Raw genomic sequence first — 60,948 nt, 5'->3', positions numbered from 1 at the left:
GATATAGTTTTGATGTGTTCAACCGAGTTAAGTTAGGTTCTACTGTGTTTGATCCTTGTATCTAAATGTGCAGGAACTTAGGAACATAAGAAGTCAAGTGGAAGACACAGTTAACGAGAAGGATGACATAGAAAGTGAGTCGACGGGGTCGATGCATCCAAGATACGAGGGGCTATAGAAGAGTACACTTGCAAATGAGAAGGACGCGCATGGTGCTTCCGAGGGACGAGAAGCCGGAGCAAAAGACTACTCGAGGAGAAGTCCAGAATTGGGTTCGAGTGAGCTCAACTCTGGATGACAGAAGAATCACCCAAGTGACCGTAGCATCAGCAGAATAAATCAACATGAAGTTGACTTGTCCAGGCCCCTTAACCAAGTCTAGGAGCCTAGACTCGAGGTGCTTGAACTGGTCCGGGTGCCCAGACCACCTTGGGCTAGCACAGGCGCCCTTTCGGAGACATTGTAGCAGGGATAGAGTTTGGGTCCACGTCAGTAACACTCCATGAGCCCAGACTGATCCAAGCGCCCAGGCGAGGATCGAGTATGATCAGTAAGCCATTGAAGAGTCATTATAAAGCAGATAAAGTGCACCGCTGGGGATGCTCGGACCTGCTCCAGGCGTCTGAAGCTACGACGGCAGGTAATAGACAAATTCAACCAGTAAGCTATAAATAGAGTCCTGGTCTTAAGAGTTTAACACAACTCTTAATGATGAACACTATACTTTCATTTCTATTCTTAAACGTTGTAAGAACCTACTCCACCTTCAACGAAGGAGCTTGATAGTGTGTGTTCATCTGTCTTGGATTAACATCTTCCCCGGTTGTAACCAAGTAAAATTCGTTGCCTCTTATTATTTCAGTTTATGTTTTTATTATTCAACTAACTCGGGTTCATCTTTTCTAAGAACAATAGAAAAATAAATTTGTTTAAATTTTAATTTACAGGCAATTCACCTCCTCTTGCCGACCCTCATCGGGACCTACAATTAGTATCAGAGGTCAACTGTCTCAGAATGACTAATCGCCAACTGAATCAATAAAGAAATAGTCAGAGCGAGCATTCATCTACTAAAGTTTGAGGAGGACTTCGCCATCTAAAAGAAGAAAATAGAGGTATTCTTCAAAATTGATTTTAATATATTACTAATTATAAAATTTAGTTTTGTAGCACTCATAGATCAGCATGGAGCTAAAAATGAAGAACAACACTGGACCAAGAAGGAGCAAGCAGACTTTGTGGCCAATGGAAAAGTAGAGTTTTATCTGTTGAATGTACTACTACCACAAGAAGTTAATTGGGTCGACACTAATGAATTAGCTAACGAACTATAGGAGAAGTTCTTGGAGTTACACGAAGGAACCTCAGAAGGCAAACTCGTAAAAAGAGATCTCCTTCAGAACCAACTCAGCAACCTCTAACTTGAAGAAGGGGAAACGGTTGCTCAACTACACTCTAGACTCAAAGAATTGATCACCGGAATCACCAACCTCAGAGAGACGGTATCAAATCGGGATTCTCCCTGATACGCTCTCAATGTCTTTCCAAGAACCCCAGACTGGGCATCCATAGTAGATTTTTTCTACATCTCTGAGGATCTTGAGGTAAGTACCTTAGAAAGTTTGTTTTCAATTTTAGAATTCCATGAAACTCGATATACAGGTCTAAGAAATAAAAAGTAGCCAACTCATAACCTAGCTTTTAAAGCTAAAAGGAACGAGCAAGAATCAGACTCTTTACTCGACTCAGATCAAGAAGTGTATATGGTAAGGAAGTTTCAAAAAAAGTTTTAGATCTAACAAGTTTAATAAGTTGCAGACTAAGAAAAATCCAAGGGGTAAAAGAAAGATCAGATGCTACAATTGTGATGAAGAAGAGCACATCAAAAATGACATTGTCCGAAGCTAAAAAGGAAGGAGAAAAGCAAAGGGACAATCAAATCAAAGCACAAGAATATGAAGGCAACATGAGACGAGTCATCATCAGAGTCCAAACTGGAGGAATATGCTGGACTAGTACTAATGACGAGTCACCAAGAGGAGAGCATCAATGAAAGAGGAACTACATCTAAAGAAAACAACAATGAAGGGGAAGAGTCAAATTTCGACATTAACATGATAAGTGATGTATGTCTTCTTCCTCCTAACAAACTTTACGAAGATATAAAATTAATGTTTAGATCCATGTGTAAACTCAAATATAAGAATAATAAATTGAAAAAGGAAAATGTAAATTTGAAAATCATCTTAGCCAAAGCATATCCACTAGAAGAATTTGATAAAGTTAAAAAAAATATAAAATTAAAAGAATAAATAAAATATCTTAAAAATTTTGTATGTTCAAATTTTTTTATAAATTCAAATTCTAGAAATTATGGTCGGCTTAACTGTATTTACGAAACTATAGGGGCCAAATTATAAAAGTTAATATAAATTTTATTCCAATAAAGTATTTGATAAATCTATTAAAAAGAAACTTATTTTGAGTTTTTAAATCATACTTAGTTAAATTAAATTAATTTTTATGTATGTTCCAAATATAAATTTAGCATAATTTTAATATTCCTTGCAAAATTTAATTGTTTCATACACTTACTGTTTATAATTTGGGGTTAAAATTTATTTTTTGTGCAACATAAAAATATTATATACTTACAAAAATATTTTCAGAATTTCTTGTTTGTTATATCTATTTTTAAAATTATTCTTTCAAAAAATGAGTTTTGAAGATTAAAAATGTTTAAAAAATTATTTTTTCAAAAATATTTTTTTTATTATGAATTATGTTTTATGTTAAAGTAAACATTTTCAGAATTTTTTATCAAAATATATTACTTAAAATTTAAAATTATTTTGGAGATTAATTTTAAAAAATATGATTTTTTGGGAGTTTATCATTGAATTTTGAATGTTGAGAAAAATTATTCAAATTTTTAGAACTCAAATACTATTTTTAAATATTTATTTAAAAATAACTTTACTTATTTAAAATATTTATTACAGTTAAAATAAAAATGTTCTATACATTAAATTTTTATCATGCCTTTAAACACGTATGATTGTAATTGAAAAAAAAATCAGCATTTTTTTGACACTTTAAAATAATTTTTCAATTATTTTTCTAAAATTTTTAAACTAATTAAGTAAAAACTATCTCTTGAAAAAATGAATTTCGAATAGATATATGACTAAAAATTCTGTTTTGTACTTCTAGAAAAATTTCTAATTTTTAAAAACTATTGTGTGTATTTTCCCTCGCAAGCTTTTTTTTTTTTTTTTTTTTTTTTTTTTGATGGGATCAAAAGAGGAGTAATATGGGGAATAAATTTAGGGGAAGTTGTTTCTATAAATTTTTTTATTATTACATAATTCATACTTTAATTGTTATTTTATTTCATAAAATAGAATATCATGTCTTTGTTTATCCTAATTTTGACTTGAGTTGATGCACATAAAAAAAAATGAAATATTGTAAAAAACTCGGGATAGTTTTGATGTGGTAAACCTAGTCACGTTAGTTCCTGTTGTGTCTGATCCTTGTATCTAAGTGTGCAAGAACTTAAGAATATAAGAAATAGAGAGGAAGATGCAACTAGCAAGAAAAATGGCACGGGAAGCGAGTCGACAAGATCGGTGCATCCGAGGGACGAGCTATTGTGGAAGAGTACACCGACGGATGAGAAGGATGTGCACAACGCTTCCGAGGGATGAGAAGCCCAAGTGGAAGATTGCTCGAGGAGAAGGTCGAAATTAGGTTTAGGTGAGCTCAACTCTAGATGGCCAAAGAATCACCCAAGCAACCGCAGCAGCAGTTAGACAAGCTAGTCAACACGAAGTTGACTTGTCCAAGCGCTTGGACTTGGTCCAGGCGTCTAGACCACCTTGGGCCAGCATAAGCTCCCTTTTGGAGACGTTGCAGCGGGGATGGAGTTTGGGTCCACACCAGCAACACTCTAGGCATCCAGACCGGTCTAGACCCCCGGGTGAGGATAAAGTATGATCATCAAGCCATTGCGAAGCAGATAAATTGCACCACTAGGGGCGCCTGAACTTGTTCCAAGCGCTCGGAGTTGCCATGTCAGCCAACAAACAAATTCGACCAATAGGTTATAAATAGAGTCCTGGTCCTAGGAGTTTAACACAACGAACATTCTACTTTCTTTTCAAGATTTTGTAGTTTCATTTCTGTTCTTAAACGCTGTAAGAGGTTATTCTGCCTCCAACGAAGGAATTTGATAATGCATGCTCATCTGTCTTGGATTAACAACCTTCCAATTATAACTAAGTAAAATTCGTTACCGCTTATTATTCATGTTTTATTATTCAACTAACTTGGGTTCGTCTTTGCTAAGAATGATAGCAAAAGAATTTGGTTTTAATTCTAATTTACAAGCAATTCACCTCCCCCCCTCTTGCTGGCCTTCATCGAGACCTATAATATGAACATGCAGAGTCTAAGATCCATGCATTTACCAGCTGCTCCAAACTCGACATAACTATAGCATCTTCATCATCACTCTATAAATATTTTTCTTCAACTATGATTGTAGACTTTGTCGAACTATCTTTGTTCTCTGCAACATATTTTTTTTTATCTTTGAACAATCTCTCTTCATATGACCTTTGCCTCCACACTTGTAGCACGTGATTACCTTCTTTCTTCTCGACTTATAATAGGCATTGTTGTCACTGCCCGATCCATACCAAGTTTTGCTCCTACCGCGCTCTTGGTTGCTATTTACCACAAGTCCTCATTGAGAAATTTCATCACTTGTTTTCTTTTTTTGGTGAAAATCTAGCAATCCACCTATGATCTCCTCTAATTTAAGAGTTTCCTTACCCCACATTAAAGTAGTAACCAAATTCTCATACAAAGGAGATGAAGGTAGAGAATTCAGCAACATCAACGCCTTGTCTTCATCCTCGATCTTCACACCAACCCACTTCAAATCACTCACAATATAGTTGAATACGTTGATGTGATGGCTCATATCAGTTCCCTCTGTCATCTTCAGCTCAAATAATTTCTACTTAAGATACAGCTTGTTTGTCAATAACTTTGACATATACCAGCTTTCTAGCTTTTGCCAAACTGTCATCGGTAACTCCTCGTCCATGACATGATATATCACATTATCCGTAAGACAAAACCTAATCGTTGCCACTGCTTTCGCCTGAAGTTTTTCCCAATCTGATCTCTCCATGCTTTCTGGTTTCCTTTCTTCTAGCGCCTTCACCATGCCTTGTTGCACAAACAAGTCCTTGACCCTTCTTTGCCATAGTCTGATGTTTCTGGTTTTGTCAAACTTCACTATATCAAACTTCATATAAGTCATCACCGACATGTTGAAGAAATCTGTCAAAAACCTCACTCTGATATCAATTATTGCTCAAAGAGAGGAGGCAACATCTCTCAACCTTTAATGTCAAAAAAGAGGAAGAGAGAAAGAGATCGCGTGGAGCAACGAGATAAAACGCACAAGAAAGAGCAAACATGAGGAAGAAGAAGAAGAAAAGAAGAAGAGGGAGAAAAGTTACCGTGGTTCGGTGATGTGCCCATTCCACAAAAATGGTCGAAACTTTATTAGAATTCTCTCTATACAAGAGAATCACAATCAATGATACAATAGATTTACAATGATCCCTATAAATAGTGTCTAAACCCCAGACCCAGTAAAATCGTAATAGAATTTTGTTATGAAAAATCGTAATAAAATTCTGTTATAAAAAATCATAATAAAATTCTATTACAAAAAAATCTTAACAGATTTTTCTTCCATAATATATCTCGCATTAACTTTTATTGATATGATTCACCCGTCAACTGTTTTACATCTTTATACGATATGAATAAAAAATAACTCACTTTTAACTTTCTATCAAAATCTTTTACATTGAATGTCATGCCTAAAACGTGAAAATAAAAAATAAAAATTATGAAGCTTTTCACAAACCTAATATTTTTACATAATTGAATTGGTGTTCTAGTTTCAATATATTATTTTTATAAAAAAATTAAAATAATTGAGGTGTTTATTTCACTCCATTAATCGAGAAAATAAATGTTTTTGTCGGGATTCATCTATCAAATAAGACCATAGCATAATTTAGGTATACTAATTAGTAGCCCTGATGAGTTAACATAATTAATATATGGATAGTTATTTTAACAAGTTTGGACTCAATTTTCAATTGATATAAAATATTTTATTAAGTGTTTAATTTTTTCCATGTAAAGAATTATTGTACTAAGATAAAGATAAATATGACACGACTAAAGAATAATTTTAACCAAAATTAGATAAAAGTTTGGTGTTACGTTATACAAAACAGCTCGAAGATAGAACACAATAGAGCATTTCGAAATCAAATTATGAATGAGACCTTATTTTGATAAATTGTACATCCTTTTTATGAAAAATAAAAGAGAATAATTCGATATACAAAACTCTTATCAATATTATATCTCTGAAGAATCGAACCTCTATTATACCGACTTAGCCCTAAAAATTTTTCATCGATTATCAAAATAAATTAGGGAGTAAGTACTTGCATTCTTAACTTTATTGTCCCACTAAAAGAACATCCTTATAGAATTTGATTAATTATTTAGAGGATTTAATCGCTAAATTTGGGACAAATAAAAGGCCTTTCTTTAGTTCAAATAAAGTAGAAACATAATTTATGCCCAATTAAATTGACCTTAAAATTGAAGTCTCATTCAATATTCTAATCTTGGGAAGAAGTTGAAGAAACTGATTGAAAGACTAATTTAACATATCTTACAGATGAGACAGAATGACAGTGCCGTTTATCGACAACACCTCCAATCAGAATATAATACAATCAACTTGTTCACAATTATTTTTATAATAGTACAACAACGACAACCAGCATTTCCTGCAGCACCTGATTCAGCTTCTTCCCACCACGCGCCATGGCCGGAGAGGCAGAGGAAGACAGCGCCGGCCCTCTGCTCCTCAAGCCCCAGAAAAAGCCAGATCAGGAGCATGACAAGAGAACAGGTGGAGTTTCCTTTGCCCCATTTAATTTCCTTTTGGATCAAGTTTGTTTGTTTGTTTGTTGTGGCCTGACTTGTTTTTGGGCTGGCCGATTTTTCCGGCGAAGGGACGCTCTGGACGGCCGTGGCTCACATAATAACCGGAGTCATCGGAGCCGGCGTTTTGTCCCTGGCATGGAGCATTGCTCAGCTCGGCTGGGTCGCAGGCCCCCTCGCCATGCTGCTCTTTGCGGCGATCACTCTCGTCCAGTCGTCCCTGCTCGCCGACTGCTACAGATCGCCGGACCCCGAGCACGGAGACGTCAGGAATCACCACTACATGGACGCCGTCCGCCATTTCTTGGGTATCCCTTTCTCTTCTTCTTAATTCCTTCTTAAATTTTTCTTTTCTTTTCTTTTCTGTTTAGAAAAGAATTATGGAATCAAAATCAGTTCTTGGAATTCGACTCTCAAGAAGAATTTTATCTTCTGATCTTTACTCTTTCGCGTGAAGTGATTTTATTCGCAGGAAATGTGATGATCGAAAGCAACTACCATGTGCATTTAATAACTACAAGTTACATCACCATTTGTATTTTTAAATAATTAATTAAATTTTGATTCATTTGCCGGTTCTTACCTTTCCTTTTTCTCTCCGTCAAGTCATTTTCACAGCCACCGTCTCCTCCTTTTTCTAGTTCATATCCTAATCCTAATTTTTGTCCTCCCGGCAAAATGCCTGGTCTAGCAAAGCACCGCTGCGATACGACAAAATACCTCCGTGATTTATCTGTCTGTATCTAACAAAATTCCTATAGCTCTGTTAAGAAAAACAAATCAATTGCAGGAGAAAAAAGTTTCTGGATCTGCGGATCCATTCAGCAACTGAGCTTATTTGGATCAGCACTAGCCTACACCATCACTTCTGCCAGCAGCATGAGGTGATCGATCGGTCGATCGAATTTCCAGTTCTTGTGTTCTTCAGAGGATTGATGCATGCTCATATCTATTTAACTGAGCAGGGCCATCCAGAGATCACACTGGGACAACGGAGGAGGAGACAGCTCCTCTAATTACATGCTCCTGTTTGGAGTTATTCAGATAGTTTTCTCCCAAATTCCAGACTTCCATGAAATGGCATGGCTCTCTGCTCTCGCGGCCATCATGTCCTTCTCCTACTCCACCATTGCTTTTGGGCTAGGCCTTGCCAAAGTGATCGGTAGTGGTTTCCTTCAGTGCATCATCACTAACTAATCCATGAACAAAGTAGAATCATTAATTATATTACAGTCAACTTTGGGTTACAGGAAATGGAACCATTAAAGGAGGCATCGGAGGTGTCCCCATGGCTTCCACTTCCCAAAAGGTTTGGCGCATTTCGCAAGCATTTGGGGACGTCGCCTATGCCTATCCATACTCGGTCATTCTCCTCGACATCGAGGTGAGGTGACCATGAGTTCCTAGCTATAGCTACTTTGTTTTGTGGAATTCTGACCTTGATCGTCGAATTGAAGGATACTCTGAAGTCGCCGCCGCCGGAGAATCAGACGATGAAGAGAGCAAACGCCATGTCCATTTACATCACCACGTTCTTCTACCTTTGCTGCGGGTGCTTCGGCTATGCTGCCTTTGGTGATGAAGCTCCGGGGAACCTCTTGACAGGGTTTGGCCTACATGAAACACATAATTGGCTCATTGGCTTTGCCAATGCTTGCATTGTGATTCACTTAGTGGGAGGCTATCAGGTGAGTCCAAATTGATATGTTCTCTTATTTTTGAATTTTTAGGATGATGGAATGTCAATACAATTAGACGCCCTAATTATATATCTTTATATTGAGAATGTATAATAGTTAATACAATATTATTGTAATAGCTATTATAATTATATAGCAGTCAAGTTGGTAAAAAAATATTTTGATATAATAGTATTTATAGTTTAAAATTTTAGGATTTAAAAAATGTGGAATCGTCATAAGTTCCATATAAATACATAGCTGAAAACGCATGACCGGAATGTTAATCCCAGTATAACACTCAGAGAATCAAACTCTCAATCTCTTAGCCATAAAATTATGCACTCCTAATTGTGCTACTGGAGACTAAAGTTTTAGGATTTATTTTAAGATTGAGTGTGTAGAGTTTAATTACAACTGTATAGTAATATCTAAGTAAATGTTACAATTATTTTAAAACATTTCAATCAATTTAAAGTAATTTTTATAAAATTTAAGTAATTTTAATAAAGTTGGTAAAGAAAATTTTAGTAAGATAGTGCTTTATATATTAATTTTGATTAAAATAGTCGACAATGTAAAAAAAAGAAAGAGATATTTTTGGTATAAAATATATGGTTGGACAACCTTTTAACTTTTTTTATAACTAAGGATCTCTATTTAAGGATTCATTAAATGTAGGGTGACTTTCTGATTTTTATCTAATAAAATTAGGGATACATGTCAATTAGGGGAGATCATGTCCTTTTTGGATCTGCTCTGTAATTGTGGTCAGATTTTGACTAACTATCATCCTTCTCTAAGTTTACATTTTATTCAAATTATAGTTTGGATCGTGGTAAGTAGTCAAAGGTTGACCGGAGATCACCCAGCGGCTGCATGTAAGCAGCCCCTAATAAGGCACTCGACAACTTGACCACCCCCCCTCCCCTAGCCAGCGGCCTCCGGCTGCATGTCCCGATCCAAATTATAATTTGAATGAGAATATGAACTCAGGGAGAGATCGTAATCAATTGTGTCCAAATTCCAATCGAAATCTCACTGCAATTACAGAGCGAATTAGGAGAGGACAAGGAAAAAACTGACCAAAGGATTTAGACTCGAACTAGGGACCTTAATCTTAGAGGTGTCAATTCGGATGGTCCGATGAATTTGGGTTGGATCAAAGCAAGGATATTCTAAAAAATTCTCAACTCAAACTCAAATACAATCCGAAAACCCTAAATCCATACCTTAATCCGACCAACTAGATTAAAAAAAAATACTATTTTTTCTATTATTTTTTTATTTTATCATAATACTTCATAATTATCATTACCTTATGCTACTATATCCCTAAAACACCTTAATTTTTAAAATAAAATTTAATTTAAAAAAATTCCTAAATCTTAAATTTAAGTTAATCCGAATTGATCCAAATCCAATCCATCAAAAATTAGAAGTAGAAATAAAAAAAATGAAATAAGAAATCTTTTTTTATACAAAATAAAATTAATGTTAAAATTTAATGCTCCCAACCGGATTAACATAACAAAAATATGCATCTGAGACTGAAATTTCTGAATCTTTTAGGTCTACAGCCAGCCCGTGTTCTCCTTCGCTGACGAATGGGCTGCAGGGAAGTTCCCCAACAGTGCCTTTGTGAACGAGTTCTACAAGCTTCGACTGCCATCATTCCTACCATCCTTCAGACTGAATCTGTTCAGATTGTGTTTCAGGACAGCATACGTTGCAGCTGCCACAGGGCTCGCCATGTTCTTCCCTTACTTCAACCAGGTGCTGGGAGTCTTGGGGGCCTCCTTCTTCTGGCCTATCGCCATCTACTTCCCTGTGGAGATGTACTTCGTGCAGAGAAGGATAACGAGTTGGAGCAGAGACTGGCTGCTGCTTCAGGGTTTCAGTACCTTTTGCTTGCTTCTCAGCATATTTGCCTTCGTAGGATCAGTGGAAGGACTTATAACTGAAAAACTAAACCTAAAATCCTAAATAAGCGAATTAGGAGGAACACTTAGCTTGAATGTACATAAAGATATAATTGTGTAATTGTAGCCATACTTTTTGTCTATTCTTCAAACTCGTGGTACATGTAGCTCGATGTTTGACAATTATAAGATAGTAATTATAAGTTACCTTTGCTTATGGAAGTCGATTGGAATAAATGCAAACGCATGAATTGCATTAATGAATACTTTTTGGTGTTAGCAAGTGGAGCAAAGATTTTTTTTTTTTTTATGAGAGTGGCTTGGAGTATTTTATCAGTAATCTTTTAACTTTTTTAATACAAGTTTATTTATTAATACAATTATTAAATATTTATCCAATAGTTTTAGCCAATTAGTCGGTGAATCTAAGTATACAGATGCAACCAAGAATCCAATTAGTTTAAGGGTGATAGACGTATTACAGTAGAAATCCCTTTCACTCCTAATCAACTTGATGGTCGGCTATAAATTGGCTCTATGATTTACCTCCCTTCATATAATTTGGAGATAGACTGTGAGGAATGTCTAGAATGAACGTAATCATTTTTTACTACAATAAATATGACCCAAGAAGTTATTGAAGTTCACCCTTGCTTTTAAACTATCTATTTGCCTCTTAGAAGATCCACACCATTTTTCTTATCTAAAATATATAATTTAAGGTAAAAAAGTTATTTTATTAAATTTGAATATCTACTTTTTCACCTCATAATATATCAGTTTTCCTATTTTTTCTCTCTCTTCTATAATATTTAGGGAATAAATTTCATTTCCTAAATTTAAAGAATTATTGTTCAAAATGCTAAATTTAGAATATCCACATCAGCTATCCTATCTATAGATTTTACTCTAAATTTGAATAGGGTAACTAAAAAATCTTTGCATCAGCTACACTATTTATTTTCTAAATTTAGATTTGATAAATAGTGATTCTCTAAATTTAAGAAATGAAACCTCTACCCTAAAAGTAAAATAATATTTCTTTTCAATTTCTCTTATTCCACTCTTTTTTTTTCTCAATATTTCTCCTTCTACTCATTCTATAAATATAATAATAAAAAAAGAAAAAGGAGAATAAAATAATAAAAAAATTAAGATAATAGAAATTTTAGGATAGTTGATGAAGTGTGTAGTGAAAAGTGATTCTTTAAATTTAATAAAATGAGTTATTTATCCTAAATTTTAGATACAATGATAGGAAATTTGATGTGGATACTCATAGGGAATGGATATGGTAGCTGATATAAAAATTTTTTAGTTATTTTATTTAAAAACTTAGGGTAAAATTTTCAAATAAGATAACTAATATAAATGCTTAAACTCATGGATAGTAAAACTTTGATGGCTTTCTAGATTGTATTTGTATGTTCAAAATCAATGTTTTTGTAAAAATAAAATAATTTGAACAAAAAAATGGTATATTGGCATTTAAAATCACTTGCATATTTTAAAAGCATAGTTAAAAAACTACAAATACTTATATTTTACAACTCTGAACCATATAGACAGGTCAATATTTTAAGACTTTTATTATTATTATTATTTTAGTAATTTACATATTTAATTTTTTGAACCAACTAATTTTAAGGATGATTAATTCAGTAGGATAAAAATTTTTCATCGATGATCAGGTAAATTAAAAAATACTCACGGAGACCCATCTAAGCAACTAATATTTTTAGATCTATCGTTCCATTAGAAAATCCTTACAGTGCGCTACAGTTTATATTCGATCCTTAGATGCTTAGTTAAACACTTGAAAAGTCTAACCGCTATAACATTACCCGGGGCTTGACTTTATTAATTAGAATAAAAGGTGATGACCGTCACGTAGATGGTCTAGTATCTTCACAGGGCCATAACTTCCATGAGGCTAGAGAGGCAATCGTCTCAGGGCCCGGCTAAATGAAGGATCCATTTTTTTTTAATTACACCTAAAACAAAATGAGAGGCATGGACCCTAAATAACCGCTAAACCTATTCTCACAGCTTCGAGGCACGCACCAATGCATGACTCTTCTTTGAATGCAATTTCTTCTCCGATGTTGCTCTTTTTTGCATGTGATATATTCTCTAGCATTCTTTTCTACCAATGCATGAATTCACTGAATAATAGATAATTCTAATCTTCTTCTTTGACCATCTTCTTCGTCTTGCAATACACAATACCAATTGTATCCTAATTATGCAACAACGATAGTTTGTGAGACTTAATCGCGTCTGATCCGGTCCGGAAGCTGCGTCAGACGGACCGTCGGGTGAGGTGGATGAAATGTTGACTGAGTCGCGACTTCCCGGAGGGGGGTGTGCTGAGATGACTCCCGTGTTGACCAAGTCTTCAGATGTCCTCTGGTCAACGCTACCTGCAGCCAGTGACCGGGTTGACCCGGCCCCTGGTACCCTGAATCTCGAGGCGGATCCAACGAATATATGAGTACAAGACTAAGCCATAAAATAATGAAATATGCATAGAATATGAACGGAGAACGTACCCTGGCCCAGGGGGGCGCCCTCGGATGGGACGCGGCTCGAGTTATCGCGACCCGGAAGAATAGATGACTCCGCTCAGGCTGGAGAGCTGGATCTGACGACGAGGAGCTGCACGCAGCACGAACCCGGAAGACACACTGCATTTCGGGAGATAATTCTGACACGCAGACCGGGATACGAGATCGGTACGCAGACCGGGATAAGATACCGGTACGCAGATCGGGAACTGATATCGGCACGCAGGCCGGGAAAGGAGATCAGCGCGCAAGCCGGGACACAAGACCGCCACACAGGCCGAGACACAAGATCGGCACGCAGGCCGGGACACAAGAGCGGCGCGCAGGTCGGGACACAAGAGCGGCGCGCAGGCCGGGACACAAGACCGACACGTAGGCCGGGACACCAGATCAGCAGGCAGGCCGAGACACAAGATCAACACATGAACCGGGACACGTGGTTGACTCGTAGGCCAGGACACGATATCGGCACACAGGCCGGTAAATAATAGCATCAGTACACATATCAGAATACAACATAAGCCCACAAGTCGAAGTATAACAGCCGCACGAGGGATGAAATATGACGATGGTTCGAAGGCCCCAATCAGTGCCGAAGGCGCACAATGGCGTGGATCGAATACCGGATCGGCGTCGAAACTGTACGGCAGTACGGATCGGAGCATGACAACAGCTGTGCCGCCAGCGAAGCCCTGGATTGGGCGACGGTTGCTGCTGGTCAGGGAGGCTACAACGCGTGAAGGCGTCGGCAAGCCGGGCCGCGGTGCCCGGTGACTGTCGCGCGAGCAGGGCTGCTGCGTATGGAAGCTGCCGGCGCGAAAGGGCTGCCATGTATGGAAGTTGCCGGCGAAGGGGCTGTCATGCGTGGAAAGTGAGGTGGGGAACGGCGCTCCGCCGCTGGGCGCGTTGGCCATCGCTAGGGAGAGAGGGAGACGGCAGGCGTGGAGGTGGCTCACAACAGCGCCCAGTGGAGGATGAGCTGTGAGGTGAGGTGACGATGGAGATGGCGGTATCGGCGCGGTTGAGGTTGTACGAGGGGGAGGAGATGAGGAAGAGGAGGGCTCTAGCGTGTAGACAGAGAGAAGAAGAAGGAGAGTCCGACGGCCTCGCTCCTCGGTTGCTGTCGAGGGTCGTTCGGGAGAGATGGCATCGGCGGTGGAGAAGGAAACGCTACCTCAAAACCTCCTTCAAGCTGGAGATGTGGTTTATTTTCGGAAGAAAGAGAGACAGAGGAGAGGAGGTGGCGGCCGACGGCCGACATTGGCACCGGCGAAGAACTTGAGAGAGAGGAAGGAGGTACCGTTCTGGCGGCGGAAAAAGCCACACCCCTCAAAAATCACCGCCCCCATCACTTATGCCCTAAACAGTAAAAGGACAATATTGCCCCTCACTTTTCCCCCAATTTCCCCCTCTACCCTACACCATATCCACATCAGCGTCGATTCTCGTAGTGGCTATCTCACGCAACATGGGCGGATGGTTAGCCTTTGCTCATGTGACCTAGTTGCGCGGCGCAGTAGCTGTCGCATGCTACCCCAGTCGCTTTGCATGGTGGTTACTGCATGGTGGTTACTACTTGTCGCCTTACTACTACCTGTAGCCACCACATTGGTCTCAGTGTTGCGGGATACACTAAATGAATTATCAATGTTATAGATTGAGAAACAAATAGTCTGACAATTAAATTATTCAGATTTTATAAATATTTTTACTTTTTAAATAACTAGACAACTAGTATTTATAATAATATATTATTTTTAGTTTATTTATGTATTTAGTATATATTATTTGTAAACTGAACTTTATCATTATTTATTGTAGTAAAAATGTCATCTTTTAATATGCACTTCAGGCCTCGTCGAATATAAATATGACTCTATATTTTTATCCTCTAATTAAATATAAATAAATAAATTATAGAGACATTTTATCGTTAATACAATGACTCTTATATAAAAGAGAAATATCTAATAAAATATTTTATACATGTTAAAAATGATCAAGAGATCTATTAAAATAATTATATATAAATATCTACTGTGTTAACTTGACTTTACTAATAATTCATATTAAAATATCCCCTGTAATTTAGTCTTAGAATATGCTATATGTAATAATTTTAATTATTCTAACGTGCACATATCATATCAAACAAACACTGAAAATCTAAAAAAGAAAAAACAATTATAAAATTCATTTTGTTGCTCGACAACTACACAGAGATAGCATGGTCTGAGCGTCAGATGCCGATCGCCAACGGTCGGCCATTTCAAACTCACGAGCCCGCCAGATCGCCAACTAATTCCCATTCGAAAGACCGAGGACCGACGCGTGGCCCCCACCGTTCGCTTTGACTTCGAAACGGAGCTGCTGCTTCCCCATCTTACACCCACGACACCGATCAGGGATCACATACTTGGGTCGAGAAAAGATGACAGTGGTTGCAAGCGTGTTGAATTTCTATTTGTTCCAAATGCTGCTTGGTGTTCTTGAGCGAGAGGAGATGAGAACTCGGCTAACCACCGACCCATCGCATCGCCCTTCCCATTAAACAAGCCCACCGTTGCCATTTCAAATGCGCCTCCCCCGCACGTCACACGAGAACTCCGGCCTCTGTCTCTCTCTCTCTCTCTCTCGATCTCCATTGCTTTGCTTGCAAGGGGGATTGGTGAGCATTCGGGGGAGCATCGATCACTATGGCTTCTTCTTCCGGAAAGATTTTAGGATTGAGAGGAGGCCTAGCGCTGAAGGAGCTCCGAGTTGATCAAAGCATCAGCGACGAGCTCGCTCTCAGGAAAGCTGAAGAAGCTGGTGGGTTCTAGACCTTTCCTTCTCTCGGTGATTTTCAATGATCGCAGTTCATCGTGCTCTTTGCCCCCTTCTTTGATTCGTCAGAGAAACAGTTCTATTGTTAGCGATCTTTGATGACAAGTAATTGACACTCGTCTAAAAGTAGTTGTCAGTTCTCACAAAAGTATACCTGTGCAGATCTGCCCTTTCCTCCAACATTTAGTTTCGTCTTTCTATGAATCTACATTCTAGGCGTGGAGATGGATGCAGACAAGCAATTGTACATTTCTTTTCTTCCCAAGTAACCAATGAAAAATAATTGTGCTACTTTGTAAAATTGATAATGATTCTAGATTTGCTGTATTGATATTGTAACATTATAAGCTAATAGATCTGTTGAATTTAATTTTTTCACACTGTTATATGTTATTGCCGAAGTAATTGGTTGGGTTATCACAAAAGAAGATAGTATAGCCTTGCATGTATACAAAAGATTGCATCAATAAGTGTGTGTGTATGCTATTTTCTTTAAACCTTGTATTAATTGCAAATTTATCTTTCTTTTTTAATCAACATTAGCTTCAAGAAGGTACCAAGCGGCAGAATGGCTGAGGCAAATGGATCAGGTAGCAGCCGAAACCCTGCCGAAAGAGCCGACGGAGGAGGAATTCTGCCTGTCTCTGCGCAATGGACTGATACTGTGCAACGTCCTCAACCTAGTAAATCCAGGCGCTGTGCCGAAGGTTTTCCTCTACCCTTGTCTTTATCAAACTCGCTTTTTCTGTTGCCATGAATTAGTTATCTAAAACCAGAAATGCACTGGTTCTATTTTCCCTGGCAACACCATCAGAATGATGATACTGGTCACTGATATATCATTTTCCCGTGATGGAATATGCTGGATTTTGTTTGCACATAGATTTCTATTTAATGTCTCATAAGTTTGTAAATAATGCATTCTTTGGGTCGGTGAAGGTTGTAGAGAATCCAGTTATTACTGTCCAGTCAATAGATGGAGCAGCTCAATCTGCGATTCAATATTTTGAAAATATGAGGAACTTTCTTGTCGAGGTTAGGAGCATGAAGCTGCTGACCTTTGAAGCATCGGATTTAGAAAAGGTCTGTTTGATGGGAACTGAACTAGATATGAAAGAACCAAAGGTGAGCCGGCTGTATAACACTAACAGGATTGTTTTTTTATTGGCATTTATCCGCAGGGTGGATCATCAGCCAAGGTCGTTGATTGTATTCTTTGCCTCCAAGGATATCATGAATGGAAGCTAGCTGGTGGAGTTGGTGTGTGGAGGTATGGTGGAACTGTTAAGATCACAAACATGAGTCGAGGACTCCCTTCCTCACTTCTTAGTGGAAGTTCTGACGAGTCAGTAGATGATTATAACTTGCAAAATAACCAACAATTATCAGAATTTCTACATTCAACCACTGAGGCTACTTTAGAAGACTCCAGATCAACTGATGCCCTTGATATCATCTTTAACCAATTTGGAACCCAACTTATAAAAGCTGTATTTTCAGAAAGTAGTGATGCAGAAGAGTTTCCTGTGAAGGAAAAAGTAGGTAAGGTAATATATCTTTCTATTTGACAAGCCTACATTATTTCTATGGTCATCCATAATTATCAAATCCACTACTGCCTTTACAAAACTGTTAACTGTTCTTGATTGATTGCTATCAATAAATTATTTGTTAAAGAAAGAAGTAAATATTGGTTCGATAAGACCAAAATGACATTGTTGGTACCATGGTTCAAGGTTGTTCTATTTCTTTCACCAGTTCCTTACTTAAGGCTCTCTTGTTCTCACTCAAACTTATTAAAGTCTTCAAGGTCACCCATTGAAATGGTGTGTGTGTGCGCAATTAGTTCCCTAACGTGATAAACTATTAGGGGGTGCTTGGTTTGTGGAAGAGAATGGGATTAGGAATGAGATTCATTGAAGTAAGAATGGGAATGAAGAGTTTTGAATCCGTGGACCCCACCATTCCCATTCCCCCCATTTTACTTGGTAATGGCCAAATCCCATATTTAGGGGTTTGAATCCGTGGGCTCCACCATTCCCATTCCAAATATTAACATTCCAAACACTAACTTTCAATCCCTTTCCCATTCCTCATTTCCATTCCCTCCAACCAAGCACATCCTTAGTTTGTCCTCATTTGGCCACAATTTTCCATACAAAACTAAACTATAGAGTGTCATAGAAAGCTGGAGATGACTATCCTTCTCTCAAGTTTCCCTCTCATGCCCCCTTTAACTTGAAACCTTCACCTCCAAATAGGTTCGATCCCCATCTCTATCCTTGTGCGAGGACTTGCTTCTTCTCTTGATCTATAGCAATTGAGAGATAGAATTTCAATTTATATTCTTTTTTATAAAAAAAAAATCCTTTTGGTTCCATTAAACCCAACTCACATTTTTTTAAAACCACATATTTAAATTAAAACAAAAGAATAAACTCAATCTAACCCCAAGATTAACTTCATTCTAACCATGTCGCAGTCACATGACTCAAATGCGCTTAATTAAATCCTAAATCCAAATAACTGGACTCAGTTCTAATCCAATTTAATTCTTTAATATATAGGCGAAACTGAAATCTCAAATTCAATTTATGGTTAAATTGAAACTCCACATTACCCAATAAATACATTATAGTAATTTTAAAATGTTAAATTACAGCTTCAAATTAAATTAAATACCAAAGCAATCGTGAAATATGCTCTAAGTTGTTTATTCTTAAGCATGCGCACTATAATGGAAATAACATGTATGTATGTGGGAATGTATATTTAATTTTTGAGATTAAGTATGTATTAGCCGACTCTACCTAGTGAGAACAAAATTGAAATCTCAAATTCAATTTATGGTTAAATTGAAACTCCACATTATCCAATAAATACATTATAGTAATTTTAAAATGTTAAGTTACAACTCCAAATTAAATTAAATACTAAAGCAATCGTGAAATGTGCTCTAAGTTGTTTATTCTTAAGCATGTGCAATATAATGGAAATAGCATGTACGAATGTGGAAATGTATATTTAATTTTTGCGATTAAGTATGTATTAGCCGACCCTACCTAGTGGGATAATGCTTAGTTATTGTTGTTATTAATTATGTATAGTTCTCTACTCAGTTTCTTCTATTTTGAAAGTTTATCAACAGTTGTGCGCTATGCTTGTTGTTGGCTACAACATGTTACTGATAATTATATAATAACTATAACTAGTATCTTGTTTGCATAGTAACACCAAGAAATTTCAACAATTTTATCTTTTTTCTGTTTTTTATAGATATTATATAAATCGTGTTTCTCTATACCAATGATCAGTTTTTCTTCTAATGTTTGGTCAATTGAAAAATTAATTGTGCTACAATTTATTGCCTCTCTTGCAACTTAAACTCTTTGGACTAATGACTTGGTTTAAATTTTTGTAGTTCATTGATTTGGTGCTTGACCAAGCTGTCAAAGAGTTTTATATTCATCTCATATCACATAAAAATAAGGTAGTATATTGAAGATGGCATATCTTCAGTACACAATTCTGATTCTGTCACAACTTATTGAATAATAGGAGTATAATTACCTTGCTCTACCCTATATTTTTTTTCTTATGTGTATATTGTCTTTGTGAACTTATTCATTAGCTTGGCTTGCTATTGAGGAAGGAAATGAAGAGTGAAAGAAGAACCATGACAAAAGCTCATTTGATAGAAGTTGTTTCAAAGTTTCTCATTGAAAATATTGGCAGCTCATCTCTTTCGACTAAGTTGTACTTGCAGTCTGGTAGACCAAGTAAAGATAAAGAGGACAAACTTGATGATCAACAAAAGTATCTAGAGGTAAAATTAATTAGTAGACAACACCTACAGATTTTGCTTTAAGAATTCTTCTGTATACATCTATGTAATTTCCTTTTATTTCTTAAAAGCCGAAGACAATGGAGACAAATACTTTTTAGATGTTACAATCATTTTTAATAACATGTATTAAGCAATTATTATGTCTTTGTAGTGAGAATAAATGGAATTATTAAAAAAGTAAATTAACCACATATTGGATGCAGAACCTTTTTATTATTAAAAATTTTTAAACAAATTTGTATATGGTACCAATTTGATTATAAACCTGTCAATACAAGTGTGTTAAATTTGAATTGCCTCATAAGTTATTTCTTCTCTCAGTGCGATAATTATAGGATTCCTTATCAATTAGGATTATTTTGTGAATCTTATTCACCCTATTTACTGAAAATCTTATTCACTTTTTAGATTCTTGTTGATGGTTACCATCTTGGCCAAACCTATCATTTTGAATTCATAGAACATTACAAAAATATGAGGCACTAGCTTGTTTTTTGTCCATATAGTCTAGAATTTGTTTCGATAGTTCTTTAGTTACTAAATTTTATATTACATTTTTCAGAAGTTGAAAGTTTCTTTTGGTAAAATGAAAGATGAGGTTGAATGCAAACACAAGAAATGGAAAGAGGACCTTGAAAATCTCGGTAAGAAATCATGATAATAATTTAGATTTTGAAAAGTGATATATCCAATGCACTGATCTCCTTCTCTTGTATCATGACTAGAATGCAATATACAAGGTCTTAAAGCAAACACTTCTTCATATTTAAAATTGCTCGAAGAAAATAGGATGCTTTACAATCAAGTCCGAGATCTTAAAGGTAATTGGCCACTACGATAAGATAATTTTGCATCTTTTGCTTTTAGAGATACACAAATCCATGAACCATAGATCTTATTGCAGGTAACATTAGAGTCTATTGCCGAGTGAGGCCATTCCTACAACACTCCGATAGAAGATCAGTTGTTGAGCATATTGGAGAAAATGGAAATGTTATAATTATGGATCCTAGTAAACAGGGAAAAGATTCAAGGAAAAATTTCTCTTTCAACAGAGCTTTTGGAGCAAATGCCACTCAATGTATGCAAACTTTCAAATTAAATTTATTATACAATGGAATAGGGTTAAGATAGAGCATACCAGTTATCTCAATTAAATTGCATATATGAATATCTTGCTCTATTTATGACATGATTGTATTGTTGCATATTTTTGAATTCTTCATACTCTTCCGTCAATTCTTAGAATAGATTTGTTGGATGAAAGAAAACAAGCAGTGCTTTAGCTAGAATCAACATAATGGAAATGCATATATTAATTTTTTTTATTGCTCAAACTTAAAGTCGTCTTCTATCTGTTTGTTTATCATATCCTTTTGCTGGACTAGGTCATGGGTAACTATTTGGCCTAATGATAATTGGGTTATTTATTTATGGCAGCGGAAATCTATGCTGACACTCAGCCATTGATCAGATCTGTTCTTGATGGTTATAATGTTTGTATTTTTGCCTACGGACAAACAGGATCTGGGAAGACATACACAATGGTATGCTCTGCTGGATGGTTAAATTGCAAAATTATTATGCTACGGCCAATAAATATTCTTGCCAGCACAATTATATAGTATGGACTTATTGAACTACTTAGATGATTTTTTGCATCCTAGCATTTGAAGATTAAATTGGTCTTTTTCTTGCTTGGTTGTGTTTATCGTTTCCAATTTTTGTTCCTCGAGACCAGATCATATGCATTAACAGAATAAGAAGAAACATGTATGATTTTCCATGAGACAATTTTCATCATGTTTTTAAGTACGTTTTGCCTTGTATGAGTTTCTAGACAATTATTTTGATTTTGAATTCACACCCATTTCTTTTGAATTTAGAGCTAATTGAGGTCAGCAAGTTTGCTTCGGTTCTCTAAATATTCAACCAGTAACCATTTATATGTGGCTGGATGTTGTTGTTCTATTACTTGATTATACAGACAAGCTATTTTGTATTTTGCAAAATAAGATTTCTTTTCTAATTATGTCATCATTCATTATATATTTTGATAGAAAAACTCCTTTTAACCTTGGTATGCTTGAGGTAACTCCTTCATAGATACTATTCTTCTTCACGCTTATCTTGAAAGGTATAATTCACATTGCTCATTTTTTGCTTCTCAGAGTGGTCCAGATATAAAGTCAGAAAGTACAATGGGTGTAAACTATCGAGCATTAGATGACTTGTTCCATATATCACAGTCAAGACAAGGTATTATCTCATATCAATTGAGCGTTCAAATGATTGAAATTTACAATGAACAAGTGAGGGATCTTTTAGTGGCTGATGGTTCTGACAGAAGATATCCTTTAGGTGTTTCCTTTTCATTAGAGAAATTTTATGCTCAGATTCTGTCAGTTATCTGGAGACAGTAAGTAAGCAAATTTTTTTCCTATCCTAGTTAAACAATCCTGAACTATTCGAACATTAGATATACGGAACTACTCTCAATTAAATGGCCTCAATATTCCCGATGCAAGTTTAGTTGCTGTTACATGTACTCAAGATGTTCTTGAATTGATGAAAGTTGGTCAGAGAAACCGTGCAGTTGGGGCTACTGCACTCAATGATCGCAGCAGCCGCTCTCACAGGTATGTTATTTTAACAAAGAACTAAATGAATATTTTGTTTTGCAGTTGTTATTCTAATTATGGTGTTTACTCAAAGAATGAAAATAGTTGGTGAGTTCCATGTACACATTCAAACTTAAAGAATATGCTGCAAAGACCAAATAGTGAGATCGTTATCTTTTCTTGTCTTCAACCAATCTAATTAAAGAAATAAAGGAACAATTAACCATGTATTTGATTGTAAATGGGAAGATAAGTCTGAACATATCAGAATGCTTATTCCTTGAATTTGTTCAAAGAACCTTTTATGCCGCAGAGCTTAATAAGTGAGAGCTATTTTTCAGCAAAAGTTAAGTTAGAATTGCAACATACAACATATTTGGATGTGGTGATCTACATTTTAGTTAATGGATTTTTCACACATATATATATCAACTTGACTAGCAGCTTGACTTGTGGAAAAGCCTTTCTCTGTTGTTAAGTAAACTTTAATATATAGAATCATTCTAAACCTAGAAGAAATATAAACTCAAAGCAGCTTCATCAGATTTTAATTTTTGTCATCCTACTTCATATAATAATAGCAATAGTAGTTGTAGAAGAAAAAGAAGCAGCAGCAGCAGTAGTAATAATAATAATAACTGGTCCTACAGGGGGGCTGTATGTGCTGGGTAGGGACCATTCCTGGAAATACTTTGTTGTTGATACAAGACCCACGTATTCTGTCAAGCTGCAGAATTATCTTCTAGAGTCCTTTATTCTAATTAATATTTTAGTTGTGAATGCTCATTTTATATTTCTATTTGTTTTAGTGTTTTGACAATTCATATCCAAGGGAAGGAATCAGCTTCTGGTGCAAAGCTAAAGGGCTGTCTTCATCTGGTTGATCTTGCTGGAAGTGAGAGGGTAGACAAATCTGAAGCTACTGGGGATAGATTAAAAGAAGCTCAATATATAAATCGGTCATTATCTGCACTTGGAGATGTTATCTCAGCACTTGCGCAGAAAAGTTCCCACGTTCCATACAGAAATAGCAAACTCACTCAAGTTCTACAAGATGCTCTAGGTATAAAAGCTTATATATTTTTATATACTTTTTCATTTGTTGTTTAATTTGTTTGTCTCTAATGCCTAAGTTTGATAAGTATCTTTGTAGGAGTGATGGGGATATGTTCCCAATGAGATAACCTAAGTATCCCCTGCTGCCTATCTATATATATGTCTGTGTTAAAAATACAATTAGACATTAAAAATACACCCTCACTGTCTACATAATTACATATGGGTCCATAACATTCTCCTAAGACAATTCAATAGAAACTTAATTTGTTACAAATATATTCAACTCTATGCCCCATAGTGTTTTGGTTAATAAATTTGTTAATTGACCGTTACCACTAACAAAGGGAATGATGATCTATGTATAATGAATCACGGTCTCATAGTGAATTACTTATGGGAATTATCATGCAGGTGGTCAAGCCAAAACCTTGATGTTTGTTCATGTAAACCCGGAAGCTAATGCATTTGGGGAAACCATTAGCACACTCAAGTTTGCTGAACGTGTTGCATCGATTGAGCTTGGGGCAGCTCAGGTTAACAAGGAAGCTGGCCAAGTTATAGAGCTCAAAGAAGAGGTTGTCTTTCGTCTTGATCATTTTAGATTTAAATATTATATATTTTTTAGTCGCAAAGTGTTACACCTTTTCTCAGATATCGAGATTAAGAACGGCACTTGAGAGCAAGGAGACTGAGCTGAAGCAGTTGAAAATTCAAACACGTCGTATTGGCTTTGAGGTGCAAAAGACAGAAATTAGATCACCATTAGAGCTAAGCGTGAAGAGAAGACCTGAATATTGTCAACAATCAAACCATGAATTTAAAAAACTGGAGGTAACTTGAAAATGATCCAAAATGACTTTACCATGTGCTTTAAATGGATATATTATATTTGGCCATGTTTATAATCATTGTAAAAAAATGATGATAAGGAAAACAACCATCTATCGGAACCACAAAAAAAAAGAAATAGACAGAACTCTATGAGCTTGATTGGTTTACTAAATCCCAGACTGCTGTTGCTTATTATCTAGGAGCTTAAAATGTTGACCAAGTTTATTACTTTTTTTTTAGTAATAAGCTGCAGGTTCATTTATCAGAATCTTGAATGGTATGTTTTATATATTGCTAGTTCTCGTTCTTTTTTATTAAACCTTGATCTAAGAGTTAAGGTAGACTCGAGAATTCTTTGTGTCACCAATTGAATTTTAGGCCTTAGTAAGTCAAAAGGTGGCTTTATCCCAGAATGGAAAAGGATGTTTTGTTTCTCTAAGAAACTCAAAATTTCAGCCAAAAATTTAAGCATATTTAAAGACATAATGCATCTGTCCATTTTGTGTGAAAGAATAAAAAAATGGATATATCAGCATTTCTTTTTGGATGGTTTTGTTTTGCAGCCAAGAAGCTGCTCATCGGTGAAACAGCAAAACCCCCTCTGCTCCTCTGTGATATCCTCCAGTAAAAAAGTTGGTGCAAAACCTCTTTTCATTTCTGGCGAAAGCTGTGAGTCCACAAATTTGAGGTTCGAGTCGCCTCAAATAAGAAGATCAATATCTGCTGACCGCGCTCCCCTCATGAGGAGAAAGACCAAGGCGGAAACTCCCAGCGAGAGGACGCCATTGAAATTGCAGTTCATGGAGAAAACACCATCAAGCAAATCCAATGCAAATGAGAATTTAAGCCGGTGCTGGGATCCACACGAGATTAGCAATCTGAGAAATGACAGCCCCAAGCAAGCAGACAAGCAATTCAAACCGGGAGTTCAGTTCAGACATGCAGAAATACAAAGAAACACAACTGAGAATAAGCCCAGGATGAAACAAGAAGAATCAATCAAATTGCAGATGTTTGATACTGATACCACAACAACAATGTTGTCACAGAAGAACTGCGAACCTTCGGAGACAGAAAATGTCTGTACCCTCCTTATCGAGTCTCCGAATGATTGTAATTACAAACTAAAGAAAGTTCAGCACAATCCGAGGATATCGCCGAGTGTTAAACTAAGGTAACTTGTTTTTTGTCTACGCCATTTATTTTTCCTATAACTTGCCTAAAGATCAAACTTGCCTGGTTCAGGGCAGAGGAGTTGCTACCGAATGGTAAGAAGGCAAACAATGTGAAGGAACGCTTTAATCCAATGGCACCTGAACTGAGTAGCAGTAAACATTTCCCTCGTGGAAAATTCACGTTGTAAAAGTGCCTGCCATTTTGTGGTTGGTCATAGGTAAACATTAAATGATATTTTTTATTATTTTAATAAAAAAAATTTGCATTTGCACGTCTTTTAAGTTTCAACACTGTATTCTAGAGAAACCAGTTGGGTTTTTGGCTTGGATTCTATCAACATTCACTTGATACAAATCCAATTTCTCAATCCTTATCATCACTTTCTACTCTCCAATCGCCATTGCTGTGCATTAATCGTAAGGTTTGAGCCTGAGTCATGAATGACCTGCATTATAGCATTTGGCCAAAGGCAAAATGCCATGGATGGCAGGCTGGCGAGAGAGTGACACACTGATGTTGCCAATGCTCCTTCCGTAGAGTTTTAACTAGTCAAGTGATACTTCAAAGTTTAGATATCTCATCTCCTCGGTTATTGTGTTGTTTTCATAATTATATTTTACTGCAGTTTGTTTCTCCTCACATGGTTCTTTCTAGCGGAAATGATGTTGGAAATGTGAATGGAATAAAGAGATGGAGATGAAGAGACTATTGTGCATGAGTTTAGTCCTACATTAGAAGTCTCTTGGCTTTATTGTTGGTTTATATTATGACACATGCATTGACGTTGTAAATATATGCATGGGGAGAGCTCTCTCACGCGTGAGTACGCAAGGGTGGGTGCAAATCCAGGGCCCGAATTGTACCGAACCAAAGTTGACTCGTGCGCGAGCACGACTTGTGCATGTCGAATGTCGGACCGGTTGAGGTAAAATTTACCCAAAAGAATGAACCAACATATAGCCACTTGAATCTTGCTCAAGGATGTAATGGAAGCATTAATGTGAAATTAATGCTGATTCCGTAACGTCTCGACATTAATGGCGGCATTAAACTCATTAATGGTGATTCTGTAACGTCTCGACATTAATGAAGACATTAAACCCATTAATGACGAAATTAAACTCAGCATTAAATGATCATAATTTGATCATTTATTGTAGGCAAGATGAAAGCTCCTATATAAGGAGGCTGGATCTTGAGCAAAGCGAAGAAAAAAGAACGAAAGCAAAGCGAAAGCAAGAGAATTCCTCCACCTTCGTTCCCTGATTCTTTTCTCTCAGTCGTGCATCCGCTCGGCTAAACTATTTGTGATAGCACTCAAGTGCATTCTCAGTTCGCCACGAACAACCAGTGCTTGGTTGCGTTCGTAGTCTTCCCGTTGTATCCTGGGAAACAGACGATCCGAGAAAACCTCGAAGCACAGCCGGAGGTGGGACGAATCTGTTTCAAGGAAACTGCGTCGATCGCAGGCCTCGGTCTGGTGCTCTGTTTGTCCGCTCGGTTAGACTCTTCATTTGCTGGGTCGGTCACTCGCCCTTCTGATCTGCCCGACTGGTCTCCCGCTCTGCCTATCTATCCTTCAGTCTGCTCGGACGATCTGATTGCTCAGACTCTGAGGTCAGAAAAACCAGCCCCTGCTGGCAGCTTGAGATTATCTGCTCAGGTCATCTTAACTATGAGTTGAATTTAATTAGAGTATTTAGATTCAGCTAATTTCCTGTAAATCTCCGGCTAATTTCCTGTAAATCTCCGGCTATATATTGTTTGGTGTCCAATGGAATACTAACATGTACTTGGAATCGAGCAGGATACAAGTATATATTCTCTTCAGCTAGAGTAATCTGACATTGCAAATGAGCAAGTTGACGAGTCTTGCAGGCCCACTTTATGCGCCGGAGAAGCAGCAGCTGCAGCAACAACAACAGATATCTTCGGCTCGTCGGTTGCCGGGTGCCGGATTTCCGTCAGCATTGCGACGACGTCCTTCATCATCGGCCGGTCGTCGGCCCGGTGGCCGATGCACAGAACCGATATTGCGATTGCCTGCTGCATTTCTTGCCTTTCGTAGTCCGGCCGGCCGAGCAGCCTGGCGTCGAGCAGGTCGGCCGGGTCGCCCTTGCGGCTCAAGTGGTCGCGGACCCATTGGACCAAGTGCATTCCTCCGGGCAGCGACGGCTCCAGCGGATGCATTCCTGTCAGAACCTCGAGCAACACCACGCCGTAGCTATACACGTCGCTTTTCTCTGTTATCCGTTGCGTCGAAGCGTACTCTGTCGAACAAAGACGAAGTTGAAGTTGAAGTTGAAGCAGCAGCAGCTAAAATTGATCCGAATTTTCGTAACTGAAACAGAACAGGGATTCACCTGGAGCTATGTATCCGTACGAACCAGCAATCTGAGGACAGGCCTTGAATTCCAACTTGTGTGAAGCAGCACCGAGCACTCTGGCCAAGCCAAAGTCTGCCAGATATGGCTCGAATCGCGAGCCCAACAGCACGTTCATGGCCTTGACGTCGCCATGCAAGATGGGCGGCACGCAGTCATGGTGGAGGTAGGCGATTGCGTGCGCCAGCCCGAGCACGATCTCGTATCTCGTCTCCCACTCCACCGGTGCCTTCCTGCTCCGGTGGAGCAACCCACTCAGGCTTCCGTTGGGCAAGTAGTCGTAGAATAAGAGCTTGGTGCTCTGGTTCGCCCCCCAGCCGAGCAAGCGCACGATGTTCCTGTGCCTTATCGTGCTCAGGGCGGCGATCTCGTTGCGGAAGGCTCCGATCTCCGACGACGACCACATCTTCTTGACGGCTAGGGAGTTTCCGTTGGGGATCCCGACCTTGTAGACCACGCCGGAGCTCCCTGTCCCGATCACGTTCGCTGAGTTGAGGCACCGGACGACTTCGTCCACCGAGAAGTCGAGCTTTTGGTAGAGCGTAATCTCCCACTCGTCGGTGGCGGCTTCTCCGTCGGGCGCCATGCGCGAGCGCAGGAGCGCGTAGACAGCCGTCAGCAGCAGCAGCAGAGCGCTGACGCTGAGGAGGACCAACATGGCGAGTTTCAGAACAGAGGTCGAGGCTCTGTTCGCCTGCCGGCCTTCTGCCGTTGCGCCGTCGGCGATGAACAATCCCCTGTTGCCTTCAAGGTCGGAGAGCGGGAGCTTTCTGAAGAAGGCCGAGTCGGGCAACTCGCCAGAGAAAGCGTTGAAGGAGACGTTCAGCGTGACGAGATTCTGGAGCTCCGCGAGCGTGGAGAGGTCGCCGGAGAACGCATTGTGGGACATGTCGAGGCAGCCGAGCTTCCCGAGAGCAGAGAATTGCTTTGGGATGTTGCCGGAGAGACGGTTGCAACTCAGATTAAGAGCGATCTCAAGCGCCGGAAGCTCCCCTACCTCGTCCGGGATACCACCGGAGAAGGAGTTATCACCGAGGTCTAGAAGTTGTAGCTTGCTGCACGAACCAAGCTGCGACGGGATTAAACCAGAGAGTTGATTCCTCCCCACATTGAGCTTCGTCAGCTCCGGCAACAACCCAATACTGGGGCTCAACTCTCCGGTGAGCCGGTTATCAGAGACGTCTATGAATTGTAGCATCTTCGGAAGGGTCTCCGGCCAGCCTCCGGTGAGAGCATTGGAGTGGAGGTCGAGGAACTCGAGGGAATCGCAACCAGATATTGCCGCCGGGATAGGACCTACGAGCATATTGCTGCTCACGTCAAGAAAATTAAGGCTCTTCAACTTGCCAATCTCAGGCGGAATTGCGCCGGCGAGCCGGTTGCGGTTCAGTCGAAGCCGCAAAAGATTGGTGCAGTTGCCGATTTCAATCGGCACGAATCCGGTCAATTCGTTGGAAAGGAGAAGCAGCTTGGTGAGGTTCTGCAACCCAAATAGCTCCCGGGGAATCGACCCTGTCAAGTTGTTGCAAGAGAGATCCAACGATTGCAAATTCCGACATTGAGCTAAGCCCACCGGGATGCTCCCCGTCAACCTGTTCTGCCAAGCATAGAACAGAGTGAGGTTCTCCATCTTCGCGAAGTCGATTTGGATCTCGCCGGAGAGCTGGTTGTTGTCGAACTGGAGATCAGTGAGCGCGGCACAGTCGGAGATCTCCTTTGGCACAGCTCCGGTAAGCTGATTAGAACTCAACTGAAGCTGCTCCAGGTTGACTAAGTTTCCGAAGCTCCGGGGGATATCTCCGGTGAGATAGTTCACGGACAGGTCGACGAGGACTAACTGCGTGCACCGGCTGAGCTCCGGTGGGATTGAGCCCACCAAGTTGTTCTGCCACAGGAGCAAGCTCTGAAGACGGGGAAGCTCGCCGAGCTGCGGAGGAATAGGTCCGGAGAGCGAATTCTGGTACAGATACAAATTGGTTAGCTCAGTGCAGTTGCCGATCTCTTCCGGGATCGATCCCGATAGAAAAGAGGTATAGATAGCAATCGTCTGAAGCTTTTTCAGCAGTCCGATTGTGGCCGGAAGCTTCCCCGATATGCCGGTTTCGGCCAGGCCTAACATGACCAAGTCGCTGCAGTTCCCGATCTCCGGCGGCAGCGAACCTTTGAGGTTCTTGTTCCCTCCGGCCCGGAAAACCTCCAACTTCACCAATTCCCCGACGCTCGCCGGTATCTTCCCGCTCAAGAAGTTGTCATAGAGAGCCAAATACCGGAGGCTGGAGAGGTTCCCGATGTCGTCAGGAATGCCACCCTGGATCCAGTTCGAATCCAGGGCGAGCGACTGGAGCCTGCTCAGCCTGCAAACCTCGGCCGGGATCTCGCCGGAGAGCTGGTTCCTGCTGAGGTCGAGGGAGACGAGTCCGCGGTACTCCCCGAACTGCGCCGGGATCGGACCGGTGAGGTTGGCGCCGGAGAGAACCAGCTGGCTGAGCGACCGGAGCGGTCGGAAGCCGGCCGGCAACGGGCCTCCGAGATCCACCGACTTGAGCACGAGGCTGACGACTTGCATTCCCGAGTCGCAGGTGACTCCCGCCCACCCACATGGATTAACATCGGAAGGATCCCAAGACCGGAGCGCATCCGCAGAGCCGCCGCCGAGGCCCCGCTTCCACGACAGCAGCGCCTGGCCCTGCTCGTCGACGGAGAGACCAGAGAGGAAGCAAGAGGCGACGGAAAACAGAAGAATCAGAGAGGTACGTACGTTGGAAGGCAAGCCCATGAACATGTTGGGATTGGGGAATTGAGAAAGAAGAAGAAGAAGAAGAAGAAGAGTAGGAATCAGAGTCAGAAGGAGCAGCAGTGTGCATGATTTGTTTATAGCAGAAAAAAAGCAAAGGATCTGGATCCAAAGAACATGCTAGCTTTCAAATTTTTTTATATCATCTGATAGTGTTGTTCTTGAGTGCAGGATGGATAGATACAGATGGGCCATGGCAGTAGCTATGCCAGAGATTTAGGCAAAGGAGGTGAGTTTTTTATACATCAGACTCAGAGGCATGTGCAGTGGGAGGGTTTCTTATCACTGTCTTTATTCTAACAAGATGATGCCTTTGGGTCCTCTCTCTCGCTAGCTAGTGAGCTCAGTTGCTTTCAGTCTTTTAAGATTTTTCTCCCTCTTCTTCCCTATGTGCATTTTGATCCTCTAGAATACAATGTGTCCGGATCAAAACAGTGTTTAGAGAAAGACAGATTTTGGGGACAGATTAGGTGGCAGATTATTAACATGGGGCAGGCATGATGTTTGTGTGATCAATATATATGCAGAGCATTATGAGGGAGAATGACTGACAGCGGCTAGGTCACATGATAGGGCTTGATTCTATCAACTCTATGCCTTATCTAAGGTGAAATGACCATGTTCCTACGGGTACCCAATTAGTTTGAGAGGGTAATACGGATTAAATTTTGGCAGACTCATATTCTTAGAAAAAAATTTCTCCCATTCGTTAGTCACTTGAAAGTCCGTTAAAATTAACATCGTAATTTATCTTCCTTTATTTAACCTGGAGACTAATTGTGAAGATGTCTAGAGTGAATTGAACGTAATAAACTTTTTGTTATAATAAGGTGAAATGAACATTCATTTATTGAGATATACTTACCGTCCCCACGAACTGACCCATTGGTTTATGCAAGAATGTTGTTATCAATATGCCTGAATGAAATGAATATTCATTCGGTGAGACATATTTACCAGTGTCTTAGTTTGATGTCGGGTCGACCCAAAAAGTTCTCTTGAAGATTTCTCGAACTTCAAAGCATAATTTTTGATTCGGATATCATAACGAGACGTTGATTACTTTGAAACGAAGCTGGTTTAAAGATCGAAATTTGTTACCAGGTGGAACCCATAAATGTTAAATTTTATATCCTAAAAACATCATTTAGAATCTTATGTTTGAGAGATTATCTTCTATTATTGAATAATTTAAAAAAAAAAAATCTTGAGGACAACATTTTCTCTTTAGATTTATCTTTTTATTTTCTCCTAAATCCTTCACCGCGAGCATAATTTTGATGGATTATAATGTTTATTTCTCTTTTTAATGGACTTATATTATCTAATTTTTATTATAAAATGTTGACCCCTAATATAAAGGGTTTGGTAACAAAATATTTTTCTCATCCCATTCAAAAGAAGATTAAGGTTGTCGTCACCTTGCTCCTTTGAAAATATCAAAGTTAAAAAAAAATCCTAATTAAATATATTGATAAGATAAAAAAATTATAAAAAAAATTATAATTTAGGTATGACATTGAGACAATTTAGATATCAATTTTTTTTGGATAAATTTACTAGATGAAAGATATCAAGGAAAGAACTAGGGATAAGGGACTAGAAGATCTAATATGAGGAATCAATATTAGTAGGCTATCTTATGTGGTCGTAGTACTTTTTCGATATCTAAGTTGTGAAATGTGACATGATAGAGTTTATCATGTAAACTCATGGCACATTCGACTTCGATATGTCTTTCATGGATATTGACTTAGGTTTTCTTTTTTCAAGCGGAAAATGAAAATTCAAATCTTGAAGGATTAAATCATGAGGAAGAGCACATGCTTAGCTCTTAAGACTAAGCATTAGGTAGCTGTTCTTCATGTGGCATGCACTTTCTAGTAAAGTAATTGATGCAAAAGTTTTAAAATTTCATTGTAATCATGGAAACTCAATGACTTGATAAGATCCATTAGGGTTGTGAGATGACGGTAGCATGCTCACAGAAATGACACGACTAAGCACCAACTTTGATAAATTGTGATTCTTCATTTTTGGTCCAACATAGTGAGTTGTAAACTCATAAAGAAGGATGTATTAGTTTAGATGAGTAAGCTATTATTAATTTGAACTTGAGAGTTTTAGATTTGCTATTTATTAGTCGATTCTTTCATTTAAGTAAGTCGCGACAATTGATACTAAAGCGAACCTAATACTAGATATGGTGAGGTGTTAGAAAGGGTTATCTACATAATCGTGTAGCCATTATTAAACCTCACATGCAACTTATTAAAGATGATTCTAAGTCCACAAAAGTGTTATTAGCCCTTAAACAATTTAGAAATTTGTAATAGTTTTGATCAAAACGGCTAGGAAGGATATTTTGAAAAGAAAATTGAAAACAGCCACTATTTTAGAAAAAAAAAAAATTAAACTTGATATTTTAGAACTAGTGACACTCAATTTTAAGTCACTTCAAGTTGTCTATATCCCTGAATTTGTGGCCACTTGTTAATCCATCTACTTTTCTCTTTAATGGTACAGTATATATATTTATAATACTCACAACATGTAGCATCACACCAACTAATACTGATCCATCCACTTTGCCTACCTCTCTAATTGGCCTCCTTCTAGGCACTACTTAATGCCTCTTCTTTCCTATCAACTTTGCTTAAAGCCAGCCAAACTGTTCAGCACCATGGGCCTGACTAGGGACGCCCCTATTTACTCTCAAATTTGAATGAGAGTGTCAGCTCACTAAAAAAAATTATTATCATATATTCATGTCTAGCCTTTTCAGGTCGATGACTAATTTAGTCTCATAAAATTTTTTCACTGGTCATCAGAGTAATATATGATCGGTCTGATTTCATTAAAATTTTTCATCAATTATTATAGTAAATTTGTAAGCACACATAGCAGATAACCTAATAACCCAATATTCTAAATTTATTATCATACTGAAAAAAACTATCATATAGTATATCATAGTTAGGAATCTCATGAACATATACTTAAATGACTGTCATAGCCTGGGAGCTTTAATCCCTTGTTTTAATTAATACTTATATATACAAGGTTGCAAAGTTGGTTTTGGATTGGCCTACTTCCCTAATTTGAGGGGTTTGTTGTCTTTAAGGCGCACCTCAACTTGTCATAGCTAGTGGGGTGACAAAATGCTTAGAATAATTAAGGAGCGAGATTTGGAAGATCCAGCAGCAACAAATGATGCTCTTCTTTCTATTCCTTGCATTAATGAATTAGTATGTGCCTTGCTTTGTGCTTCTAATGCCTATCTCAATTATCATGCTGCTCCTTTCTTTGGCTTGGCCCTACTATACTGCTGCTGCTCTACTACTGAAGGAAAAATTTGTAGAATCAAAAGATCCAAACTGTTGAAGAAGCCAAGGTCCGTGGGCCGGATTAAATCTTGGTTTGGTTGGACCGAGCCCAAAAGAAAAGAATTGAAGGAGGTTATTGAACTTGGCAATCGAGCTTTGGGTGTAGTGGGGCTTGAGAAACACAAGTGATGGACACTCGGCTTGAGGAATTGGACTTGAAATCAGGAGTGATTGTTGGATCGAGAAGCAACAAAGCAGCAGTATTTTCAAGAAAAATAATATAAGGGTTGACACTTTCTAAGTCAACATGATTTTCTGGAAAATATTTCTAAGTCAAGAAAAATTTCCAAGTCATTAAGAACTTTTAGAAGATTTTGAGAACTTTGAAAATTTTGCAATAATTTTCACAAAAGCAATCTCAAAATATCAGAGAAAATATCTAAGTTAAATAATTTTTCACAAAAAATTTGAGAAATTTCTAAATTTTTGTAAAAATTATTTTCGAAAAAGAATTTAAGGCAGAAAATAACTTTTGACTTATTATATATATATATATTTTTTTATTTAAACAGAATTCATTCTCAAGTTATTGCCACATATCTAAATTTTCATTTTAATCTTTCATTATTTTTTAGATCACAATTTTTCAGATTTAAAGCAAAGAGTATTAAATATGCAGAAAGTTGTATCATGTTAATTTCTATTATTAGTTTGTTGAGAATCTTTAATCGACAAGCTATTGTTCGAAATTCTTTCAACTCATTATTATTTAATGATATTTTAGTTTTTAATTCGCAAAACTCTTTCGAGAAAGTAATTTGTAATTCGAAAAAATATTCGAAGAAAGTTTTCGACAACATTTCTAATTTGCATAATTCTTTCGAAAAAATGTTTTGCAATTTACAAAAGTCTTTCGACAAAATTTCTAACTTGCAAAACTCTTTTATCAAAATATTTTGTAATTCGTAAGAATCTTTCGTCGAAACATTTTGCAGTTCGAAGAATTCTTTTGAAAATATTTTTAATTTGTAGAATTCTTTCAAAGTTATTGGTAACCCAAAAAACTCTTTCAATGATTCGATTTTTAAATCGCAAAAATTTCCAAGCAACTTTTCATTTTCAGGCAATTTTTCAATAAATTTATCCAATTGCTCAGAAGGTGGAGACCATACCTGACTTACCTTGTCAGCGGTTGATTCTCCCCCTGTTGAGTTGCTTTCTTCCAATATCTCTCCCCCTTCATTGATGCTCACCTGGGATGAGCTTTCTGTGTCCTCGGGATGGAGATCGACTATCTCGGCAGTTTCCTCATTCTTGGACTGTTCTGTCGACGGCTTGGTGTCCATCAAGGAGTCGGATTCGGCTTCAGCTGGTTCTTCGTAGATCTTCAAGAACTTTTCCCAAAGTTCTTTTACGTTCTTGTATTCTCTTACTCTGTCGAGATCTTCTTTTGGTATTACGGTTAGAAGATGAAATTCTGCCCGTCTGTTTGCCATCGATTCATCGCGTTGCTTCTTATTCCAGAGGCGTAGATCGAGTTCTTCTCCATTCGTTGTCTTTGGTTCTTCATAGCCACATTTCAATATTAAAGAAATACCAAAATCAGAATTAAGATATACCTCCATTTGTTTCTTCCATGAAGAAAACTCCCCCTCGAATGCTGGTGGAAATTCGCTAGCTCCGGCCATCGTTTTGTTGCTTCAGACGACGGTTAGTCCTTCTGAGGCGTCTCGACTCTGATACCACTTGTAGAACCGTTGCGGCCGGCTAGGAGGGGGTTGTTGGATAGTCCTGTAAAATAAAAACAAACAACCCTTCCTCGAACTCTTTAAGCTAACACTTGCATAAATAATAAGCAGAAAGTAAATCAAACATTAAAAAGCCCACTATTAATCTCCTTAAGGCGGAGAAGCCTCATACAACAATGAAGCACAGAAAACAGAAGTTTAACTCTAAACTAAAGCGCATAAGCATTGGAAATGAATTGCAGGAGTTCGTTGAAAAGCTTCTGGACCAAGGCTATATTTATAGCCTTGGTCGAGGCACCTGGAAGTGGTTCCGGGTGCCCTGGGGGGATAAAACTTTATCCTCAACGTTCAGATCGTGTTTGACGCGATCTGGTTAACAAGTCTGGTCCGGGCACCCGGAAGGGTTCCGGGCGCCTCGGGCTGCTCCGGGCGCCCCGGAGCCTAAAGTCAACCGATGTTGACTTTTTCATTCGGGGACCACTGCTCCGGTTCAGTTTGCCTCGGTCCGGGTCTTCTACTCCGGATCCGTTTGCTTAGGTGATCTTTGCCATCCGGAAAAGGGCTCACCCGAACTCAACTTCCAGTCTTCTCGAGCGGGCTTCCCTCCGACTTCTCGTCCCTCGAAATCGTGGCATGTTTCCTTCTCGTCCGTCGGCGTACTCATCCGCAGTCTTCATCCCTCGGACGCACCGCGTGCCGTCCTTCTCGCTAGCTACATCTCTTGCTCCCCGAGCAATCTTCCGCTCCGACTTTCGTCCCTCGGAACCACCGCACGCTTCCTTCTTATCAGCCGGTGTACTCTTCTGCAGCACCTCGTCCCTCGGACTGCCGTCATTCTCGCTAGCTGCGTCTTCCGCTCGACTACCTGTGCTCCTAAGCTTCTGCACACTTAGACACAAGGTTAGAAACACACAGGACCAAACTTAACTTGTTGATCACACCAAAACAACCTTGGGGTTCCAACATGATTTACTTGTCTCTCCCATCATAAACATCGTTTTATAAGTGATCGCCACGTGCCCTACTAACTTCATTCTGAGGCGATGTTTGACGTTGATGGATTGAGTCATACGTGAGATGGGAGGGGGTGAATCACATGACTTTCAAAAATCTTATCTTTTTGGTTTTGAAATCAAAGTATGTGGTGCGGAAATACAAATAAAAATAGAAAAGTAAAAGGCACAGTTTGATTTTACTTGATTTGGAGCCTTCAGTGACTCCTACTCAAAGACCCAGGTCCCACAGACCTATCAATGGATAATCCACTAAAATATTTCTTCTGGAACCGCCAAAAGAGCAGATCGAGTACAAAAGTATCAAAAAGTGTAACAAGCTACACTTTCGGCTTGTAGTAATTAAGTACAAGAATTAATACTTTGTTACCAAACATGTTTCATAGGCAATCAGCTTGAGCTCGGTGTTTGGTCAACTTCTCGGTGGCAGTCGGGCATAGTAGAGTTATAGCAGGGCAACAGAAGGAAGTCGGAGCAATCTAAAAGCTAATCGAATGCGTAGAAGCTCATATAGAAGTTGTGTTTTGAATGCTCCTCGAGACACTCTTATAAAGAGTGTGGAAGACACCTTCCATAGCCTTGAAGGTGTTGGGTTCTTCGGGCCGCGAAAACCGCTTTTCGCGTCGTGGAAACCCCGAATCACCCAAGGCCAACGGATCCGTGCAAGGAAAACCATACGATAAATACGAGTACGAGTTTGAAAAACCTTCTTTAGATCTACTCCTAGATCTATGTGTTAAGAATATACCTTGAAGCGTGCCCTTTCGCGTTCCCGCTCGTCCAAGGAGTTGCCGGATCTCTAGACCGTCAAGCGTCGGTCCTCTAGAAGTATCCACACGGACACGTAGGTGGAGAAAATCTCACACAAAGGTGTGCTAGCACCTTGGTAAGATTCGGCCAAGTAAGGAGGAGAGGGAGAGGAAGAGCTTCAAGAGGAAGAAGAAGAAGATGCACCCTTAAATGGAAAAATGAATTCACCATTCAAACCAAAGTGGCCGGCCACTCTTCTTGTGTAACTCCCCATTAAATGCAATTAATGTGAAGTTATTAAGAAAATGACTTTGTAACTTCCATGAGGTGGCACCCATGATGATGTGGAGTAACATCATTGGTCCACTTCAATGCCAACTCACCAATGAGGTGGCATAAAGTCAAGTCAAACTTGACTTTTAATCTTCCTCTCAAGTCAAGTCAAACTTGACCAAATCTCTTCCATGGTTGATCGAATCCAACCATTTGATTCAAGTCAACTTAATATAATGAATCTAATTCATTTAATTAAATTGATTCAATGAGTCAAAATCTAAATTAGACTCATTGAACACATGAATCAACTTGAGTCGAACTCAAGTAGCCCAATTTGGATTACCCTTAATCCAATTTGATTCATCAAATGAATCTAATCCTCTTGGTTCATCATATGAACCAAATCTCCATCTAAATGTCCTAAGTGTGTGACCCTATAGGTTCTTGTAACGTTGGCAATGCCCTAAACCCATTTAGGAGCATAAGTAATGAGCGGTATCTAGCAACACATCATTACTACCCAAGTTACAAGAAATGTCTAGATCCAACATCACCTTGTGACTACTAATTGTGACTCCTCACAATATGTGACATTGTCCTTCTATCCTTGACATCTAGATTGATCAATGTGAGGCATAGACCGTGTCATCCTCTAATCAATCTAAATCTTGAACTCCAAGTAGACTCACTCGATCAAATGAGTTCAACATCTAATGTTGACTCATTTGGGCATGGCCATGCACTTCGTGGTCTAACTCTATCAAGAATATTGATGTCGCTCCCGTCATATGGGAGGGATAGATCTCATCTACATCACTCACATCCCTATGCATAATTTGTTACATACCCAGTAATCGCCTTTATAGTCCACCCTGTTACGGGTGACGTTTGAGGAAACCAAAGTACATAACTCCTTATGTAGGGATCCATGGTGACTTCAGGTCAAAGGACTAATAGTCATACTAATAGCCACATGAGAAAGTATATAACACTCATATAACGATCCATGATACTTTCTCATGGCGGGTCATTCAGTATACATTCTCCAATGTATACTCATGTGTCAGCTTGATATCTCTATATCCATGACTTGTGAGATCAAGTCATCGAGTTGACCTACATACTAGTCTTATTGCATTAACATTGTCCTTGAATGTTAATACTCGACTAGAAATGATTTAGAGTAGTGTTCCCTATATCATCTCACTATCGATTCAACTAATCGATTGATATAGGTATGAACCCTCTACTCAAGGACGCTATTATACTTAGTCTATTTGGCACTAATACAAATAAGTATAATAACCAAACAAATGCCTTTATTAATAATATACAAGAATATGATACAATGAGTCCATACAGTCTTCAAATGATTGGCTCTAGGGCTCTAACTAATAATCTCCCACTAGCACTAGTGCCAATCAGTATAGGCTCTAAGGCCTAATGACCTAGTGTGACCATCATGCTTCCTCTATGCCAAAGCCTTGGTCAAGGGATCTGCGATGTTAGCCTCTGTAGGTACTCTGCAAATCTTCACATCTCCTCTATCGATAATCTCTTGAATGAGATGGAAGCACCGTAGTATGTGCTTGGTCCGTTGGTGTGAGCGAGGTTCCTTCGCCTGTGCTATAGCTCCATTGTTGTCACAATAGAGCTCAACTGGATCAGCGATGCTTGGAACCACCCCAAGTTCAGTGATGAACTTGCGGATCCAATCTGCCTCCTTTGCTGCCTCTGATGCAGCAATATACTCGGCCTCTGTTGTAGAATCAGCTATTGTGTCCTGCTTCGAACTCTTCCAGCTCACAGCACCACCATTTAAGCAAAACACGAACCCTGACTGCGATCGGTAATCATCCTGATCGGTCTGGAAGCTGGCATCACTGTAACCCTTTACAGTTAGCTCATCATTGCCTCCATATATCAATAAATATTCTTTAGTCCTTCGTAAGTACTTAAGAATATTCTTGACCGCTATCCAGTGACTTTCACCTGGATCTGACTGGTATCTGCTCGTCATGCTCAAAGCATACGAGACATCAGGTCGAGTACATAGCATGGCGTACATGATCGATCCTATGGCTGAGGCATAAGGGATCTGATCTATGCGGTCTCTCTCCTCTCTAGAAGAGGGACCTTGAGTCTTCGAAAGACATCGGCAGAAATCCCTTCTTGGAATTCTGCATGGCAAACCGAAGGAGTACCTTGTCAATGTATGTACTCTGACTTAGGACAAGCAATCTCTTAGATCTATCTCTATAGATCTGTATCCCTAGAATGCGGGATGCCTCACCTAAGTCCTTCATTGAGAAGCAACTCCCTATCCAGGTCTTGACAGACTGAAGCATAGGGATGTCCTTCCCAATGAGTAGTATGTAATCCACATACAATATGAGGAAGACAACTATGTCCCCTACAACCTTCTTGTAGACACAAGGCTCATCTTCGTTCTTGATGAAACCAAACTGTTTGATCGCATCATCGAATCGAAGATTCCAGCTCCGAGAAGCTTGCTTTAGTCCATAAATGGACCTATGCAGCTTGCATACTCTACTAGTATGCTGTGGATCTACAAAACCCTCAGGTTGTGTCATGTACACATCCTCGAGTAGGTTTCCATTCAGAAACGCGGTTTTGACATCCATCTGTCATATCTCATAGTCATGGTAGGCTGCAATAGCAAGCATGATCCGAATGGACTTAAACATCGCTACTGGAGAAAAGGTTTCATCATAGTCAATACCATGAATCTGCTTGAAACCTTTAGCTACCAAGCGACCCTTATAGATAAGTCCATCCATGTCAGTCTTTCTCTTAAAGACCCACTTGCACCCAATGGGTTTTACCCCTTCAGGTGGATCAACCAAAGTCCATACTTGGTTGGTGTACATGGATTCCATCTCGGATCTCATGGCTTCTAGCCATTTCTCAGAATCTGGTCTCATCACAGCTTCTTGATAGGTGGTAGGCTCATCCTCTATGAGCACAATGTCATCATGGTCAGACAAGAGAAATGAGTATCTCTCAGGCTGACGACGTACCCTATCAGACCTGCGAAGAGGTATGTCTACTTGAACCGGTTGTTGTTCCTCAACTCCTTGTGGAACAACATCATCCACAACACTTTGTGGTTCCAGTTCAATTTCCATCGAGGCATTAGTGCTATTGTTCGCATCTTGAACTTCTTCAAGATCGAACGCGCTCCCACTAGTCTTTCTAGAAACAAAGTCCCTTTCTAGAAAGACCCCAGTCTTTGCCACAACTACCTTGTGCTGACTGGGAATGTAGAAATAATATCCCTTAGTTTCCTTGGGATATCCGATGAAATAGCACTTGTCGGATTTGGGTCCTAATTTGTCTGAGACTTGACGTCGTACGTAAGCCTCACAGCCCCAAATCCTCATGAAAGACACCTGGGCATCTCTCCCAGTCCATATCCTATATGGTGTCTTTATCACGGCCTTTGATGGAATTCGGTTGAGTATGAAAGCTGCCGTGTCTAGAGCATATCCCCATAGATATGTCGGAAGATCTGTGTGACTCATCATAGATCGTACCATATCTAATAGGGTACGATTCCTCCTTTCGGATACACCATTCCACTGTGGTGTTCCAGGAGGAGTGAGTTGGGATAGAATCCCACACTCAGCTAGGTAGTCACGAAACTCATGGCTAAGGTATTCTCCACCTCGATCTGATCGAAGTATTTTAATACTCTTGCCAAGCTGGTTCTGTACTTCATTCTTGAATTCTTTGAACTTTTCAATGGATTCGGACTTATGTGTCATCAAGTACACATAACCGTATCTACTGAAGTCATCAGTAAACATGATGAAGTACCTATAACCGCCTCTAGCAGCGATATTGAAAGGGCCACATACATCACTATGTATTAGTCCTAACAGATCAGTCGCTCTCTCGCTGTGCCCACTAAAGGGAGTCTTGGTCATCTTGCCTCGTAGGCAAGACTCGCATATCTCATATGATTCTAAATCAAATGAGTCCAGCAAACCATCCTTATGGAGCTGGGATAAGCGCTTGTCATTTATATGACCTAACGACAATGCCAGAGGTAGGTTTGGTTCATGTCATTTGACTTGAACCTCTTGGTACTAATGTTATAGATAGGGCTCTCAAGGTCTAGAATATAGAGTCCGTTTATTAGTGGTGCACTACAATAGAACATATCTTTTAAATAAACAGAACAACATTTGTCTTTTATTATAAAAGAGTATCCTTTCTTGTCTAAACAAGAAACTGAAACTATGTTCTTAGTAAGAGCAGACACATAACAACAATCATCTAAATCTAGTACAAGCCCAGAGGGCAGAGATAGCTGATAAGTTCCTACAGCAACAGCAGCAACCCGTGCTCCATTGCCTACTCGTAGGTCCACCTCGCCCTTTGCCAATGCTCTGCTATTTCTCAGCGCCTGCACATCAGTACAAATGTGAGAAGCACATCCAGTATCTAATACCCATGATGTAGAAATAGATAGATTGACTTCTATAACATATATACCTGAAGTGGAAGTCTCACTTCGCTTCTTCTTAAGATCCTCCAAGTATACCTTGCAGTTCCTCTTCCAGTGCCGCAGTGGAAGCAGGTAGCATCCTTGGCGACCCCTCCTTTAGGCTTCAGTGCCTTGCCTTTGCCCTTGGTTTGGGACTTTCCCTTACCTTTGGGCTTGCCCTTGCCCTTGTGCTTCTGGACCATCAGAATGGGCTTAACCTTCTTAAGGTTAATCTCAGCAGTTCGTAACATACTAAGTAGCTCAGGCAGTGGCTTGTCAATCTCGTTCATGTTATAGTTGAGAACGAATTGACTATAGCTATCCGACAAGGACTGCAAGATCAAGTCAGTGGCCAGCTCTTGGCCAAGTGGGAACCCCAGTCTTTGTAGGTTCTCTATGTACCCAATCATCTTGAGTACATAAGGACCTACAGGAGCCCCGTCTGACATCTTGCACTGAAACAGTGCCTTAGAGATCTCAAATCTCTCATGCCTCGCTTGTCCCTGATATAATTGGCGAAGATGCTCAACCATATCGTAAGCGCCCATCAACTCGTGTTGCTTCTGAAGCTCAGAGTTCATGGTCGCGAGCATTAGACAGGACACATCTAATGCGTCGTCTTGATGCTTCTTGTAAGCATCTTTGTCTGCTCGCGGGGCATTGGCAGGAGGAGCCTCTGGAATGGGCTGCTCCAGAACGTACAGTTTACGTTCCTGGGTGAGAACTATTCTCAAGTTCCTGTACCAGTCCAGGAAATTCGCTCCGTTGAGCTTGTCCTTCTCAAGGACAGATCGCAGGGAGAAGAAATTCGTGTTCGACGTCATAGTTATCTACAACATAAAAATTTGCAGAAATAAATATCATATTCTTTTAAAAATCATTTAATTAGGCCTTTAATTAAATGATGCTCCCATTGAATTATATAATTCTTGTGGGACAAGATCCACATCATACTAACCCTTGAGTTAGCTTTGGCTAATACACCCAAGGCTTAGTATGATCGGTAGGTAACGATTACCAATTACATCTCTATGCAACTCTTGTTTATAGAATCAATATCCGCATTTATATTAAAACTCGAGTTAGCTTTGGCTAATACGCCCGAGAGTTAATATAAACGTGATTTTGTCCTACCTTTCCAACTATTGGAAGAATGCCTATAGTTGACTCGATCCAACTGAGTAACTAGGAATACTCAATCTAATTGAGTTTGTATTCACCCATGCGTTGATAGGCGGGACCAAGATTGTCCCTCCGTACCCTACCAAGATAATATGTATTGCTCTGCTTTGGCAGATTCAACAATACATGTGATCGAGGTAGTGATAGGTATCACAGCACGGTTAGGCATTAGAGTTGAGTCGATTGAGATCTAATCTAATCGAAAGGGATGCATCTTGTGCACGACTTAGATCTAATCTAATCGCAAGGGTGCATCATGTGCACGACTTAGATCTAATCTAATCGTAAGTCACTAATTAATTAACTACTTATTAAATATGTATCACATACACAAGCAATTAATTAATCTATTTGTGATTTAGTCATGGCCCTACTACGATCTTCTCAAGCCAATGAGAAGATCGATTGGTCAACCTAGGGTCAACAGCTTCTCCAAGCTCCTCCCTTTGACCACCTTGTGTTGCTCGTGCCCGCCTCGGAACTCCGTCTCGTGTGGACCCTCCACCGCTCCAATTTGTACATTACAATTTGAAACTCGAGTTAGATTCGAGTCTAAATCTAATTTACAACAAGAATATAAGAGAAGGCACGACACGCAGGTCGCGAATATAATACAACACTCACAAACACATAACGACACGCAGGCCGTATTATGAATTACAACACAATCCAATCATATTGGGTTTTTGGGCCATGACTATCACAAAATTAATATATAATTCAAAATTATATATTTTCATAATTTTCTATAATTTTAAAATTAATTTTTACAACTTTTACGAGTAAAATTTCCCGGCGGACCTGTTTAGCGGTTTCGGGCGCAATCGCGGAACGGATCCCCTTGCGGGGCCAGGGGCAGCGCCCCTACCCGCGATCTAACCATCGCGAGGGTTCCTTTGCAATCCAACAGTGCCTAAACCCGCTGTCCCAAAACGATTTGGGCCGAGACATTGCCGTTTCGGAAAAATCTTCCCGGCGGGTTCGTTTTTAGCGATTTCGGGTGCAATCGCGGAGTAAATCCCCTTGCGGGGTTAGGGGCAGTACCCCTACCCACGATCTAACCATCGTGAGTTGCTCCTAAGCGATCTAATGGCACCCAAGCCCGCTGTCCCAAAAGGATTTGGGGCAAAACGAAGCCGTTTTGGAAAAATATTTCCGGTAGCCGAAGCCTACAAGTGCCGAGACACTTGTGCTTCGCTTCTACGGAAAAATTACCCATAAAAACTATAAAATCATAATTTTACAGAAAATTACAGAAACTTTAGTTTTCATAAAACCAAAAATCAAACTCGTACAAGCCTTGCACGTGGCTTTGATACCGCTGTTGGGTTCTTCGGGCCGCGAAAACCGCTTTTCGCGTCGCGGAAACCCCGAATCACCCAAGGCCAACGGATCCGTGCAAGGAAAACCATACGATAAATACGAGTACGAGTTTGAAAAACCTTCTTTAGATCTACTCCTAGATCTATGTGTTAAGAATATACCTTGAAGCGTGCCCTTTCGTGTTCTCGCTCGTCCAAGGAGTTGTCGGATCTCTAGACCGTCAAGCGTCGGTCCTCTAGAAGTATCCACACGGATACGTAGGTGGAGAAAACCTCACACAAAGGTGTGCTAGCACCTTGGTAAGATTCGGCCAAGTAAGGAGGAGAGGGAGAGGAAGAGCTTCAAGAGGAAGAAGAAGAAGATGCACCCTTAAATGGAAAAATGAATTCACCATTCAAACCAAAGTGGCCGGCCACTCTTCTTGTGTAACTCCCCATTAAATGCAATTAATGTGAAGTTATTAAGAAAATGACTTTGTAACTTCCATGAGGTGGCACCCATGATGATGTGGAGTAACATCATTGGTCCACTTCAATGCCAACTCACCAATGAGGTGGCATAAAGTCAAGTCAAACTTGACTTTTAATCTTCCTCTTAAGTCAAGTCAAACTTGACCAAATCTCTTCCATGGTTGATCGAATCCAACCATTTGATTCAAGCCAACTTAATATAATGAATCTAATTCATTTAATTAAATTGATTCAATGAGTCAAAATCTAAATTAGACTCATTGAACACATGAATCAACTTGAGTCGAACTCAAGTAGCCCAATTTGGATTACCCTTAATCCAATTTGATTCATCAAATGAATCCAATCCTCTTGGTTCATCATATGAACCAAATCTCCATCTAAATGTCCTAAATGTGTGACCCTATAGGTTCTTATAACGTTGGCAATGCCCTAAACCCATTTAGGAGCATAAGTAATGAGCGGTATCTAGCAACATATCATTACTACCCAAGTTACAAGAAATGTCGAGATCCAACATCACCTTGTGACTACTAATTGTGACTCCTCACAATATGTGACATTGTCCTTCTATCCTTGACATCTAGATTGATCAATGTGAGGCATAGACCGTGTCATCCTCTAATCAATCTAAATCTTGAACTCCAAGTAGACTCACTCGATCAAATGAGTTCAACATCTAATGTTGGCTCATTTGGGCATGGCCATGCACTTCGTGGTCTAACTCTATCAAGAATATTGATGTCGCTCTCGTCATATGGGAGGGATAGATCCCATCTACATCACTCACATCCCTCTGCATAATTTGTTACATACCCAGTAATCGCCTTTATAGTCCACCCTGTTACGGGTGACATTTGACGAAACCAAAGTACATAACTCCTTATGTAGGGATCCATGGTGACTTCAGGTCAAAGGACTAATAGTCATACTAATAGCCACATGAGAAAGTATATGACACTCATATAACGATCCATGATACTTTCTCATGGCGGGTCATTCAGTATACATTCTCCAATGTATACCCATGTGTCAGCTTGATATCTCTATATCCATGACTTGTGAGATCAAGTCATCGAGCTGACCTACATGCTAGTCTTATTGCATTAACATTGTCCCTGAATGTTAATACTCGACTAGGAATGATTTAGAGTAGTGTTCCCTATATCATCTCACTATCGATTCAACTAATCGATTGATATAGGTATGAGCCCTCTACTCAAGGACGCTATTATACTTAGTCTATTTGACACTAATACAAATAAGTATAATAACCAAACAAATGCCTTTATTAATAATATACAAGAATATGATACAATGAGTCCATACAATCATCAAATGATTGGCTCTAGGGCTCTAACTAACAGAAGGCACCTTAATGTGTCAAATCTAATCTCAAACTCGTTGCTTCTTATATGAATTGGTGAACCATGTTGCATTGATGAATTTCACAATGAACTCGAATTCCTAGAACACTGACAAAAATCAAGCTTCTCATTTACTTTTCTATTTCTTTGCCTTGTTTCTTTACTTAACACATTTCCTATCTTAGTCAATTGTTTAGCTAATTCTTCGTGAGACGTCTCTAGTGCTTATAACCAGTCCCTGTGGGTTCGATATCTTTTATTACAGATGATGAAACCGTGCACTTACGGCTACGTAACAAGTTTTTGATGCCGTTGTCGGGGACTGCACTTATAACATTAGAGATAATCATTTAAGTTAGATTAAACTTTTCTTTCTTTTCTATTTCATACTTGTAACTAGTCTTAGAAATTCTGTTTATGCAATTTTATCTTGCACTCCTTATTTCTTTTTCTGTAATCTTCCTTTTTGAAATTTAAATTCTACATTTTATATTTCCAGTACTTTAGTTTAGTCTTTGTAATTCAAAATCTGTGATTAAAAAAATTAAAATAAAATTTTGCAATCTTGTTCTTGTATGTGTAGATCTAACTTTGTAAGAGATTTATTACCCCTTGATCCTGAGATTGATAGAACTTTTCATAGAAGAAGAAAAAGAACATTCAGTTATGGCAAACAAACCATTGAAGGACTATACTAGACCATATGCATGAGGGCTTCGGTCTAGCATCATCATACCACCTATTGAAGCCAATAATTTTGAAATAAAGCCTGCGATAATCACCATGGTACAACAGAACCAATTTGGGGGCAGATCACATGAAGATTCGAACCAACATCTTGAAGTCTTTTATGAAATCTGTAGCACAATGAAAATGAACGGTGTTCTGGTAGAGGTAGTAAGACTTTTATTGTTTGGGTTTTCTTTGAGAGATAGAGCCAAACAGTGGCTAAATTCTTTGCCAACCAACAACATATCCACTTGGGAGCAATGTGAGCAATAATTTTTGGACAAATTCTATCCTCCTAGCAAAATTGCTCATATGAGAAATATGATAGCATCTTCAGAAAGTTAGATTCTGAATCATTATTTAAAGCCTGAGATAGATTTAATAATATGTTCAAACAATGGCCGCATCATGGATTTGAAAAATGGCTAGTCCTATATACATTTTATAATGGCATCAACTACCATACAAAAGTGTCCTTAGACTCTGCAATTGGAGGGGCATTGATGAACAAAAGTCTAAATGAAGTCGAGGATATCATTGAAAGTGTAGGCCAGAACCATCATCAGTGGACATTAGAAAGATATGGAAGCTATTCATCTGCCAACCCAATTAAAGCATCAGGAAAATTTGATGCAATCACTTTAATGTCTTCAAAGCTGGATGCTCTGACCAAAAAGCTAGAGAATATGAGAACAAATACAAGAACGATCAATGCAATAGTATGTGTATGTGAAACTTATGGAAGCACGGACCACGCTCAAGACTCATGTCCATTGAGAGCTATATCTGTACAAATTAATCAACTTGAGCAGTGCGACGCTATTGTGAGTTATAATCAAAGGAAAAATAATCCATACTCCAACACATACAACCCCGGGTGGAACAATCATCCAAATTTTTCTTATCGTAATACCCAAGAGCAAGGACCATCCATGGGGGATAGACCAAGCTACCAGCCTGGACAACAAAGCTATCAATAGCAACCATCTTCTCAAGGTTGTCAACTATCCAAATTGGAGAAAATTCTTGAAGAAGTTATTTCTAACCAAAATGAATTGAAGTAAGAAATCAAGATGCATAATCAGAGAATGGATAGTTCTAAGAAACATCAGAAAATACAAGATAGCCAAATTGCTTAGATAACTTCATCATCCTCAAGAGCACCAGGAACATTTCTAGAAAATCTGATGTCAACCCAATGGAACATTACAACATAATCGAGTTTCGAAGCGGACGGACCTTAGGAGATCCTCAAGTGATTGCTCCAAAAGGGATTGAAATTCAAGAAGAGCTCTCTCCTCCAACACTTGAACCAGTTCAGATCCAAGATATTGAGGATAATACCAAGAAGGTTGAAGGGACTCTTCCACACCACTAACAAAGTCAAACAGTCCCTTTTCCACAAAGACTTCCTATGACAAAAAAAGATGAAGAATTCGGCAGGTTTCTTGATAAAGTCAAAGACATCTGTGTTGAAGTCCCCTTAATTGATGCTATTCAACAAATGCCAAAGTTTACCAAGTTTCTGAAGGTCATTATGTCTAATCGAAGAAAGAAAGGAGAGATCGAGACGGTAGCTTTAACTGAAGAATGCAACGCTCTATTTGAGAAGAACATTTCCCCTAAGCTCCAAGACCCTGGAAGTTTTTACATTCCTTGCACTATAGGATATGAATTCATAGAAAAAGTTTTTTATGACTTGGGGGCAAGTGTTAGCCTCATATCATATTCAATTTGTAATAAGCTAGGTCTGAAAAATTTTAAACTCACTACCATGACACTGCAATTAGCTGATCATTCTTGCAGGTACCCTATGTGTATTGTTGAAGATGTGCCGGTAAAAGTGGGTGGCTGCATCATACCCATAAATTTTGTTGTGTTGGACATGGAGGAAGACCCAAAAATTTCAATTATATTGGGGAGACCTTTCCTTGCAATAGTTGGAGTCATCATTGATGTGAAAAATCATAAGTTTTCTTTGGTTATCGGTAAGGAAAGATTAGAGTATGATTTATTTTATTCTCTTAACCATATCTCTTCTTTCCTGGTAAGCATGTGCAGCGGGGCAGATGCTTATAAAGTTGAGGAATGGAACTTCCATCCTTATGGGAGGCCGTCGGATGAAGTACATGCTCCGACAAGTATTGGGAGATGACCTCCAATTAATAATGAGAATTACCTCTGCCCTCCGAGGGCAATAATGAAGGAAGAAGCAGCAACATCAACCCGAGGAGGAAAATCCATGCCTCCTTGGGTATAGTTAGTGGAAATAGAGACGGAGTCGAGCTAATGACCTTAAACAAGTGCTTCTTGGGAGACAACCCAAGGGTTCTTTTAATTAGATTCAATTTTCAGTTCTCTTTTTCATTTGTTAGTATTTTTAAACTTTTGTTAATTTGTTTTTCAGGTTGAATATCGCCTCCATGAGCTAGCCATGATCATCTCATGGGCATGGAGGCGCTAGAGAAGTCGGAAAGGAGAAAATTCAACAAATCTTGGACTTAACAGAGCCGACCGTGTACCTTACACGGCCGAGTGATACAAACAGAAATGGAGGAGTGCTTGGCCGTGTGGTACACACAAGCTGTGTGAGCTCACCCAAGGAGAAGATGGACAAGGCCGTGTGGCTTCACACAGTCGTGTGAAAATTCCAGAGCAAAAGAAGAAGGTAGCCGTGTGACACATACAACCATGTGAGCTCAACAGTGAAGGAAAGGAACTCGCCCGTATGACACACACGGCCGTGGGAGATCAACCGAGAAGGAGTCGACACTGTCCATGTTAATTGACACAGTCGTGTGGATCTAGCTAAGAAGAGGAAGAAATATGCCGTGTGGATCTACACGACCATCTGGGACATAAAGACCTGGTCATGTCTATAAGGCACAACCATGCTTAGGCCTTGTCGGCCACACCCCAAGCCAATTTTCCTTTTTCTCAAACCCTTCTAATACTTAACCTTTCTTCTTCTGCCTCTTAGATCTAGATCTATTACTCATTTTCCTCCAAGAACTAGATCTAGATCTAGATCTAAAACATATTTCTTCTCCCCCTCCTTCTTCAAGATCTATTTCTCCTTCCCCAAGATCCTCTTTCTCAAGATCTCACTTCTCCATTTAATCACCTTCCCTCTCTTAACTTGACATCATGTCTCATTTATTGAAGAAGCTTCGAAAAGAAAGCGGTGGCTCTAGCGAAGAAAAGGAACCATCAAAGGAAAAGGGCAAAGAGAAAGTCATGGCAAAGGGAAAAGGCAAGAGGATAGCACACGACGAAGGTAATGACATGAATTTAATATTATTTTTAGAAATTATGAATATAAAGCTAAATATGATATTCTTGTCTCAAGAAGGATTGTGTGTACACATTATATGGACCCAACTGCTATGGATGTTTTAGGGATTAGAGACGATATTGATTGGATGATTAGTGCTTTTGATTGGGATGATAATATGTACACACATCTACCCACATATCCTCGAATTATTTTAAATTTTTGAGCTCAATAGACATTCACTACTCTAATGAGGATGATTATGTTGGTAAAATTAGTTTTAGATTAATGAATTAAGAATTTCAATGGATATTTAGTAACTTTATAGTTGTTTTGGCTTGCCAACCGGTGGCTCTCGCAGGTTTAACCCAAGATTTAATTGAAATAGTTTTTAGAGCTCAATTACAGGATTAGACCGCCCTTATGAGCCCTTTAGAGCTAAGGCTTCCCATATGTAAAATCTCGTCTTTAGATATTTACACCGAGTCATGAGTAAAACTATCTTTGGTAGAAGAGAAAGTGATGGAGTCGTTAGGAAAGTGGAACTTTATGCTCTTTGGGCTATGTTGAATAAGGTTGATTTTGATTTCAGTTTCCAATTTTTACAAAACCTTGTGAGAGTCGGGAGAGCAGCCTCGGGATTGATTGTTTTTGGTTGTTTGATCACCCAAATAGCTATAAATATGAGTTTTGATCTAGATGAGTTAGAAATCATTCATGGCAATAACATGATCGATATCAATGCATGTCTTGCCATGAAGATGATTTGCTAGGAAGGGGATGGGTTTGCTTTTCTTAAGAGAGACGGTTTCCCATTACCTCTTCCTTGTCCCGAGCAGACGTCAATTCACGACCCAGCTAATTAGGTGATCACCGATTTAGTTCTCGAGTCTGTTCCCTCCTTGTCCAGAGACGCCGAGCCCCACCTTGAGCCCTCGTCATCTGAGCACCCGTAGCCGTCCGAACATCCGGAACCTGCTAGGCACTCTTCTACCTATGGTACGGGTCATTCTAGATTTGATTTTTCTGACTTCCGTGCGTCTTCAGACTCACGCCACGAGAAGAAAGAGGCCCAACGAATAATGTTGGAGGGTCGCTTCTCTTTGTCAGACGACCAATATAGAGATGTGCGTGATCATTTTCAATTCACGAGGAATTTTCAAGGTCAGGTAGCTGAATTTGTCCAAGATTATGACATTAATCAGGCTAAAATGAGAGAATTCATGGAGGGCATGAGCGTTACTAGTCAACAAGTTGATGCCCTCTATGAATATCATAGGATCCTGAGTCAGTCTCTGGGCTTTCCTAGTTTCCCTTCTTGCCGACCACATAGACCACCTTTTCCCCGTCCTCCTCCACCACCACCATATTGATTTCATCGGGACGATGAAAAGTTTAGTCTTGGGGAGGAGGCGTGTCTTGCAACCGGAATTTTCTGCATTTTTTTCTGTATTTTTTTTTTTACATTTTCATCATTTTCATTTGTTCTACATTTTCTTGTCTTGTAACCTGAATTTTCTGTATTTTCTTTTACATTTTCAGCATTTTCATTTGTTATATATTTTCTTTTGCTTTACTTACTTTTAGTTTTTGCTTATTTCAGTTTTTACTTATGTCCTACATTTTTCTTTGCTTTGTTTGCTTGTTTTTTATCGTCACTTGACTGTCTTTTAAAATATTTTGTGGCATGTCAAGAACATCATCCCTCACTACTGCTGACTTGTCCAGTAGTAAAAATTGTTTGCACGTTTATGTCTTGAATCATGATGTTGTGGATATAATACTAGTATGTTTAGTGTACCTCATTCCTCTATCTCAAGTAGCATGAAATGAACTAAGTATTGTACAAAGACAAATTTAAGTTTTGGCTTAATCTGAAGGATCTTATTCTCACTTTACTTGAACTTGAATGGTTGACATCATTGGAATAGTTATGATTCATCTTATTTGTTTAGTACCTAGTTCCCATGGTGAATTCTTAAACTACATTTTTGTTACTGGATGAGGCTCGAATCATGTTAGCTCATTTAGAAAAATCAAGATATTCCAACATTTGCATTTGTATGCATTTGTATTCAAGTGTTGTATCTTGCAATCACTTTGTAAAAAAAAAAAGGAATAAGGGATATAAAAAAAATAGTTATCGTGAATGGAAACTAGCAAGTTACCTCTTTGAGACCGAGTTAGGTTACTGAGGAAATAACTACTATGTTTCTCTTGGTATCAAGCACGCCTTTGAGACCTTGGGTGGATTGAGGAATATAAACCAAGTATGTGACAGGTAAGTGTCTATCACCGGGAACATTAGGAACTCGATTGGATAACGATTTGACTAGGATAAAGATTAAATCTTGAAGAGTTTGGGTCACTCATTGCATTGTGCACAAGAAACTTATGCTTAGGCCATACTTGAGTTATCTCTACGATCATGCTCACCAATAAAACTTGTGGATAGAGTTAAGAAAGTGCACTAGGGATTATGATGTATTATGGAGCACATGAGTCTAGATTGCGACGTTTTACTTGAGGACAAGTAAAGGTGAAAATCTGGGGATGTGATGTACGTAGATTATATACACTTTTATGCATATTTTAACGCACATTCACATACTTTATGCATGCTTTGTCTATGCATGTTTATACCCCTTATCTTACTTTCAGTATAATTACTCTTCTTTGTTCAGAGATCTGCTCTTTGTGCATTTTCTGTTGACAGGAGTCGAATTCGGAGAGAAAACGACGTTTGTGGTCGATCCGGGCAACAACCAAAGGCAAACTGCACTGGGCCGTGCGACCCACACATGCCATGTCAAAGAAGAAGAAAGCAAGAACTGCTAGGCCGTGTGAAGCTACACGACCATGTGGCCTTGCCAGAGAAGGAGCAAGGCATGGTCGTGTGACCCACATAACCATGTCACCCCGTAAGCACATCTAGAGAGCAAGAAGAGGTTGGCCGTGTGAATCCACATGGTCATGCATGTAAAATACGGCGCCTACATAAAATCTTAAGGAAATTTTTAGAAATTTTTGGAAATTTTCTGGGGATTTTTTAGAGCTCATATGACGAGTTTAAGGGGGATCAATTATTGGGTCACAAGAAAGCCTGTTTAAGCTATCCATTTAAACGAGGAAAAGTTTTATTTTTATTTTCTTTTTTTCCTTTTCCTTTTCTTTTTCTTTTCCTCCGTTTCTCACCCGAGCCCTAGTTTCCCGATCCCTTCCTCTTCCCCCTCTCGCAATGCAACCCGAGCTCCTCATCTTCCCTACCGACGGCATCGCCTCACGCCGCTTCTTCTCCCTCCCGCGGACAAAATGAGTAGCCAAAGGGAAGTCGGGCACTTCTCCTCCCGAGCTCTGCCCTAGCCTCTCCGCATTCCACCGCCGTCGAACGGAGCAGCGCCGACCACCAGATCTCTCCAACGTGCCCTGTCGTGCCCTAGATTGGGTCCATAGTCGCCGAGCCCTAAGCCACCGACGCCGTCTCCTTATCTTCCTCCCTGCCTCTCACGATCTCTCTCTCTCTCGCGCACGAAGTCGCCCCCTCTCAACCGATCGCCGAGCACCAACATCTGTTGCCTACTGACACTACAAGAAAATTGGGATTCTACAACACTTAAACGACAACGCTTTTTATAAAAAGCGTTGTCTATTTCATTATTTTCTTATTAATAGACATCACTTTTCTAAAAACCGTTGTGTATTAGTGATTTTTACGGGTCAAAGACAACGCTTCGTAAAAAGCGTTGTCTATTAGACTGATTTTTAGTGTCTACGACAACGTTTTATAAAAAGTGTTGTCTATGTTTAAAATCTCATCTAAATCTTGATTAATACAAACCGTTGGATCTAAATCTTGATTAATACAAATCGTTGGATCTAGGTAAGGAGTAGAAAACCCGAACCCTTCTCCCAACTTCTATCTTCCGATCGTTTTTATCCCGAACCCTTCTCCCAACTCCTCATCTCACGCGACCTTCTCCATCCAACTCCTCTCTGGCAAACTCCTCTCCGCGAACGCCCTCTCCTTCCAACTCCTCCTCTCACGTCCTCTCCAGCAAACCCCTCTCCGGCGAACTCCTCTCCGCGAACCTCCTCTCCTCTGAATTCCTTCACGCAAATGCCCTAATCACGGTCGTGGGGAGAAGGAGCAAGGATTCTTCTCGGTGCTAAGGGAGGAGGTTGCGAGGGGGCTTTCTCCATCACGGCCGCGGGGAAGGCCGAGGTCGGAGAGCCCGCGGCGGAGCACATGACCTTCACCATCACAAAGACTTCCGAGGGCTACGTCCGGCCGGCGGAGCCGACGCCTCCGGGATCGCTGACGCTCGACTGGATCGGACGATACCCGACCCACTGCGGCCTCGTCGACTCCCTCCACATTTACAAGCACGGCCAGAACCCCGCCGAGGTCATCTGCGAGGCGCTGGCCCCATGATGCTCGAGCAGAACGACATCCTACCCTACACCGAACTCGAGACCAGTCCTGCCAATACCTTGATGATGATTCAGGTAAGCAATTTTACTATATTTAGAAATGAAAAAAAAACAGAGAGCCAACACAATTTAGGACTGTACAAACCCGATGCTGAGAATGATGATGATGCTGTTGACGCTCATGATCAGGAATACTTGGAATTCAATGATCTTCTTCAGGTAACATCTCGACTGTCTTTTTAAGCATGGTTGAAATAAAAAGGAAAAAAATTCTTGAAATGTTACCATGTGCATGAATGCTGCTAAAACAAAAAAGAAAGATGTTGAAACATGTGTCTGTTTGAATATCTTTGATAGTTCTTCAGTTCACAATTTTGGGATAAAAAGATTGACATGGTATGGACATATTCAATTACCACCAAGAATCATGGAATTGGACAAGTTGAATCAATTAGAATTAAAGGTGGAAGAGGTAGAGTCAGACCAATGAAAATTCAAGTTAATATAATAAAAACGTTTAATTGATTTGAATGTTACAAGTTGTCTTGCATAGAGCTCAATTTATGGGAAAGATCCATGCGTTGACCCAAAATAGTTGTGAATTTGACTATCTACATGTTGAAAGCTAACACAATATAGTATTGGTTTTGACCAAACAAGAAGATCGGGGGAGTAAAATATAATGTGCCTTCATTATTGAATTGCATGATCAATGTTAAGATAATCAGGTTAGCAGGGAAATGCTTATTCATTTTTATGCAGCCGATTATCTTCTGCCTGCTAATTATATTTCCTCCTCTATTGAAGATTATTAAATTGACAGTGAAAATGCATATGCATGCATCTGGCCATTATATGCCTATATTAATTTTCATAACTTCCCAATATAATTCAACATTCTTTTGGTTTATGTTTCTTGTAGCAACTATATTTATTCATTCTCAGCATTTTGTGGCAATGTAAGAGCATATCATATTCATAAAGGATATTATTTACTTGGTCGTCTCCATTTCAAATATGTTTTAACACAAACTAATATACTAGAGAATTTTTAGATATACTGGTGATTATTAATCAATTTACTGTAGTTTTTTCTATTCAATTTATTCATACATTGGAAAATATGACATAAGTTCAATATTCCCATCGTACATGGATTTAACTGCATTTATTCTTTTTTATCTCCTATTGATATTGTCACAGAATTGTGCATATGCATACACGCTCAAGATCATATTCTATAGTTTCTCTACAAATGACATAAGGGCTTATACTCTAGCTTAATTCATTCACAACAAAGAGAAGGATTCTGATGTGAATGTCTGCAATTTTCTTTAGGTTTTAAACTTTGCTTTCGTTATCAAGGAACAGAAGTTACTTTGTGAATTGAAGATATTCCCAATTTGTCGTGTGTCTTGATCTCTGTCATTTCAATTTTGCAGGATCAAATAGTAAGTTGGATTTTTGGATAGAAAGTAAATTATTTCTTGTGCTATTTATTATTGCAGAAAAGGGAAGAAGTCCCACAATTTATTGCTCATTGTAGAATGATCCTTACTCGTCTTGTTTTTCATTGAATAACATCATATCAGTATGCTTATTTTATACCTGTAAATATCATCTTTGTTGAGAACCATTCCTAAAACTTGTACACAGGTGTGGAGGATATCCCCAGCCTGTCAGGCAAGATTATTGAGTGCTCTTGGGATTCAGAAGAAGGCTGTTGGTCATGCATGCGCATAAGAACAGATAAATCTACACCAAATGATATTAACACATACACAAAGGCAAGCTTGGCTAGTCCTCAAAGTAGAAGTAACAAAACTATTGGGTTGAAAAATACTTTGTATATCTAGTGAATCCTAGTGCCTTTTCTGTTCCTACCTTTGTTTGTTCATCTGATGTGATTTCCATTTCTGTCAATGCGACAAGTCATGCGCAGCATTAAAGATAACATCACAGAAGAAGTTCTGCTGAATGAAATTGCCGAAATTGTGCTCCTCCCGATGTATTCAGACAGGATACAATGAGCGTAGCAACTTCAGCACAGACCATGCTTTCTAGCATTTGTTCTTTAACTTGTTGTGGCGGGAGACTTCTTCAGCACAGTACATCCTCCAGCAGTATATAGCTGCATCAGGAGGTTTCAAGCTTCTCAGTTCCATTAAGAATACATATTCAATGGGGAAGGTGAGGATGGTGGCTATTGAGTTTGAGACGGCAACCAGGATCACCAAAAACAGGAACCAAACAAGGGATGCTGAGTCTGGTGGATTTGTGCTTTTTTTTGTTTTAAATTTGAATGTCACTAACTACTTTGAAACAGAAATATTCATTCTTTGTGTATAGTTGAATTCTCCTGTAAATACTAATACTTTGTAGTTGAATTCTATTGTTTGATATGAGTTTGAAATCATTAGCTAAGCTAATTAATGCTATTTTATATGTCAAATTCAAATTTGGACATGGTAAAAGAAAATTAATAGTTTTGTAAATATAAAAAAATGATTTTGTAAATAGATTTTTTTAAAAATTTTTTTAAAAGACAACGCTTTTAAAGTGTTGCACAAGTATTATCTTTGCCAAAAACAACAACGCTTTTAAAGCGTTGTAATAATGATGTTTTTGCAAAAAATACACAACGCTTTTAAAGCGTTGTAAAAACGTTGTCTTTGCTACAAACGACAACGCTTTAAAAGCGTTGTCGTTGAGCAGACTTTTAACAATAGTGCATTTAACAACGCTTTTTCAAGCACAAAGACAATGCTTTAAAAGAGTTGTCTATTAGCTTTTTTCTTGTAGTGTGACGGCGACCTCCCCCTTCTCTAGAGGCCAGATCGGTGACGCAGACGAGCACCCATGTCTATTGTGTCATTGCCCTTGATCGCTGCCCAACGCCTGAGGTACATCTCGTGCCCTAGCCTTAGTCCTTCTTCAGTTGAGCTCTCTGCTCCAACGCTGACCTAGGGTTTCCGGCAGTGGGCTGATACAAGAGCAACAGATTTGGTTTCGACCAGCCATTGTTGCTTGCTATCATCGCTGGAGAAGAAGGTCAGTGGGCGGTTGGTCTGAAGTTGCTGGATTCTGGCCACCACAACACTGAATGCCTAGTTATTTTCTTGATATCCATCTTTGATCTGATTAGTGTAAGTGTTTTCAGCAAGTGAGTTTCTGCTTTGTAGATATGGTATTTAAATTGAATTAGGTAATTATTGGATTATATGGTTGGATGATAGATTTATATTAAGTGAGTTTAGAATTGATTAAGTATAGATTTAAATCTAAATGGAATAACTAGGGTTAGGGAAACTAACCCTAGTTGACCGTTGAGATATATTTAATTAGGGTCAAATTATGGATCTAATCTAAGCTTCGGATTAGACCCAAGTTATGTAGCTAACTGAGATTTAATGAATGAATTAGCTATTTGATATATATGGGAGTAGCTAGATTAAATGTGATGTTACAGGACTGATTGCGACGAGTTGCTTTACGTGAGATTACTTTTGGCACGCACTATATTGGAGGCGGATACCTTGACTTATCTTTAAATATTGTCATTTGATATGCATAGTAGATTTTAACGGGTAGTAATGATTATATTCATATCTGCGTCAATGTGTCACTACTTGTTACCTGTTGCATGCTTGATTTTGCTTACCTGTTTTGCATTCATTACCCTCTTGATTATTTATGCTCATAGTAGTAGTGACATACCATGCCTTATGATATACCGAACTAGACATTTACCATATCTGATACATGTACCTAAACTTTCTTATTTGAGTCATTTATTTTGGTACATGTTTTATGGAGGTAGATATGGTCAGGATTTTCATATTTAGTGTCATGCACCATCTTGCATGATTGCATGCTGAGCGATTGGTAGCCCTATTATTGTTGAGTTCATCGCTAGTTACATGGATCTGCACACATAACCACTCATGAGTTAGTGGTATATCAGGCAGGGTGTGTGGTAGTTTGTTCTGTCAGTGCTCCGCTGGTCCACTCATGAGTAGCGTGACGCAGCGTGGTAGCACGACAGGAATTCCTCCTCAAGATTGTCTCAGGGAGATGAGAGCATTGAGCTCCCCCACTTATGATTTAGGGTAGGAGGATAGGTGTACTCCGACAGCATCCTGTCTACTCGATCACTCATCAGGAGTAGTGATGGCAGAGTGCACAGTTGTCATAGCACTACCCACTCGGTCTCACCATCGTGTGTGAGATGGCTGACTGGCGTAAGGGGTGACCAGGACATGTCATTTGCATCATATGCATGATTGCATTTATTGCTTGTGTTTACTGCACTTTGTTTGCTGCATATTTAGTGGATGCATTTGATTGACATGCATACAGGCGATATTATATTTTCAGTCTGACAACCTTATTATCTGATAAGAGGTCCCGGTGAGTACAACTCCTCCTATTTCCTTCAATTTTGTATTTTTCATTATTATTTTAGGAGACTGTACGCATAACTGTTACTATTGGTTATTTCCTATTATGCATGTCAGCCCGGTATCCGTTGAGTTCTTGGACTCACCCCGTTGATTATTGCCATTTTTAGGTTGATGCTGTCAGGAGGTTCCAGTCGCTAGTCCCCCACCACTTGTCGCGACGGGTTTACGTATTTTTAGGTTTTTTGGTTTACTTGTTACTTTTTATATACTTGTGATGTATAACTGTACTCGTGGATGTTTATCGAGTTTTGGTCTACTGTCTTTGTTTTCCGCTGCGTTAGATTTTGTTGTGGGTTTATGTTTTCCCTCGAGTAGTGGTATAGGTTTATTAAACTGCGTGGATTGTTAGAATTTTTTTCTGTTATTGTTCCGGTCATGTTGGCCGAGGTTTGTGTGACCCTGAGAGCTTATAGTAATGTTTCAGATTATCACCGGTACAGGGGAGATGCTGCCGAAATTTCCTCGGTAGGGACTCCCCCAGGGCGTGATAGTGCAGCATCTCCAGAAAGCAAGAGCAGCTAGGCCGTGTGAATCCACATGGTCGTGCAACATCTCCAAAAAGCAAGAGCAGCTAGGTCGTGTGGCTCATCCCAACTTAAACTATAATCTAAAAAGGAAAATGAACCCAGAGAAAAATCATACTCAATTGTGACTGAATTACGATCGTAATCTAGTCATAATTATATTGTAAACCATCTCCTGATTCACAGAAAGTGGACCAAGGATCCTCTCTTGGGCTTACGCTGATGCACAAGTGCACGTAACAGTAAAACAAGGGGATTTCATGCATAAATTCGATGAAGCATGTGACATACGAATCCATTTGTCTCCTTGCCAAACATCAATCGTAATATTAAGAACTCGATATCTAATTGAATTAATTAGCTTTTGTTAGAATAATATATTGTATATATCTTTGATTCCCGCTCTACATTTTACTTGATATTAATTTTGAATGATACGGTCGGTGTCTAGTTAGCTTTGTATCAACAAGATGTACCTACATGATCTCATCCTGAGTTGTCGAGTCATTCTAAGTTGGTCTGATCTACCAATTTTTCAACATGCTGACCTATCAAGCACTCCATTTTCTTGACTGGCCAAGCTAACCCGAACTCCCAACTTGCCGAGCACTTCAACTTCCCAACGTGCCGACTTCTCGACCCGTCGAGCACTTCCACTTCCTGACATGTCGACCTCCCTGACTAGTCAACCTGCTGAGCAATCTGACCTACCGACTTCTTGACCTATCGAGCACTCTAACTTCTTGGTCTGTCAACCTACCAAGCAGTCTGACCTCTCGATCTCTTGACTTCTTGAC

General features: G+C 39.3%; 3 protein-coding genes across 3 annotated transcripts; 2 read left to right on the top strand and 1 right to left on the bottom strand.

Moving 5' to 3' along the window:
* Positions 1-6,873: 6,873 nt before the first annotated feature.
* On the top strand, positions 6,874-10,879 carry LOC122027791 (probable amino acid permease 7). The gene is made up of 7 exons (XM_042586800.1): positions 6,874-7,024; positions 7,128-7,364; positions 7,847-7,940; positions 8,022-8,218; positions 8,307-8,440; positions 8,514-8,744; positions 10,308-10,879. Exons 1-7 carry the CDS (start codon positions 6,937-6,939, stop codon positions 10,719-10,721), a joined length of 1,395 nt encoding a protein of 464 aa, XP_042442734.1. The 5' UTR covers positions 6,874-6,936; the 3' UTR covers positions 10,722-10,879.
* A 4,927-nt stretch (positions 10,880-15,806) lies between these two features.
* Positions 15,807-25,865, top strand: LOC122027873 (kinesin-like protein KIN-14F). Its single transcript, XM_042586889.1, has 17 exons — positions 15,807-16,035; positions 16,594-16,757; positions 16,990-17,133; positions 17,232-17,597; positions 19,472-19,540; positions 19,682-19,876; positions 20,460-20,541; positions 20,623-20,718; positions 20,802-20,978; positions 21,338-21,444; positions 22,069-22,247; positions 22,372-22,536; positions 23,328-23,581; positions 23,989-24,152; positions 24,229-24,408; positions 24,972-25,582; positions 25,654-25,865. The coding sequence occupies exons 1-17, from the start codon at positions 15,921-15,923 to the stop codon at positions 25,769-25,771; spliced, it is 3,186 nt and encodes a 1,061-aa protein (XP_042442823.1). The 5' UTR covers positions 15,807-15,920; the 3' UTR covers positions 25,772-25,865.
* Positions 25,866-27,304: 1,439 nt separating this feature from the next.
* On the bottom strand, positions 27,305-30,744 carry LOC122026797 (LRR receptor-like serine/threonine-protein kinase RGI3). Its single transcript, XM_042585511.1, has 2 exons — positions 27,948-30,744; positions 27,305-27,854 (listed from the first exon to the last, which is right to left on the bottom strand). The coding sequence occupies exons 1-2, from the start codon at positions 30,742-30,744 to the stop codon at positions 27,412-27,414; spliced, it is 3,240 nt and encodes a 1,079-aa protein (XP_042441445.1). The 3' UTR covers positions 27,305-27,411.
* Between the last annotated feature and the right edge of the window lie 30,204 nt (positions 30,745-60,948).

Source organism: Zingiber officinale, chromosome 10A (genome assembly GCF_018446385.1).
Source record: "Zingiber officinale cultivar Zhangliang chromosome 10A, Zo_v1.1, whole genome shotgun sequence".
Taxonomy (NCBI): domain Eukaryota; kingdom Viridiplantae; phylum Streptophyta; class Magnoliopsida; order Zingiberales; family Zingiberaceae; genus Zingiber; species Zingiber officinale.
Note: the sequence above shows the minus strand (reverse complement) of the source record. Positions and strands in the feature narration are given on the sequence as shown.

Bases quoted from the DNA above. Each gene is read 5' to 3' on its own strand.
- LOC122026797 (XM_042585511.1), bottom strand. From the start codon at position 30,744: ATGGGCTTGCCTTCCAACGTACGTACCTCTCTGATTCTTCTGTTTTCC. The intron at 27,855-27,947 runs GTGAATCCCTGT...TTTGTTCGACAG, and splicing joins GTACGGATACATAGCTCCAG to AGTACGCTTCGACGCAACGG.
- LOC122027791 (XM_042586800.1), top strand. From the start codon at position 6,937: ATGGCCGGAGAGGCAGAGGAAGACAGCGCCGGCCCTCTGCTCCTCAAG. The intron at 7,025-7,127 runs GTGGAGTTTCCT...TTTCCGGCGAAG, and splicing joins GGAGCATGACAAGAGAACAG to GGACGCTCTGGACGGCCGTG. The intron at 8,219-8,306 runs GTAGTGGTTTCC...TTTGGGTTACAG, and splicing joins AGGCCTTGCCAAAGTGATCG to GAAATGGAACCATTAAAGGA.
- LOC122027873 (XM_042586889.1), top strand. From the start codon at position 15,921: ATGGCTTCTTCTTCCGGAAAGATTTTAGGATTGAGAGGAGGCCTAGCG. The intron at 16,758-16,989 runs GTTTTCCTCTAC...GGGTCGGTGAAG, and splicing joins ATCCAGGCGCTGTGCCGAAG to GTTGTAGAGAATCCAGTTAT. The intron at 24,409-24,971 runs GTAACTTGAAAA...TTTGTTTTGCAG, and splicing joins ATGAATTTAAAAAACTGGAG to CCAAGAAGCTGCTCATCGGT.